We start from the raw sequence: 66,658 nt of genomic DNA, 5'->3' as shown, positions 1-66,658 counted from the left end.
CCGCGGGGCCGCGGCGCTGCCGGGGAAGGCGACTGATGTGCGGCGGCTCCGGGAGCGGCGGCGGGGCCGGTCAGCTGATGGCCCGGCCCGCCCCCGAGCGGGCGGTGCGACCGCCCGGCCCGGCCCGGCCCGCGGGGACCCCTGGCGGCGGCGGCGGGAGCGGCGCGGGGGCTCCGCACCGACCCTGCCCTGCCCGCGGTGTTCCCGGGGCAGATCCCGGGGCAGATCCCGGCCCCTCCGCGCCCCTTCGGGCACCGCCGGCGCCTGGCCCCAAAGGCACCGCACCTGCGGGGGCCGCGATGCCTTGGTGCCCTGAACACACGCACCGCACCCTCCCCCGAAGGGCTGTGTACAGCAACATCGTTGCAAGGTGCGCACAAAAACACCAAAATCCAAAGGTGCTGTGTGATTTAGTGCCTGTTTAACACGTTCTGCCTTTCCTGGCAAGGCTGCACACCCTGCTGGGATCTCCCGTTCTTGTCCGGGTGGAGGTGATGAGTCAGCACAGCCCCTTCACACCTGACACACACCATCGATAACAAAGATGTGCAAGAGCATCGGCAGAGCTGGGGCTTACGGCAGGTGAACAAGGAAGAAATCAAATTAAAATGCAGGACTTTGTCAAATACCATGTAATCAAGAGCCCAATGTAAACTTACTGTTTTGCCTTCTCAACAGCATTTGTTATAATTGATATATTAAACCTGTAACGAGAGCTTAAGAGTCAGTATTAGGAGTTTCACATTGAAACAGCTGCTATTATAGCTAAAATTCAGTGTGACACAGCCTGACCCATTCTGCCTCTGACCTGCAGACTCGGTGGCAGCATCTCTGCTCCCACCAAGGCTACCAAGACAGCAGCAAATAGACCCTCCCTGCAACACGGATCTGCAGCCTCGTAAAGGGCAGGTGGTGGACATCTGGAGCAGAAATCTTATGAGAAGAAACTGAGACTGAGGGAAATGGGAGGGCTCAGCCTGGAGGAAAGGAGGCTCAGGGGGGACTTTCTCACTTTCCATGACTACCTGAAAGGAAGGTGTATCGAGGTGGGTGTCAGCCTTTTCCCCTATGTAATTAGTAATGGGACAAGAGGAAATGGCCTCAAGTTGCACCAGGGGAGGTTTAGGTTGGATATTAGGAAAAATTTCTTCACAGAAAGAGTTGTCAAGGAGCAAGCTGCCCAGGGAACTAATTGCATTATGAACTCTGGAGGTATATGGTCCGCCACATGGTTTAGTGGCGGACTTGGTTGTGCTCGGTTAATGGTTGGATTTCATGATCTTACAGTTCTTTTCCAGCCTAAATGATTCTGTGATTCTAGGGTCTGATTCTATGACATCCCCCCAGAGTATGGCTCGGTACAGCCTTGTCCTCTCTGCCACTCTCACACTCATCTTTCATTGAAGTCAGAACTGCAATCCATCTTGGCCAAAGCTGTTTCCAGATGCAGATGGATGAGATGAGATGGTGAAAGCAACCTGGGCTGCTGTGTCAGGTGGCTGTAATGTGCAGGGAGAGACCATAGTGCCGCAGCGTTTCAGCCCCATAGCCAGGCCCTAGAGTTAGAAGACCATTCTCATGCAGATATGAATCTTCTCATACAAGCTCATGAACTGGCAATGTATGAAGGCTTTTGGGGAATTGCTTGAGCCACACTGGCTGAATTTGAGAGATCTCTGACGGGCACATAACAGACGAGCCTCCCCCCTGAATGTTCAGGTGCAAAGTATATACAAGAAGTACAGATAGTAGATGCTTTTAAGAAATACACACCAGTGACACAACACAACCTGTAAATTAAAATTAGTTAAACAGCAACAATGGCAGCCTTAGCTGCAATAATTCAACACTGTTATCTGCTTGTTAGGATAATGATCATATGGTTTTGAAGGGTTAGGGAAGGATTTGCTCTGCAATTTGTTTTAACCAGTTGGCTTCTAAACTCAGCCATTGGGAAGGCAGCACCATGGCTGCAAATAAGCAACATCCTGCTAAAAGCTGATGGAGATCATTCAAAAACAATTCTTCCCTGAAACAATGGAGGCAATCAGAAGGAAGCTCTTTGCAAGTTCTGGGGAAAAAAAAAAAAAAGCTTCTGGATGGGATGATGGAAAACCAAAATAGATTCATGTAGCCCTTTTATTTTAAGTTGGCTTGGTAGCTTTTTGTAATCACTTCTTCCTAGTGCTAAAATCAAAAAGCATTTCAACTGCTGCTTCTCTGGATCAGCCAAGCCTGCTTCCTTTTCAAGGTGGGCGTGTGGGAAGGCTGTAGTTCCCTTTTGCCTGTGGCTATGAGTGAGATTTCACACCTTTGGGGAGAGCAGGAAAGGCTCAAGTTAAAAGATGGGGAAAAGTCAAAGGTACTGGGAGATGTCTATGAAACAGGTATTTCCATTTACAGCCACTAAACACCAGTGACTATATTTGCTTAGGATTTCATGAAGTTACCCACTGGAAGGTCAGAAGTAAAAGCATTTTTGAAAGCTGTTTGTGATGTCTACAAAATTTAGACATGACCTGCTCATAGGGAAAAGAACAGAGATTGTGTCCTATTTTCCATTCTCTATCTTCTTTCAGGATCTGTACAGAAAGTCCAATACACTTTTTTCCTTGCTTTTTGTACTTTTCATCTCAGACTAGAAATCCAGCCTTATCAGACCTTGGAAGCTGTCATAGCTGGAGAACAATGAAGCCCACTACCACCTCACAAGAGGACAAACAATGGAAATCTTCTTCCCAAAGAAGGAACACAGAAAAGATAGGGCTTACATTCAAATCTAATACAGTGCTTCCAGCAAATAATCCCAAACTGTGTCCAGATGTGATTTTGCCTTTAATTGTTGAGCTTTGTTATTCAATCTTAATGTGATAACTTTCCAAGTGATGAGCAAGCATGTTTCATTTTTGGCCACTTCTGTGCTCTGCCTGTGGATCTTTTTGTGCAAATGATGTCTAATATTATTTTACAGCCTTTTCATTTTAATATATTATGTATGTGCAAACATTGTTCAGCCATTCAGTTTTTCATTGAATACTCATGAAGCAAGTGGACCTTATCCACAAATGCTGATATTACTCTATAATAGGCAATAAACCACTTCAACCTGCTTCATAACCAAATGAATTAGAGAACAGAACTTGTACATGGCTTCTGAAGGTGGACAGGCAGCCCATGACATGGACACAATGACAGCATTGCCAAATATCTCCAAATATGTGCAAGTGGTTTTACAGGAACCCTGCCACTTACCAATGTTCACTGGATTTCTGATGGCAGTGGCCTATTTCCTTTACACCAACAAAACTAGTGTAATTAGTGGAATTGTCAGCTGTATTTTATTTGTATTAGGGATACTTCCTCAGACAGATTCTTTCTGAACAATACTGCAGCCAGTGCTTTCACAGAGATGATTTCTCCATTTGTTCTCATCTCGGAGGAGAGGGTTCCAAGTTGGCAAACTTGATTTTTGGTCCAGACTTTGATGCTGACTCACTGTCTCCTTCTGGAGTCGCTTCACTTCAGAGCTCACTATTTTCTTTATAGGGGATAATAATGTTTCACTGCCTTTGTGATTCATGTGTGGAACAGAACAAAGTACTAGAGTTAGTATTTCTGAATGAACCTCTGCTAGTTAAAGGCTCGGGTCCTGCTGAGCTGGCACTTTCTGTATTAGTTCCACTTAAGGAGTTTTTCTGTACTCTGAAAAGTACTACAGCATAAATGACCAGATTTATTTCAGACAACTCCAGGAGGAATTTGTATTTTCAAATAGCACAACATTAATTTTAATGGAAAACCTTTAGGCTTTATGCTACACTTTGAACCACTGCAGGTATAACTAATCTGCTGACCGTCATGCAAGTGTCCTCTAGAGACATTTTTTTTTTCCTTTGGAGTCAGCCTGCAGCCCTGAGAAAGAGGCTGTCTAAATATTAATCCAAAATAGGAAGAAAGAGATTGTACCTAATCAACCCTACACAAGTACATGCTGTTATCCACAACAATGGGTGCGGATATGATTTCAAGGAGTGAACAGTTGATCCTTGTCTGAATTCTGCAAAGCACCTTCAGTTTTGGCTTTTACAGATGCAGTACACAGTTAGGTAGCCAGTAGCCATAGCGACCTTCTCAAATGCAAATGATTTGTTCTGCATAGCACAGGAGTATTAAGAGTTGATGATATCTGCTGGAGCAGGTACACAATACAAACGGCAGAGCCAAGTGAATAATGAAATCACAGTCCAAAATCCCCGGAGTGCTCAGCCGAGGAAATGAAATGGAGATGCGAACAACAGTAATTGCTCCAGTGCTTAGGATGTGAACATACATGGACACCACTCCATGCCAAACAAATATGGTGGTATTATGGCTTCTCCCTTTGTTGGCAGATGCTGTCATTCTTGCTGATGGTGTCAGTAAAGGGGAGATCTTTAGGATATCCGCTTCTTCATTTGATTCTGTTTACCCAATTACTACATAATGCAAATATTCCTAGCAGAATCAGAGTTTAACATCTATTCCTTTTTTTTTTCCCCACTTCATGCACTGAATCTTCCTAGATATTTTTGGCCTCGTGCCTTGTGTGTGATCAGTTTACTAGGCAAGTATTGCAAGTGCAGGCTTTCTGGTGGTGTTTTTCCTTACTGTCCTATATGCAAACCACTTAATACTAACATGCTTCTCCCAACAATTTCTTTTCAGACAAGTCATGTTTGGCATTCCTCAGAAAACAATCAGCATTTCTGAATGATTAAAGTAAACCCTTGAGAACATCTAATTCCACAGGAACTCCAGAGCAAATCACACGTGGCTGTTTGCACTCATTTAACTGAAAGTTATGATGTGATCTTTGCATGTCATGAAGGCCACCAGATGAGATGATTATGGTCCTCTTGGCATCCTTTCAGCAGCTTGTTCTGCTGTGATTTGTCTTCCTAGATAAATCAACATTGCAGTTTGTGGTGTGAATATCCCAAATCATTAATACTTAACAAAAATAGAGGCTACCAACAGGATGTCTTTGATTTCTCTCAATATCTGAGTGTACTAGTAAGCTTTTTTAGCACTATTCAGAAGTCATTAAGTAATTTATTTTTTTGCTTTCAAAAATTTACTTCATCCCCTCCTGTGTTTTTCTTCCTGTGTTTCCCCAATATTTTACCCATCTCTCCACAGACACAGCTCTCAAGCCTTCCCCACACCAGGGTCCCCTCCATGGGATGTAGCTCTTCTGTAGCTTTGCCCAGAGCTGTCCTGCTGTCTGTCATTTTTTCTGCCCAGCCCCAAAGACCAGGAATCCATGAACGCTCCTCCCAGCTTTTGGACTCTTGTTACCTCCTCTTTCATGGTATGAGATTGAACATATTAATACACACCTTATTTCTCTTGCAGACTTTGTACATGAGAGAAGAGTGCTGCTGATAAATCAGCCAACTCTACTTGAAGGTAGTGAAGTTATTAAACAAAAATCTTGGTACTTTTGAATCAGCTTCCACTTTTTCCAGCCCATGTAAGCCTTCCACGGATGCCTGAATGGACCTCAAGATAAAAAAAGAGGCCTCTGGCTGGGCAAAAGAAGCTGTCTGTACAAAGTCAGACATGATGCTTTGTTTCAACAGTGTTTTGGAACTGAAATAAAAAGACAGGAAGTTTAGCAGATGGTTATGTATGTGTGTATATATACACAAAAAATATATCTTAGATTCTGAGTTCAGTTAACTGAAGACATTTGTACAGAAGGAGAAAATACATTGTTATTTTGATTCTTTCAGCATAGTGTCTCAGATCCCAAAATACCTGCTTAATTGCTAACACAGCAGGTTGGGATGCTCAAAGACCCATCCTACCACCTGTTGCTAGAAATACAATGCTTGACTCAATTTTGAAAGACCCAGCAAGATTGCAATTGCAAAATTAAATCCAATAAATGCAAGAACATTATCAGACTCCGTTTAATACAGAGAAACTGTTTGTCAACAAACTTTAAGAAAAGCGTTCCCATTCTTCAACTTAGCTATAGCAGGCTGAACTCACCACATAATTTAGCCTTTCCTCAAATGTCTGTGCAGAAAAAATGTAGTAGTTTTCTGAAGGCTGTTAAAATCTGAAACAGCTAACAGAGACTGTTAAGACGAAATGAAGTCTGAGGCCTTTATGTTATAAATGACAAATTCAGCTGGAACACAGCTCCACTGATATTCAGCAGCTGACAAGGGAGTCTCTTGAGCCATAAGCCTGCACTTCCAATGTGGGCAAAAAGCACCCAACCCAAGAAACTGTTACACAGGTTCAATTATTTCAGCAGCAGTGGGGTTTGTAGGTGCCACAGTTGTCTGTCTCTTTGTTCCCTATACAGCCATTTGAAAGGCTAAAAGCATTACCTGAAAGACTGTGGCTGCAGTAGAGCTGTATGGGAGCTGTAAACAAGGGTGATGCTTCCATGGCCCCAGACGCTCTCTGTAAGTGACTGGGGCTTTCACTCTGACAATTGCCATCATCCTCCACAGTGAAGGTCCATTTGCATTCCCAGTGCTATGCTGGGAGGAGTGGGAGGCAGAGGCTAAAGTGTGCATTTGTAACTCCCTTAGCTCACCGTTTGTAAATTCATACTAGGAGGCTCTGAAAGAGTGTCATGGTGCAGTGCCTATATATGTGAGGCTGTTATTAAAGAGGAAACAAAGTGGAAAGTAAAATAATTCCCCCTCCATCCCTATTACCAAAAGCTGGTAGTTTTTTTCTCAAGATCCACAGTTCAAGCCAAGTGTTAGACCTGAAAATAAAGGAAACATACTTGTTTTAAATTAAAAGTATTGCTCCTGTTGGCTTTCTATATTTTAACACACTGTAGAGATCACTAATGCCTCCTATAGTTATCATACAGAAGTAAATTTATTTTGCAAAATAAAATGTAAGAAGGGAGGAGGAGGAAACTTCAGAATATTACATTGCTTGCTGAGTCCTGGTGTGGACCCTCCCTGCAGCTGTAATTCACATTTGCCAGGTGAGCTGACTCAGTGTCCTCAGAAATTCACACGTAATTGTGGAACATGAGGCATTTCCTCATCTATTAGCTGGTGCTCAAAATAATGTGCTCAGGCTAATATGCACACATGAGAAAGTACAGATCAGATTACTTGGTGAGACAGTTGATATTGTTCTGGGACAAGGACTCGTATCATCTCATGTGGCCTTGAAAACTGGCTGTAGGGTAGCTACCAGGATTTTGGTATCATGGAGTGTTATCACAAAGCATATTGCACAGTGCAGCAATGCAGATTAGGTGATCATCAAAATATAAATGAACTCTTCTAAGATATTAATTTCTGTAGAGTCTCATAGTAAGACTGAAATCACTGATGAGAGGCCAGGAGCATAACAAGCAGCTGCACACCAACACAGGAACAGGCACGCTCAGTTCGTCTAGAAATCGCAACCATCTTCTATAATATGCTCACAGTATTAGAAGCAGGAAAGTTTGATCACAAGCACATAAATCAGTGACTGCAGGAGCTTTGTAATGGATGGTTTAGTGTGGAAGAAAGGGGGGGGAGGGAGGTTGCAATGAAGAACTGCAGCCTATTCTGTATACAAGAACAATGCCATCCTTAGATCCTCTGTGTTTTGTAATCACCCTGCAATTTCTCTCAGCAAAAGGATTTTAAAATATTTTTTCAAGTTGATTTGGCATACATCTGCCTTATTCCTTTACGCACACACAAAAATGGACATATTGTTCTCTGACTTATAGCAGAGACACAAAAACATACTGAGAGTAGAATAGGTGAAATTTCCTTCCCCCTTGGCAGGATTTGTGAGACAAATGGTACAGATAAGACTCTAAAACTAGACTCTGCATACGGGTAAGCTAAAGCCAAGCTCCTGTCATGAGATCCAGTGTCATAACCTGCTCTCACGGGGTGCAGAGGGCTTGTACACACTGTACCTTCCACCTCAGTGGCTGGTGGGGCCAGAGGGCTGTGGGCTACCCCTGCCCTGCCCCTGAGCACCCAGCACCTCTGCAGATCAACGAGGTGGGTGCCTTCAGGCACCCGGAGGTGCGGATGTCTAAATATTCATTGTAACAGAGATGCTGACACTATTCTTTGCATTTTTTTAACGAGCTACTAGTGAAACGTTGAAAGTGATGCAGCTGCTTTTATATTAGCATGGAAATATGAGGAGTTAAAGAGGATCAGTGTCATATTAGACACCTGAAGAACCATCCACTTTTTTCATAATATCAACACAGAGCATAGAGGGAACAGATTCTGACACCTGCTTACAAAAAGCCTATCGTTGTACATAACAGAAAGACCTGCCTGAGAATTAGCTCTCAGTTTAGTTTACTATGAGCTACTGAACTACAGAATCACAGAGGGAGTCAGATCCAGCTGTAAAAGCCAATATCCAGTTAAAGCTCACAAAGTTCTATTTTGAAAAGCAATTTGTTTGAGGTTGACTTCATTTTACTTGAAGTCAACTGACTCTGAAATCACCGAGGTTATTTCAAATCAATCGCCTGACATATTTTACTTATGCATTCATTGCTCCAAATTGAGTCTCAATTGTTTTTCAAATTAAAAAAAACAACCCCACATTTTTAAAAAGGTGGCAAGAGGTTGTACAGCACAGCTGAGGTGACAAATATATCTGTCATTGGCTCAAAATTCTGAACATAAATTCAGTCTTCAGAGACAGAGAAATTTTTATGGCAGAGAAAATGAATGAAAAGTTAGCAGCATCTCCAAGTATAATGTACAACTATTTATATCATAATAGCTGTACGATATATCTACTAAACCATGGCTATAAACCTAAATATATTGAAAATAATAAACAGATATAAATACTGGTGTTCAGACTCTAAAGTCTCAAATGAAAAAAAATTTTGCAGGAAATTAAGTGGATAAATCCAACATGAGTGGGTGCAATATCAAAGTTGTTCTATTTGACTTCTCATGCTTTTTATACCAAATGCAGTACAGCTCTTACTGACACACTGTGAAAGTAACTATTCTGTCCCCCTCCTCCTGTCACTTAAACATTATATCTATACCCAGAAGTTATTTCTATACATAACTATATTAAATATATATATGATATACACTTATATAAATATATGTAACCAGATACACTCACTGTGGTGAATTTTATAGCTATATATCTGTCAAGATAGTTATTGATGTCTCTATCTGTCTAGATGAGAAAAACAGCCCCAACTTCCATTAATCATGTGAGCTGGTGGAAGTAACACATTAGCATTGCAGCAGCACTGGAGACATTTGAAACTGATTGAACCATCACTGATCACTTAATCTTATGAAAAATGTTTAAGAAAGCAGGACATTTATTGCTCTTATTGCATGCTAACAGGCTGATCCCGGTCTCATTGTGATCAACAAAAGCAGATACCAGACAGGATTTGAAGGGAACAATCCTACAATCTCCAGTTCACATCAAGAAGTACTCAAGATATTCTGGTGGAATTCCACAGCCACTTAAACCAAGCATTATCTATTTTGGTGAGCTTTGTTTGTGTAGTCATCTCAACCCATGTATGCTTAAATTATCCTGAAACCACAGCCTCATTCTTAGCACCTGAATCTGACGGGGAAATATGTTAAAAACCAGGGGGCCTAAATTATCAAAATAAATGTCCATGTACATATCTATGAATGTAAATAGATAGGAATTACTGTGATTAACGATCTGCATCATATACTGTCTTTAGTCAGAGGTTAATAGTACACTTCTCAACCTCATAAATTATCTAAATTCTCTCAGATTCCTGCATTCAAAAAAAAAAAAAAAAGGAAAGAAAAAAGGAAAGGAGTTATGTATCGCAGCAAGGATACAAAATGGCTGTTATGTTTCCAATGCATTTTAGGTAAACATGTCATAACAGCAGCTTGAATTAAGTAGAATCCATAAGAAATATTTGACTTATTTTCTGTTCTGTCTCTGCCTGTACAGGCAAGGCACCCACATTAAGGAGAAAATGCGGACTGGAAATATGGTGACATTTTTAATTAGATGTTTTGACTTCATTTCTTCAGGATTATACCTGGGCAGCATTTAGTCAAAATGATGCTTAAATTGTGCTTTTCAAAACTGTTCAGAGTTGACATAGTTCTACTCCCAAGTAAAAATCAGTAGGAGTTTTACTGCTGAGTTCTACAGAATATAAGCCAATGCTGAACACTTCTGAAAATAGCTTTCCATCTGTATATTTATGTAAATGAATAGGGACTGTTAGTAGAAATAGGAACTGAAAAGATCAGGTTTTTAATTTTAAAAGTTGAAGTTAAATATAGGTTACTACACTAGAAAACTAAAAAGAAATACCCAGACAAACTTTAACACTTTTTGCTTTCATTTATGGCAGGAATGGATGGAAAACAACTCCATTGCCTCAGGTGACACAGCTCCAGGCTTTCTGAGGTCACTAGACACCACTGACTCTTTAGTAATGGCATTTCACACTTCCAGTGGGTAGATGAGAACTCTAACAGAGCCATCTATGAGTTAGTCCCAGGCAGTCTAAAAGAAGTTATAGTACCAGCCAACACAGCTAAACCCACCCTTTTCTACACTCAGGTAGATTTCTACTTCCCATTTTCCCTAAGCAGACCTTTCCTTTTGCCACTAAAGGTGGTTCTTTTCTTTGAAGGAACAGCCTTTTGTGACAAGGAAATGTCTGTTAGCTCCAAGCCAGCACATTTACAGTTGTCAATATTTATCATACAAATAATCCTACTGACTGCAGGGAAGCTGCTGGTGCAGTTGAAGTTAAACAGCCATAAAAGCAATTTGTTGGCTCAAGGCCTGGCTACTGCAGGAAGTAGCAAAGTTCATGGCAAGATGCGGGAATACTGCTTTTTGGTATTTTAGACCCACTAAGTTTTGGTCCCTTTAGGTCTTTCTGATCTCACTGCACTTTCAGAGGGCTTCACTGATTGAAGGCTCATCTTGCATTCTTGCTCCATTGTGTACCACTATGGACAAGAGACCCGGTGGGCTGGAAGACAAGGTGATATATATAGGCAGGAGCCTTATCAGCTGCAAATTTAGCTCTTGAAATTTGAAGGCTCAGTTCTGAACAGTGGTTTGGTGCAGGAAGAGGTACCTGTGTGACACTGCTCTTGATAAGCAGGAAGAAGAAGCTTATTAAAAGTCATTAAACTCTGGCAAGTTCTAAGAATTTTTTTCTGGTCAGAGGTTTGAAATCTTTGGTGTACTTTGTTTTATTACCCAATTCAGATTTAAGTTCTTTAATGATTTACCAACTCAAGTGGCACCTCCAGTGTTACTTTTTTCTTCTTCTTTTCTCTAAATAGGTCTTTTAAAACAAGTCAAGAAGTCAAGAAAAGAGGAAATAGTATTAAAGATGAGATAAGCTTATTTTCCCATGGCACTCGAGTCTGATGATCCCACTTGTTGAGCATGTTGGGCTGTACTTATGATCTCAGAAAATCAGTGAAGCTTATTCAAAACTCATGATCTTCAAAATGGAGTTAGTTTCATCATGGGTGGGGTTTTATAATTTGGTTTTTTAATGCTTTCAGAGTAATGCTAATAATTCATATCTCAGACCAAAGTACAGAAAGCCTCATATCTAATCTTTCATGTGGAATATTTCTGCCCTTAAAGTCAAGTTGAAATATCCTAGTCAAAGCTCTAGAACAGACAACTTCCCTCCAATAAGAAGGAAGTACTAGGGTGAACTGTGAATATTGATGCAGTCTGACTTTCCACATAATATTATTTTCTCAAGCTCTAGAACTTGTCCCTCAGCTCAACATATCTTAGAAATTACCTCAGTGCTCCTCAGGGTCAAAGACTGTGGTCAACAATTCTGCTTCATCCTCAAGCAGCATCCTGCTGTGAGCACCCCTGTGCTTGAGCAGGAGATACAGATCTCAGAGGTTACTCTGAATTTGTTAATGGAGATTTGTCAGAAAGTGATAAGGCTTTATTCCAAGTGCAAAGAGAATTTCTTCTACCTGCTTTCATTACTGTATAGTATAACCAGTAACTCATTCACACACACAAACCATTCCTAAAACTCCCACAGTGCTTGCACAGTTTGCAGCCGGCAGAAAGAGTCACATTTTGTGTTTGTCACTTATCCTAAGGAAAACAGTATAAAAGCACAGCAGAGGAGAGGAAAACGGCATCTTTCACTGAAGAATTGTTTGTTTCCTCTCATAAGTGTCACGAATCACAAGTGGACGTGTTTACTCACCTCTGTTGTCTAGGCAGCAGTGCTGTGTAAACCTCTACTTCACAAATCAAATTGTTATCGACGCCTGTCATTTCTGGCCATATCGTGGAGTGTTCTTCAGTGTTTTACTGAGTGTACTTTCCTAATGTCTCCTATAATGGGCGGTAAGTTATGAGCAGGGCTGGGAACTACTGCATAGCCAGATCTACAACACAGTCTGTTATTGTTTCAGGATGGGATTTAGTAGAAGCTCTGCTCATCCAGTCTCACGCGCACATCTGCCAAAATGTTTAATTTAAGTAAATTGTGTTAGGAATGAAGTCATACTGTCATACAATATAATAATGGAAAGTGGCCGATTACATTTTGTACTATAAAGAGCTGGGTCTCATCATAGCAGGAGATTCAATGTCTTATAAGGGAAAAAAAAAAAAGACTGTCTGAAGTATTGACATTTAAATATAATTTTTCATGTAAGAAAATACTAGGGCATATCATTTTAGGCTCAAGTCCACAGTAATCTCAATATTCAAGAAGAAAACACACACTCTCTTAAGAAAAAGACATAAACATAACAAACTAAAAATATCCACTACCAGAAGATGTCCAAGCACACGCAGAGGGTTAAAATCAAGGGAAGTTAATGTTGGCATGAGCCAGCAAACATCAAAGGAAGATATGATAGATTCATGCCAGTAAATTGGTAGTGACGTAAGAGTTTTATGAGTTTTGGCAGTCCTGTTGGCCCAGACATTTTTGCAGGCAAAACAAACTGAAGATATTATCTCTTACTGTTACTGAGATATTATGATTTAGCATGATTCTATTTTTTTTCTTTAGGGCAGACTGAGTTCACACTGAAGCAAGTGCTGTGCTGAGCTAAATAACAGAAGTGAACAGAGCAACAGAAACAAGCCAAGAGCAATGAATATTCACAACTGAATCTTTTGAAATCAGTGCTTTGAACAGTGCTCCTGCTTTCTAGATATTCCCACCTACCATCAGTTGGTTTTAATTTTGTAAACAACATTTTGCTGTGATGCTAAAATCTATGCACATAAAAATAAATCAAAACAGACAAATGCAGTTGCTGAAAAGAATGAGGTTTTGTCAATAAAAGTGAAAATTATAATCTAAAGTGCTACGGAGTACCTTTGTTTTGCCACTTTTGGCATCCAAAGATTTGTGGAGACATTTCTGACTGCTTGCTGAGACACTGCAGAACAAACCCAATCATTCTGGTGAGGAAGAGTGCAGACAAATAGGAGATGGCCAAGTCAACCAAAAAAATATAATCTCAGAGTTTGACTCAGGAAAGCATTTAAGGACGTGCACAACTCCATGCACTTGAATAAACCTGCTGAAAAGAACAGCATCTGCTCACTAGTAGGTACCTATCCCTGAGCAATGAAACGGTGAGCTTTGCTGGGCTCAGCAAGACTGAGTGCTGAGGAGAGGCAGTTAAATACCCCTTCCTCTTTCCGAGCTTGTAAAAATACAACTGTTTTAATAAATTTCCCCCTAAGCTCCTGGAGCTAATAAAACAGACACAACATGTTTAAAGTTTTTAGAAGAAATTATCTCCTGATAAAAATGTTTTCAGTGGCATAGCTTATCAAGTTATTGGATGTATTCAGATCAACAGCATGAGTGGAATGATCCTGCAGAGTGTGCAGCATCAATTCAAAAGTCCAACTGAAAACTTTTAAGTTCCTATCCTGGCAAATGGAAGTTGTGGGTGGAAGGTCCTTTGTCCAGTCTGGTCATAGATCTTTGCCTATTTGGCAAATCCTTATCTGAGGCAGCACCACCTGTACCATAAAACTTTGCTGTGGTTGAGTGTTGAGGTGGAAACCAATCTTTCAGGACATTCCAAAAATGGGCATCTTTCATTGTTCCTGTCAGTGCATGATAAATGCTTCTAGAGAACGTATAGAAACAACTAGGTTGCCTCAGTACCAGAATGGGACACTTAATGAATTGCTGACTTCAAAGTACACCAGAAGTCCAATATTCAGAGTGAGGATCTCTGGATTTCAATCTTTCTTTTTTCTCTCTCTTTTTTTTTTTCTTTTTGAGGTTACAAGAGCCAGCAGTAGAGTTGTAGAACCTATTGGAGGTGTTTGCATGGTAGGAATACATTTTACTCTGTCAGGTTCTGACATGCTTTCTTTTTGAAGGTGATTATTGATTTTCTGCTTCCACAAGAAATGACTCAAATAACACAAATCCAACCTGAGAATATAAATCGTGGCTTAAGGGGAAAAAAAAAAAAAAAAAAGACCCCCAATCTTACTCCTTTTAAAAAGGTATATATGTTAAAATAGGAAAGGGGAAAGAAATACCAATGCAAGTAGTTTTTACAGAAAGAAGAGTTGCTCTGAAATAGCACTGTGTATTATTTAACTGGCTTGTAGAAGACTTGGACATTATTAAATGTGGCAAACCAAAGCTTTTTATGATATAATTTTCTTTAGATGGATGCCAAGTGTGCTTTATGTGCTGTCTCTGATATCACACAAGTGACAATCATCTTTGCTGTGGACTGTGACTTTGGAAATGAAACAAAATGGTGACTGAGTGTCAAGTATAAAACTGATGTTTTACTATCTGTCATAAGGATTTACAAATATGGCAGCCTTGCAGTGTTTCAAGATGAATTGTATCTGTTCTTTGCTGTGGTTTTTGCGACCCAGTCTCATCTCAGGCGCAGCTGTAATTGAAAATGAGAACAAAACATGGAAGAAGTCAAGGTTCTGACCCTCTGCATTTGTATGTTACTGGTAACATTTTTTAATACTGTAGATTATATTTGTTTGGTTTTTCTCACCTCCATTTAAAAATGTAGCCAAAAATATAGATAATGTCTAGGAGGAAAAATATTTCAACTGAAAAAGAAGAGCCTAAGTTCCTACTTCAGAAGATATTCTTTACTGTGAGGGGCGTTAGGCACAGGCATAGATTGCCCAGAGAAGTTGTGGATGCCCCGTTCCTGGAAGTGTTCAAGGCCTAGTTGGGCTGGGCTTGGAGCAACTTTGTCTAGTGGAAGGTGTCCCTGCCCCCCTGCAGGGAGATTAGAATGAGATGAGCTTTAAGGTCCCTTCCAACCCAACCCATTCTATGATTCTGTGATGATTCTCTGAAGTACTGGTGGGGTTTTTGCCAGGAGCCATCAAGGACAATGTAGTTCTACAATATGATGAGATGTTTGCTTTCTCTTTGCATATAATTTAGATCTTTGGTACCAAAGCAAGATAGAAAATAATTAGAAGTGAATAGAAGGTTGAAATCAGAAGGAAATTGAGAAATTGAGGTGGAGCCTGAAATGCAGCTTTAGGAAAAGTACGTGGGGGAGGCAGGAGGAAGAAATGAGTAAGAAACAAAGAAATAGTAACAGCAGGAATAAAAATTGGAAGGAAAAAGACAAGGGAAAGGTGGGGTGGAGAAACACAGATGGTATGTAAAGTGAAATGACCTCTTAATCCTTAAGGCTTTCCTTTCAGGTCAGGATAAAAGAATCCCAGCAGGAAATGAATGAAATTTATGCCTTTTTAGATTTTACTGAGGAGAGAAGCTCTTGCACTATTTTGGCAACACTAAATTTACTTCAAAACATTTCCCTGCCCTTTACTCCCAAAAAAAATGTCAGCTGAGAGGAAAAAAACACCAAGTCTCATCCCAAACTGCAGGTAGTCAGGAAGTGTACAAGTGACAGGGATGACTCATATCTTGTACATCAGGCACAGTGAAAACAGAAGACAGAACTGCAAAATAGGAAGACCAATGTCTTGTGGACTATTGAAGTGCTTTAAATCTGTAGTTTACAAAACAGCAGGTGGGAATAGGTGTCTAGAAATAACTAGCCAATGGGTAAAATGCCAAGGGATTTTTTATATTATTTTCCCAAAATCATATATTGCTTCAAGGGTAAAATACAGCTATTTTGGTACAGAGGTCCACAAAAAAACCAATAAAAAAGTTCCAAACCTCAAACCATTAAATCAAGCTGGCTGCCACCTCTCTCTTGGAAAGTTTTTCTTTTCTAGACATATACTAAACTGACTGTCTACCACGGGGCAATATTTTTTTTTCTCATATAAATGACCTCCACAGCAGTGTTTATACCACTTTTGTCCTGAGAAAGAATCATAGATCTAGGTTTTGGGGTGTATCCTAGAGAAACAGGAATCATCTGAAGTGACATAAAGGCTATCCACCTTCTCTGGTCTTACCTCTTCAGCATAAAAAGAAAATACCATTATATTTACTGATGTGTTTTACTTGTAAGAGGCAGTCCCAGGAGTAGTAACTCAGCTGACAGGAGCATTACCAACTTAGGACAGAATTTTCCAGCCCAGTCCTACACCACTTCCTTCCTGCTATGGAACAGATGAAGTCAGCATGTTTTGAATCCACATTTACACTCTGTCATGCACTATTCTGCAATAAGTGCTCCTTACAAACAAGGAGAGCTGCCCTATTCACAGTGTTGTACATCTGCTTGTTTTCAGCCCTACCTATTTTGTGATTCCCTGCATGAAAATCACCCTCCACAATCAGTGGGATTGTCCACATTGTAAATAAAGCCATTATCAGTCCTGGCCACAGTACTGATCCCTGGGACATGGCACCAGGAATCCTCTGCGAGTTGAATTTTGTACGGTTGATCACCACCCTTTGAGCCCAGTAGTCCAGCCAAATTTCCACACCCACCTTATTATCTCCTTATTCAATCCAGATCTCACCAATTTGGTAGCCAGAGTACTGCAGGAAGTGGTGTCAAAGGACTTGCTGAAGTCAAGGTATACAGCACCCTCTGCTTTCCCTTTCATCACACAGCCAGTCATCCTGCCAGAGAGAGCAGAGAGGCTGGTCAGGCATGATAATAAAATATTTCTTCTTCAAATAATCTTTCTTTCCTCTCTTCTTCTGGGGTGCAAATTAAACAGAGAAACATGTAAATCCCAGATTTGCCCAGCAAACATGTATGCACTGCAACATTACAGGCATACAATACTGTAACACCCCAAGTCTCAACACCAAATCCAGGGTGCTATTAGAGAGATGAAAGAATACTGTCATTGCTTAATTATAGTCAAGGACCAAACCTTAACATACACGACTCATGACTTCCTTTCACCAGCATAATGCTATTTGTCTTGGGAAGGATTATGCAAGGTATTGGGTGCTAATAAAAGGTAGTTTAAAAGTCAGTTTTTGGATTTGTTTATCCAAGAATTCAAAAGGCTAATAACCTTAGAAAGCATTATCAAAAGCTGCATTTCCACTTGGCATAACAATCAAGGTTATAGTGTCGTACATTTTTACATACCCATGCAGCAGACATTGTTAGGCAACACAAACTTGTATTTCAGGGACTTAAGACTTATGTTTCAGCTAAATATGCCCAACCTTTCCAAAACAGAATCTTCAGAAATCTCTGCAGTGTTTACACCTACAAGCAGTGTTTTAAAGAACAAACAGATTGTTTATCTGGATGATAGATGTGTTCTGCCCTCTGATGAACACAAATCAATACCATTACTAATCAATTATGATCTCCAGGAGGTAGTGATTTCTTTCTGCAGTAGTTTTTGTTGGGTCCATTGGCATCTAGGGAACACTGCAGCTACATGAGTGCTGCAAATCCATTGTAGTTGGAAAATTCATTGTAAGACAGTGACACAAACAAAAAGAAAGGTTATTTTCTTCTTCTCTTCAAGCTCAATCAAAGAATAGTCAAAATACAGCAAACACCATAGAGAAAATTAGATTAATTAGTTTCAGATGACTTGTCCTAATAAATCATCTTGGACCTCAACAGAACTGGACATGAAAATCTTTCCGAGCTTTCATGGACAGTAAAGTTCTGCAACTAAATTTTGTGCCAATCTTTCTTATCTGTTTTGTCCAGATCATTCCTTATTCTCATAGGTTTGGCTAAGAAAAAGGCTAATGACTTTCCACCATGTCTGATTCTGCCTTAAAAGTTTCATACAGTTTCTGTTGTCAGAGCTGGGGAGATGCATGAGAGTCATCTGCTAGGATAGACTGACAGTGATCTGAATCTGCTCCTAAGTGCTGATTCATTTATGCACAAGAAAAATGAGGCCAATTCCAGCCTGTTCCTAACACTGGGATGTCTTGGTGCACCCCAGCTCTCTGCCATGCAGCCTGGACAGGCACAGCTCTGGCCTCCACATAATAAAATCAACAACCCAAGAATGCTCTGGTTTTAAACCTTTCTTGGAGATGGGACCAGTCTCTGTTTCTGAGCTGCAGCCAGGGGAATGGCAGCCATGGCCTGGCAGATGTCCTCCAACGTGGAGGACAAACACAACTTCCCAGCCTCTTCCTTTCAAACACAGTGATGCCACTGGAATGCTTGCAGAGATGAATCCAGATTTTCTTAAAAAAGTCTCTTTGCCAAATGTAGACAACCTCATTAGTCAACCCCCTTGAGGGGGTTTTGCACTGATTTGAGTGGGAACTGGATTGAAGACTTATTAGTTTTCAAAACCAGGAAGGTTCAGGTGACTGCACTGTAATAAGGGATCAGTGACAGATCAGGCCATCAGTTTTCCATCTAAACTTCTAGGCATCCAGTTTGTAAAATCATAGTCTAAAAGTACACATCAAGCAAGTTCAGTCCCTCTCTAGACAAAACTGAAGCAGCAGAACATACTGAATCAGGCCTTTTCTGAGGTCATACCTGAAATCAAGCCTGTTATAGTAGGGAGAAATACAAAAGCCTATTCACTGTCAACAAACCACAGCAAACCACTGCAAAAACAGTGCAGATGGCTAAATAAGGGTTTCTAGTGTACTGCTGCCTTGTGTAAAAGTGTCCTCCTCTGTCCTCCAACATCAACAGGAAACCGCTGTGCGTCCTTCAGCCTGACTTGAATACATTTTCGTAGTACTGTCCTGTGTTGGTGCTTTTAAATTTAAATCACATGCAAAGCTAAGTGGTCTCTGATGATTCAGAGAATTTCCTTTCGAGTTTGTAGGTTCACTTTATTCCAGAAGAGGAAGCTGTTTTATTTACTTGCTCAGTACAGCATCAGCATGATGAACAGGACAGCTTTCTAGCTGCAAATGGAAAGGTACAGAGATTAGCACTTTCCCCCAGTGGGTGTTATGGCTCATATACCAAACAGCCCTGAAAGGAGACACTGAAGATGTTTCAGACCTTCAAACTGTAAAACTCTGTGTTAACTCAGATGAGTCTCATATTTTATTACTACAGATAAAACATACAATTTAATTAAACGTGCACCTATAAAATGTATGGTTCAGTTAACTCTCAGCTTTATTTTAATACAACCTACCTAAGTAACTAATAGTAATGTTATGTAAAGAATTGATAGCTTTTCAAACCATAATACACCTTAGAGCTATGTTGTTTTCTCAGTTTATAACAGCTCCAATTTTGAGCTCAGTTTCTGCTCACATCATCACTTAACCCTTTATCTTCTATGTTCTTCCTCACTTGTTTATACAGTTTATCTTTAGACTCTGTAACAGATCTATTACCATGGCTGTTTTCTGTATAATAAATGGAAGTGAATTTCAACATGTATGCATCCAAACCCAAGGCTGGATTTTAAATAGGGGAGGTGCAATATTTAGAAGAATGGATATAAAGTGTTACAGCCAGAACACTAAGAGCAATGGAGCCAATGGAAGTAAATTTGTGTCTGTTTTTTCAATAAGTACATAATTGAAACTCAAAGGAACATTGTTTTCCTTAACATTATAATCAGGACATCATTTTCCTGTGTGTAACCATATGCCTCAAGGATTCATCTTTTACTTTGGAACCCAGTGATTTTTTTTTTTTAATCAACAAGCCTGAGCTGGGTGCTTTTCACCCTGATGCTGATATGAGTTATAACTTCTGTTCTCAAAAGAAAATCTAAAGCATCCCTGTTGTGCACACAAATATTCGTATCCATTTAGCAAAGTCAAGAGACTTGATCTTCAGCTGGGATAAACAGAAAAAAATGAAAATGCTACAGTTGTTGTGAACTAAATGAATTGAGCTGGAATATTGAATGAATTGAGCTTGGAGTATTATTCCAAGTACGTGTACTATTAACCTTTACCATACATTGAAAGTACTTTTTCCTGAAAACAGGAACTCTGGATCCCTTTCCCCACCCACGACGTGGGGCGGCCCAGTTCTAGTTCCATTTCCATCTGAAGAACCATTGTGACGCTTTGAAGGATGGGGAAAGGGAACTCCAGGGGTTTCTCAGGGGTCTTTTCTGTCCCTGAGCCTGGAGGGGAGAGGTGCTCCCCCTCCCCCCCCACATGTGGCCCCATGGCCGGCAGGGATACAGGACACCGGACGTGGAGAGGAGGCAAGAGAGAGTTTATTGTGGGGGATGTTACATTTATAGGGTTTAGGAGGATTCACAGAGTAACCAATTAGAAGTCTCAAGGGGCTTACAGGAACACCACAGGAAGGGGTTAACAAAGGCCAACGGGAAACACCTCAGGACACCTTCCCAGGACATTCCTGCATGGATAACATGGGGGGTGCTGGGAAGAAGAAGCATGTGTTTGCAAAGAGACCACCAAAAGCCATTTTAAGACATGTTTAAACAACAGTTTTCCCATATAATGCAGGTTTAGTGCTACAAGGAACCACAGACCTCTTTTCTCCAAGATATTAATTTTCTTGGCTAAGGCAGTCTTAGAACATCCTCCTCCCCATTCTTCAGCCATTTCTCCTCAGAAGTAAGAGCAGTAGTTAAACTTCAATAAATAATATTGGAGGGTGGGGTTTTTGCCAATGGAATAATATTGATTGACTCAAAGGACAGCTCATCAAATAATATTTTTCTCATCATCAGCCCCTCAGACTTTCAGGTAATGAACATATTTAATTAAGTTTATCAGAATTAGAAAATATTGTTTACCTGATGCAAGAGAGATTACTTCATTAATGAAAACATTTTAATTGGCATTTGACAGATATTAAAGGCTATAATTATAGCCTATTCCAAGGCTATAATTTTTCTATCCTGTAGAAGGACCAGTCATGAAATTATCTGACAACAAAGTAACAGCAATAAAAATCTGTATCTTTACAAGAATTTATCATTTCTTGACTGTTACCCTGAAGGCACATAAAAATCTTTTCTCAGTCAAAACAATTGGATAATTTTTAAAGTCATGTCTAGCACTATAAATAAATTTAAAACCCCCAACTTTTGTTGTAAGCCAAAAAAAAAAAAAAGTCTCATGAAAATTTCCACTGAATTCTGGTTAGTGGAAAAAATTAAAGACAAAACCTGCTTTCTATAAGTGCTTGATAAGTGTTTAATTTCAAACTTGTGAGAACAGCTTTTATTGACTTATCTTCCCTCTGGTGTGCCTACAAACCAACCATCCACACCCATGCACAGGGTTAGTGAAACAATTGTAGTATTGGATAAAATCAATGTTTTCCTTGCCCTCTGCTCCCATTCCTCACCAGGCCCTCCCTATCCACCACTTTCCTAGGTGATGGGGGAATTAAAACTGACTGGAATGAAGGGCAGATAGATTTTTCCACCCAAACAGAACACTATGTGTTAGAATGATCCCAAAGGAGAAAAGAAATCCATATGAAGAGCAATCTTTTCTCCCTCGGTGTTTCACATGGAGAAACAGTACTTCCAGCCAGTTCAGTCTGAGCATGTCTGTGTGTGCATATTTAGAAATAAACTTATGTCCTAGAGGCCCCCTACCCTCTAGACCTTCAGGTTTAGGTTCAAGAGATATTAAGGCAAATACCTGGGGACAGGCAGCACCTACAACGATCATAACCATTTATTTAAGTGAAAACAAGCATTTTATACTGTGTTGAAAGGGAATGGCAGAATTTTCACTCCTACATTCAGCTTAGGCTTTTGTTTGAATGTCAATAACATTCTAAAGTTATTCAGTTTTAACACAATTTAGTAGTTTAGGTTTTTATAACTGCAGTTTGAAAATGGGACACACACTTTTCTTCATGGGAGAGAGAAGGACTAACACTGAAGTCTTCTCCAAATCTTCATGTTTCTAAACGAGCAGCAAGCATCTTCTCACCTCTGTGATGCTCGGTGTACACAGCCTGTGTCCATCCTTACAGGTGCAACACCTGGCTGACACTTTTATCTATTTTGCAAAGAACAGACTAGATCCTGTTTCCTTTTTGACAGAACTGAATTAGCAAGAGAGGGATGGTATTCTCTGAAAGCTCTACCATAAAGTTCCACAAAATACAGCATAAAAATTCCTTCTTGGTGCTTTCATCCTGATCTCAACAGCTTTGTGTTTGCACTAGAATTTTTTTTTTGGCTTTTTCCTGTTTTCATCTTCCTCCTTTCTCTTATATACAAAAGGGCAATCATTTCCAACAAGATTTACTACAAGTCCAATATTTATAGAAGCCCTAATAAAGTCATAGTCAAAGAACCTTACCTCTCTCTTCTATCCTTTTTAGACATAAAATAGGCATTTCATAAACATTAGCATGAAGAAGTAGACCATGAGTCAGGTATTGCAAAACATATACTAAAAATTGTTCAAGAATGTAGAGCCTTTCTAGCAACAACTCTTTCTTCTCTTTGATCCCTTAACAGAGTGGTGCAAAAACTAGGTTTATTTTCAGTTGGACAGTGAGAGAAGCAAAAAGGTGCATGCAGATACCTTCAAATATTTCCTTTATAGGAATGAAAATCTTCCACAGTACATTTAATTTCATTCAAAACATGCCAGTTGACTCTGTTGGAATCCCTAGACAGCCAGTGTTGGTACCACTGACTCTGTCTTACCCAGAAGCACAGGGTTAGAGCATTCAGAAGGAAACTTGAGGCACTGGAGGGAAAGGCAACACTAATATTCCCCTCAGGTCTGTGAATTTAGTTCCTCAGTTTTTCATTTCTACACCTCCCTCCTCTTACCCACCCTGAGCAAACTATTTTGATTTGGCCATAAGGAACTGCTCATTTGAAATAACAAAACCCAGGCATTTCACCAAATTTATTCTTCACTGGGAAACATTCAGCATCTCCTGGAGAGCAGTGTGCCAAGAGGGGCCTCCTTGTTGGAATCAGCACAGTGTACTCAGATGCAGAAGTAAAAATAGTAAATGCCCTGATTTTATGGGTACAGATCAGCTCAAGGATCAGGAGATAACTGAAGCAGCTTGTGCCTCAGTTTGTGTTCCCAATACTGGTTAAACAACTCCCCAAACCACAGAACAAAACAAACAAACAAAAAAACCAGGCTGACTCTTTCTGGGGGAAATAAATAGCAATCCTCTGCCCAGGGCAGGCACGAGGGCTTGTGTAGCACAACTCATCCTCTTTTACGTGAACTGTGCACCTTTAAGGAGGTTTAGAGACTCTGATTCAGACAAGAGTTTGGGCTGTTGGGCAGCTGCAGTGTCACCATTTGTGAACATCCCCTTCCAGGGCATTCTTGCCTGTCCTAACTGGCTCCTCCCTGCCATCCAGTCTCAGCAGATAAGAGATGTGGCAGCTTGGCTTCTCCCTGGCTCTCCCCTCCACCTCACAGTGTGGCACTGGCAGAGGGGGCTGTCCTGTTTGGATGAGATATGGGCCCTTGGACCCCAGAGCAGTGCCATGCCGGAGGGGGAACCATGCTCTCCACAGGGGTGGCCTCAGGCAAGGCTTTCCTGGTGTCCTTTCTGACACCTGTCCTGGTGGGATACGAGGCTTTAAATGGCCTGTGAGCCAGCACCTGGGCAAGAATCCAAGAGCAGCTGCCTGGAGGTAACTGGGGGGCTTTGGGACAGGGGTGGTGACCTGGGGGTGTTTCACTCGGGCACACTTGGAGTGCTTCCTGGAGGCTGCATGATAGATACCCAGAGCACTCAAGCCAAGGTAGCCCTTAATAATTCAATAGAACAGCAAAGACATTATCAAAAGTATCTTTTAAAATTCATCATTCCCTGCTTCCTGCACTCTGGGTGCATATGTAGGGATACATCACCAGGAATCACGAAGCGATTAGTATTTGCCCATCAATATTAGTAACACATCTCCATGTAACAGCACTTATCTCTCGTCTGTGAGACATCTCAAGTGATTACATGCTTAGACTGCTTTACCAAGTTAAGTCTATGAAATAAATGTCCTGGCTAAGGTTTTCTAGACAAGACACACTAATCTTCCATTACTTTTCATGGAAAATGTATGGCATACCCAGTCTGAAAACCCAAACCCCCGGGGCTATGCTACAAAGCAGCAGCTTTGAACTTCCATGGAGCACTGACAGTAAATAGAAAGTTATGTATAAGGCCCAAGCAGCAGCTACAAACTTGTAAAGGCAGGCTTCAATGCATTTAAACAAATTGTTAAGCAGAAAAGTAAATTTTGCAGGTGTTAGCCAGCATCGAATTTTTCAAAGGTTTTTCCTAGTGAGAATTAAAAAGTACATAAGAACAAAAGTCAACAGTCACATTTTTCTTAATTTCATATACCAGTGAGTTATATAAATGACTGAGTCATTCCTTTCTTTTGTAGGCACTGTGAAATTCATTCATTTACACTCTTCATATAATCATAGAATGGTTTTGATTGGAAGGGACCTTAAAGATCATTTAGTTCCAAACCCCTGCTGTGGGCAGAGACACTTTCCACTGTATCAGGTTTCTCAAAGCCCCATCCAAACTGTCCTTGAACACTTTCAATGATGGGGCATCCACAGCATCTCTGGACAACTGTTCCAGTTTCTTACTACCTTCATTGTAAAAAATCCATTCCTTCCATCTGATCTGAAGCAACTCTCTTTCAGTTTGAAACCCTTATGCTGGGGCCTGGTAAAAAGTATCTCTCTATAATTTTTATAAGCCCCCTTTAGGTACTGGAAGGTGCTATAAGATCTCCACAGAGCCTTCCCTTCTCCAGGCTGAACAACCCCAACCCTGTCAGCCTTTCTTACTAGGAGAGGTGCTCAAGCCCCCGATCCTCTTCATGGCCCTCCTCTGGAGTTGCTCCAAACAGGTCCATGTCTCTCTTGTGCTGGGGACCTCAGAATTGCAATACTGTAAACAGGGGCTTACAGGGTGTAGTAGAGAGGGAGAATTACCTCTCTTGGCCTGGTGGTCATGCTTCTTTATGCAGCTTTTTTCAGCTCCTCCTTATGTGACAACAGTCCAAGACCATACTTCCCTTTATCATCTCTCACAGTGCTGAAAAAGCATCACAGCAAAATAAAAACAAGAGAAGTTTCAGGGCTGTTTTTCTTTTGCTTTCAAGCTTCTTCCAGAAAACTCCATTGTCACTTTTTAAGTAGATTTCTAAGTGTTATAAAAACAAAACTGGGGATATTAAATCTTTAGCAATTACTTCTAGAAAAATAACAATGTTATTTTTATAGCAGTCATGACAAACACATGGTGCATCTCAGCACAAAATGTGTTCCTGCTGCAAGCACCTGTCAGCTTTCACAGAGAATCTCGACATGAGGACTATGTATGTTTTTACAAAAGATGTTAAAGCAGTTTTAGGCTCTAATGATTAAATAGATTTATCACAGAATCATAGAATGGTTTGGGTTGGAAGGGATCTTAAAGATTATCTCATTCCAATCCACTTCCATGGGCAGGGACAGAGACTCCTTCTGCTAGACCAGGTTGCCCAGAGCTCCTTCCAACTAGCCTTGAACACTTTCAGGGATGGGGCGGCCACAGTTTCTCTGGGCAACCTGTGCCAGGGCCTCATCACCCTCACAGTAAAGAATTTGTCTTCTCAAAAATTCTTTTAACCACTATATAAATCCTCTGAGGCAAACTATACTAGCCGCAGAGCAGAGACAATAACTGCTAACCAGACAAAACATGAAAGTAACATTTACTCTTTTCCTGAATAGCATTGTGAAATTTAAGGAAATTCTTACTTCAGAAGGTTGAAGATAATGTACTGAGTATTGGTTATAATCAGAGCCTCATGGTAATCAGGGTGTTTATAAGGATGTGCTAAACAAACCAAGCTCAAGCCCATGAAGACAAATACCCATGTATTTATAATACAAAATATGAATGTTACCATTAGATGACTTGTAAGGAAAAAAATTAAAGAAACAAGTGCATGTAGGATAAAATAAGTAAACAGTCTATTGCTTTAAAACTCACTGGATCACATGCATTAATGATATAGCTTTATTAAGATCAATTGAGTCATATGAATGGAGTGGTTAATTGAACAGAAATTATGAGGGAAAATTAGGTCTCTTTTTTTAAAAAAAAGGAAAAAGCAGGCTATCCTAAGGAAACAATGAACAGAATAAAGAGTTTAGGAGTACAGAAAGCTTATTAATTCATTTTTATTGAATGAATAGGGAAACATTATTTGTGGAAGTTGGTCATGATACAACCTGCTTGTTTATGCTCCATAAACCCACAGGATCCTTAATGAGCTCTCATTAGGCAGCTTCTCCACTCCAATGAACTCCATGAGCAGAGAAACAGAGGTAGTTGCTTGCAGCCTAACTGCACTGAAGCTACTCAGCTAGAACCCACCCTCCTATCGTAAAAAAATTACAACCCATAATGAATCACTGCAGTAATACGATAATGAGTTACTGATCATGAGTTGCATCATAACGATTCTATGCACAACGTTGGAAAACTTAAGTCATGAGAAAATTAAGTAGAAAAAGTGGAAGAGACAGGAGCTAAGCAGCTACTCGGACTCATTTCCCTTTCCTAAAGCAACCCTAAACAGCTTTGTGAATGCTGGAAAGAAGTAGCATAAAAAAGCTGTTGTATGACTCATCATTGTGTGATGCTCATCACAAGTGTGAACAATTTCTTAATAAGCAGTAAGAAAGCAAAGCAATACTAGCAAGAATCTGACATATGCACCAAGCATAAAATTTCTGTACCTTGCATGGCACGCAATTCAGCAGAACAAACAGATTCTGATGCATACAGTCCTTAAATCTGTTATGTCTCAACCCATCTGCTACCTTACATGGGGGCCTGAGATATTTGTCTTCTTCCTTCAGCACACTGGTTCCTCACATAGATGGTAGGACACATGGCAGGCAGGAGGCTCCTCTCAGCTGTTTCATCCCTGTCCTGCACACACAAGTCAGATTATTATGACCCCTGTGATCCCAATCTTGAGCAATGGGATGATAAGGGCAAGCTGGGAAAATCATGTTGCACAGGTGGTTGCATCATTCCAGACCTCCCCTCTTCAATTCCTAAACTATTAATATTAAACATTTATAAGTGTGTAACAAATGAAATTGTTATTTGCAAAGCCTTTTTTCAGCTACGCAATTTAATACATTGATGAATTAGCAAACAAAGGGAAACAGAAAATAAATTAGAACATCATACTTCTGTTTACATTAAATGGTCACTTGTATTAATGTTTATAGCCGGTTTATCAAAGGGCAACATCATATGATTCATTGTTTATCAATATTAATGAACTTATTGTCCTTTAATTTTGATAAAGATTTTTGCTCACAATGTAACTCCTGTGCAATTTTTGAAGGATGTTTTGAGAGCGTCAAGGAGCTGAAACTGGAGACTACCACTGACAGGGGAAGAGCACGTTACAGAGGTGTCCCTGTGTTCATAAATAAAAACACAGGTAAATACCAATAGAAGTTGTTTTATTTCCTTAAATCAACAATAAATGCACCTCCTGATACCCATACTTCAGTAAACACTCACAGAAGGCACTGGACAACCACTGGCAGACCTGGATGTGTAGTGGCTGCAGGCCTGGCAGGAAAGGCGGATGCTGATAATACCCTTTGTTCTATAAAATATCAAAGCTCTCATTCTGCCAGGGCCTGTTCAGTCTACTTACTTCAAGAGAATGGTCTGATTCCCAGGGTAATGGCTGCCATCCATGGGATAAGAAAGGAAAAGAAACCTTAATTCATGGGGATTTTCGAGACCTGCCAGCAGAAAGCCCTGAGAAACCTGGCCTGATCCCAGAGCTGCTCCTGCTTTGAGCACAGCGTTGGACCAGAGACCTCCTGGGGGCCCTTCTAACCCAAAGAATTCCATGAGAAAGGAGACACAGGAACAAGGAGCCATAACTCTTACCCCTTTACATGGCACTGACAAATCTGAGGAAGCAAACAATATGAGTACCTATATGTCCCATACAGTCATCTCGCAGAAAATGAGGAGGGACCCATGTTCCAGAGTACATCACCAAGGACTTTCCACACAGCAGTCAAAACTTGCAACAGAATGCAGAAAAACTTTTCTTGAGGGATGTTTTAAAAGAGAAAACAATCTTTGATCTATTCTTGCAAGGAAATAAAGATTCTAGTTGGAGGAAGATGTGGAGCGACAAGTAAATTCCAGAGCCCTAAAGAAGCAGAATTTGTGTCATATCCTTATCCTAATTTTAAGATTATATTCAGACAAAATACAGACTGAGGAGCTGTATAATTTTCGGGTCCCTTCCATGGTACCCAGCTCTTCCTACTGCAGCATGTGAGAAGCCAGTAAATACCACTGCTCCACTGAGGCCAAGAGCCTAGAAATTCACTGGGGCATCATCCAGTTTGTGAGGACACTGTGGTCTCAGTGCTTGACATCAAAACAAACATCAAATAAACAATTAATTAAATAAATAACCCCATGGTCTTTCTTCTCACTTGCAAAACTCAGTTTTTTATGTAAAACATCATTTATGTCTAGTCTGCATAGGTGAATAGGAACAGGAGCCTTACAAACCCAATTTTAGGTCGCATAAAATAGGTTTTAGGTAACTAAATTGCATTCTAGAGTGCTAAACATTGCTATGTTTTTCTTATACAGGGGCTGCTTAATTGGATTCCCTGGACCACAGCAGCCCAGCTCTGGAGTCAGAGGTGACTGCTGTGAGAACATCAGAAGGCAAAGCAAGTTTTTGATATAATATATAGTAACTCAGTGACCTTTTTGGTGGAATGAGATATAAAAAGACCTATTTAACTGACTCACATGATGTCTGATAGCTGAAGCTAGAGAAATTCAGGCAAAAACACACATTTCACTGGATGAAGGGTATTTATTCTCTATCCAAGCAAATCTGTGAATCAACATTACATGCTTAGAAGGTATCTTCAGGTAGAAGGTAAAGATTTGATGCAAAGAACCATTTGGTAAAGTTATGGACTGAGCTGTGCAAGGTGGCAAATTATTCCAGTAATGCCTTCCAGGGCATTAGTAATTTTGCTCTCAGCAGTGTTACCCCCACCAGTTCACTACCACTAAAACCTGTATGAAACAGAATTTCAACCAGAAAGCAATAATCAGGCCTTTTCTTCACAGACTGATCTCTTTTTCAGAACATAATCTGTGAAATAAATAGATCAAATCCCCTCTTGTTTGATCCTTTCTAAATCCTCTTTTCCTCATAAGGGGTCCATTCCCATTTTCTCTGTGAATATCCCCAAACAGCTCTCCTAGTCGAGAAGTACAAATATCCCTCCTCCGCTCCTTTTGTCTTTTTTTTTTTTTTTTAATGGGACTGTGTGCTGGCTGTTTAATTGAGATCCAGACTGCCTGCAGGCTGCCACCTTGTTCTATAAATGTTTGTCTGGGCAGCCTCTCATTATTCACTGCTTTGGGTAATTCCATCTCCATTAGTGCTTATTAAGCCACATACAGGAACCTTAAACACCATTGTATGGATTCTGTCTCTAAAATAGTCCTTAACCATATTTTGGCACTTTTTGTTTGCTTTGTGTGCTAAGATTAAATGCTGACTTTGGGACAGAATTCTGTCCTTATCTGTCCTGTTGTAGACAATTTTGATTGTCTTGATAGTTTTGTAAAATAATCCCTGTGTAAGTACCAAAGATATCAAAACTATCAATCCTGTTTTGACTCAGGGCAAGGCCATTGCTTCCTGAAAACTCTTCTATGCTTGGATGAGACATTATGACAGTCGAGAAAAATCCTTTAAAATTATCATAACACTGTGCCTCCTAGAAATCATTCATTTGTACTTAATTCCAAAGAACTTTGCCTGTTTGCCTCCATTTCCTATAGTAAAAATTGGAGATACTTGGTACAGACTTGCATATTCTGCTACAAAAGGCAGTCTGCAATGCTTCATTTCGTTCTTTTATGTTCCCTTTTCTTCGAGGGTACTTCTTGAATTTCAGTTTTGTTTGAATATAGAAGAGTTGTAATTCCAACTCAGTGGCTATGATTCAAGTTTCCTATTTCATAAGGTAAATGCTAGAGACTTCATGGATAAGCTTTGGTTAAAAATGTTAACGTTACAGGCCCTGGGCAATGTGTAATTTTAGGATTGAAGACCACAGTAGAGTTTTCTCAGGATATACATTTTCTTCAGTAGTGTTAGTGGTCTGAGGTGGCCCTAAGCCTTTCCATCTCCACTATCAGTTTATCACCATGTAAAATATACCTCTGCAACACGGGATCATGTTGCACAGTATTCCACTTCTAATGGAAAAAAAGGCTTTCTCTGGCACTGATCTCCAACCAGTTGCAATGGCACGCCTGAAAGGGCAGCCAACTTCAAGAGAGAACACAGGGCAAGCAAGGGCTCAAGTCTCTTAAAACTGCTTTGCCTCTAGAGAAAATGGTTTTAAAAGATGTGATTCAATCCAAATACTTCACGTATGGTGTCTCCAGTAATATGATTCAGCTGAAAACATTAAAAGTAGCAAGATAAAATTAGAGTTTAGAAATGTCCAGTTCAATAATGATGTTTACAGTAGATGCAATCCACCTCCTTTATCCCCATTTCTGTACACCAGCATAGATGCTGATTTAGCAAAGTAATGCCTAATTTTAAGCATGTATGGAGTCCCATTGGGTTCAAAGAGATTATTCATATGCTTAAGTACATTGCTGAATCAGTGCTGAAATGAAAATAGTTACATAATTACAGGATTATATGAACATAGAGTTGCAAATGTGATGTTTAAAAGAGAAAGGCTAATTTACAGGATGATAGGAACATTTAATTGCAGTTTAGAGATGGAAGGAAATCCACAACCATAAATGATGATATAAAACACAGCATGTCTTTTACCATCACCATGGTATCTTTAACTTGGAAAGCTTAAGCTGAGAACTCAGGCAGGTGCAAATTTTCACATACAGCCTTTGTACATTCCCTTCTGTACTTGTACACTTCTAAATAAAAATATCTGCTTTTCAGCATTCTTGAGTTTTTACTCTAACCCTAGTTCCACTGCACTGTAATATGAGGTCATAACTGAATTATTCCACTATCCCAGCTATAGGATCAGACAACTCTGACAGACTACTGGGTTATACTGCCTTTTTTCATTTTTAATTCATCTATCACTGATTAAACCCAACACCTATGTCCATACTCACAGATTTTAGGGACTTAAGATCCAGAGCTCAGTTCCAAATCTATCAACAGTACAAGGCAGCCCTGACTTTCAAGTAGGGACTATCTCATGTTACCATAGTGGGTGACGTGGGTGTCTCCCACTTCCCACAGCACCCTTCTCTCACGGGTTTCCATTTTCTCTTCCTACAGGGAAGGACGAGTCACCCATGAACCACTGAGCTTTCTCTACTGCAGATGGCAACATGATGTGTTCGGACAAAACCTTCACAGAGACTGCTTTAGGTCTGCACAGCCTCCAGGAAGTGAGGGTAGATGCATCATCTGCTGACCCAATAAGTGGCCCTGTTTGCAATTCAGAGCCTTCAAGGGTGGTCTAAAGATCAGAAAAGAAAACCTTTGTGTGCCTGCATCCCATTCCCCTCCAGTTTTCACATCCCTCAGCTGTGCCTACAGAGAGGTTTCTCCCTCTCTTCTGTTTATAACCCACAAGCAGCTTCTGAAGGGAGAGATCTACAATTATATATGGAAAGCATGGCCCCAACCTATCTCCTGAGTCACCTCATGCTGCTCTCAGTCATAGTCAGTTAAGTCAGAGAGGCTGCATCAATGCCAGCCTACAATTTGAGTTCAGTTCTGCTGTTGTGCACACCCAGCATCCTCAGCTGGTGACTAGAGAGGAGGCCAGCAATGTCTAACAACATTAATGAGATTGGAGGTTGTGACTATATATAACACGTTTGTAAGGCCATGGCTGTTTCCTCCCTCTTTAATTCCACACCACTACATAACACTGACACCATTCTACCACATACAGCACTTTTTCAAGGCGTTCAAATGTGGACAGGCCACTTCTCTACTTTGCTGACCCATATCAGTTGGAATAAACTTTGCTAATCTATGTCTGTGCAAGGGTAGAATAAGACAGTAAGCCCACAGAAAAATCTAGTGCATGAAGAGGAAGCAATTGGAACACTCTTTTGTTTGGTTAGCAGGCAGAACAAGTTTGGGGTGGGTTTATGAGAATACCTGATGCGTGATACTTACTTTTATTTGTTCTTCAATTCTATTGAGTGCGTGCTCTGAAAGAACACAGGGCTATCAAAGCAGCCCACAACAGTAAACACAAAATAACTTCACAGTAAATGCTTAAACCTCATGTCAATAAGAAATATACTTGCAGAAAACCTTGGTAGTGTTAAACTATATCATGCCTCACAGAATGGTTTCCCAAACATATAAAAGTGCGGAAACACTAGCACAGATCATAATCAACTGAAGGCAAGATGATTTTTTCCAAGGTAAAACAGAAATATTCAAAGCTTTCTGACAGATACAAGGTGTTTTACCCTGTTAAAGAGCATAGTGTCAATTTTCCACCATTTAAACCAGAGTTTTTGAAGGACAAAAGCCATTTTAGAAGACAGAAACAAATTACTAAGTTTCAGAGCACAAACCTGGCACAGAAAGTTGCTCTTTCATAATCCTTGTTACACTACTGTGACTTCAGTCCTTAGTATCCTTCTGTTCCTGAGACAGAGGATCACATTCACCTCTGGAGTTTCTGGAGTTACAGACTCATGACCATGCTCTGAGAGTAGATCCCTGTGCTTGTCTTCTCATGGTGTTATGTAAGAATAGATGATTGGACAGATGATGGGCACTTACCTTTGCTAAAGAGTATTTTTGCTCAGGTATGTGAGAACAGGTTTGCCAACATTTCCCAGTGGACTAGAACTCCTGAGGAAATTAGGGAAGTCTGAGAATTTGTGTATAGTTGACTTTCTGCTGTTTCTAAACAGTGAAAAGGGGTCGGTTTTGCTGGGAATAAATTGCCTATTACGTTTGGGGGGGAAAAAAAATAAAAATCAAAACCAGACTGGAGCAGCAGGCATTTCTCAGCAGGAGAAGACCACGGCAGTGGGGGACCACTCAGCCCAGGCCTTTTGCCAGAACTGCACAGCAGCTCCATGAAACAGCCAGGGATTTCTCAGGCAGCCATGCACACATACACAGACCTTTACTGGAATGTGATGTGACTCCTGTTTACATTTTAAACTTGCATCTGAACCAAGAAGTCTTAAAGCAGCCTAATCTGCACAGACACAAGACCCAGGGAGTTCAAAGGAAGTGATTTTCAGTTTTTAAAGAATCCCTAATCATCTGATACTGTCCCCAACAGAAACACAGCGGCAGCACCCTCATCTCGATTACAGGAATTGCTGCTCCAGCAGCTGGCAACAGAAACAAAATGGCATTGTGTGGTCAGTCAGGAAACAAGGAAAAAGTTTTGAGATCAATTCCAGCTAAACTCCACAGCTCAAGTTTAAAGCACCAAATAACAATTCCCTGCAGCCTGGGGCCCGCAAGCACTGAATAAAATTTAAAAAATGAAAAACCGTTCCCTTGAATTCGTTCGAGCAAGCAGTTTCTTAAAAAAATGAGTAATGCTATGTTTCATGAAAAAAGAGGAAAACCACAATATAATAAGCCTCACTTGTGAAATATGGGTGATTTTCACATTGTGAAACCAAGTGTACTGTCTCCATAGGTGTACTCTGATGTCAAATACTGTCTTAGGCGAGTGTCCTTGTTCTGCTGCCCCAGAAACATTAATCCCAACAAGAACCTGAGCAGCTCAGTATTTTTAAGGCAAGTTGCCTTGATTACTTTTTATTCCTAATTATTTTCTAAAAATAATGCTAATAAATGCTAGGTATACATGCAGTAAGAAAACACACCCTTTTAATCTTCCATTATTTTTCCTAGTGCTACCATTTTTTAAAATTTGAAAGTGACTACAACAGTGGTTTCAAGAAAAATTGGCAAATTACAAACAAATCTCTAAAAGCTACATATGTTAAGACAAAGATATGTACAAACACAATAACCTTGCAATTCTTTGGTTTATTTCAGTAAACTATGATTAAGAGCTTCTTACATGGTTTAAGCAATTGGCTAAAATAATTGTGGAACAGTCCTAGTTCCTATGTGAAGTCAGATATGCTGGAAGTAATTTCTATGACAAAAGTGTTAGCTGAAGGAAGAAAGGGAAATTTGTCACTTGACATGTTCTTGCTCTAACTTGGAAATACCCTTGGTACATAATACCATCATCAAATCTCAGTGATTTGATTACTGAACATCAAAGGTCCAACATAAATTACCTTCCTTCTGCATAACAGTTAGGTTTTTTGCTCTGGAATTAGAACAAGTCGTTTTTAGGAAAAAAAAATCCCAAATCCAAATAAGCCTTGCAGGAAGTCTGGTATTTTCATTTTTAGTGAGCTTTCTTCAGCCCCGTGAGAATGAGCCTACAGAACCCCAACTGACTGAGAAAGAAGATCAGTGAAACCCTTCTAACCTGGCAATTACTTTTGATTAGCAGAGGGCACTTAAGGAAACACAACCATCAGCTTTGCCTTGAAATTTTGCTCTGGATTTCAGCAGGAGAGAGGTGAGCAGTGCACCAGCAGCTGAAAGGTAGCAAGGGAATCACAGAATGGTTTAGGTTGGAAGGGACCTTAAGGATCACCCAGTTCCACCCCCCTCAGCCATGGGCAGGGACATCTTCCATTGTATCAGGCTGCTCAAAACCCCATCCAGAGCTTTTCTAGGCAACCTGTACAGTTGTCTCATCACCTGCACAGTAAAGAATTTCTTCCTGATATCTAATGTAAACCTACCCTATTTCAGTTCAAAGCCATTCCCCCCTTGTCCTGTCACTATATGGTCTTGTAAAAAGTCCCTTTATGCTTTTCTTTTGGAACCCCTTTAGGTACTGGAAGACTGCTCTAAGGTCTCTCTTTTCTGTCCTTCCTAAAGAGCTTGTATCCTTCCGTTCCAGCACTTCAGTCACAGGAGTCATCCCACCACATCCCTGTGATGCCAGTAATATTGTAGCCCTGTTAGTCCTTATAGCCATGCTAATATAATGTTAATAATTATAGTACTTGTGAACAGGTGCTTTTAAGGTCGCTCATTCATGACAAGGAAGGATGGTTTTCTCCCTTTTTATACATCTATTTTAAGAGAAGATTAGAATCTTCTTGAAATAAGACCTGATAAAAAGTAAATAAAGCCCTTTATCAGCTCTGGCTACATTCTGTCTCCTTAATCATACTTCTATTTCCAGTATACATCTGTCAAAGATCAAGTGCTATCCCAGCAGATTAAAAACAGGCTCCCAAAGCTGACACAGAGAGGCTGATCATGCAGGTTGTCTGTATTTGTGGTCTCCAGTAACTTTTCATCCTCAGCTTTGAGTGATGGATGAACCATGGTTGCTGCAGGGTGGTGACAGACAGCCAGCAACATCCCAGAGTGATATCCCACAGAAAGTGCAACCTGAGCATTTCTCAGGAAAAATGGATGAAGCTTGCGACAAAGTTCCCCTCAGCAAGACATATCTCAGCAGCCAGGAGCTCTCCCTCTGGCAATTCACAGAGTCCACCTTCCCTTGTTTTTGACAAGCCATCAACATTCTTCTGGCAATGAATTATATTTGGTTGTGTGGCAGCATCCTAGAGAGTGAAGCAGTGAAGCTCTGAGCATATCTAGTGAGGAAATAAATGGTGTACAGAATGCCATAAAATCTCTTATGAACACACTGCTGGGCCAGGCAGCAGGTGAGAGCTGTGAAGGATCTTGGTATTCCAGGCGGAGACTAACCAACAAAGTTATTCCCTTCAATCTGCAAACCTCTGGGTGTCAGAGCAGGTCCAGGCTATGCAAGGACAAGGGAAAGGTCTGAGCTTCTTCTAGCTATCCCTGACTGCACTTCAGGGACACTGTTCACATCTCTGTCTTTCAGGACAAGTGATATAAATTATAACTAAAAGAATGCAGTGTATTAGCAGAGCAGAGATTGCACAGCCCTATAACACACTTCTGTTCCAGGTCAGCTACATGGTGTGTTTTGAGGTCTCCTCCACAGCCCTCCCCACCCCCTGACCCCCCCCCCACCAAAGCCCAAATTGAGATCCTTCACTGAAGCTTTCATGAATCCCTCCTTATTTCTTTCTTCTATCAGCCCACATGTTGATGCAGCTTTGTTTACCAGCAGAAAGTAGCATTTCTCAACAATCCATTTTACTTTGGATTTCGTTTTGGTAGAGCTTCCAACAGCTCCAAAGAGCTCACTCATCCAAGAGACTGTTCTGTCTCCTAAAGTTTGACTGAGGTCTGCTTTATCATCAAGCAAAATTATAGCATGATTTGTAGTTAAGATCTTTAATGACAACTTAGGCATGGGAGAAATTACGGAATTAGAGAGATATATGAGCAATATTTCCTTGTCTGTCCTGGTGACAGAAAAACTGCATAGCCTGAGCATTTATATATCACAGAATATTGTGAATTTAGTACAATAAATCAAGGTCATCTAATCTTCATTGCTACTTAGAACACCTATGGATTTTGGAAGCTTTATGTTCCCCTAAAGACAGATTATCAGTATATTGTGAAAAGAACTGAAGTATTGTGCATAAAACTCCAGCAAAGTTAGTGAAAGTTTTGGAATAGAGCATTTTTTTGGACAGCCAAGGTTTCACCCTACTTTGTACTTCCATTAGTATAGACTAGGACATCAACAGAGCCAGTCTAACTCCATGCTCATTCATTAATACAGGGTTGTCCTATGAAGGCATCACACAAACAGGAACATCCTGGAGATCTGGCCAGAAAGAAAAAATGTCATACTGAAGTGCCACAAAGTCCCTGAAGTAGTACTCATAAAATTTCAGTTGGGTTTCTCTTCAGGTGCAGGATTATGAGCCTGAAGAGCCTCTTTTGATGGCTTCCAGAAATGTGAAGTCATGTATCCTCTCAGTTTTTCAGCTTTCCTCACTACAAGCTGTCAAGAACTCCCATCCCCCAAGCACACTGACAAACTGAACAGGTTTTTCAGGTACGTGCTGGTCACAGAATGGAAAGGACATGTGCCGGGTGAATTAGTCCATGCGAGCTGAAGATGGGCAGCATGACTTTTTCCTCCCTCAAAAGTACCCAGCAGCTGTACTCAGCTTGTGTCAGCCCCAATTCCACACAGGTCAGGTTTTTCTTTATTGCAGCTTGCAGAAAGTTAGTGGTTAAGCCAAGAAAGAATAATGCTATTATGAGTACATTACCTACTTTAACACACTCTTTTAGGAGGCTGAGTATACATATTTGAAAGAATATTTTTCAGATCATTAAGTACAATGCCTTCCCAAAGAAAACATTCTTGTTCACTTCTAGAAATAGCTGATATCTGAGGCAATGAGAGCAAGTTGCCTTGGATCAAGTTAAAGCTAGAATCAGTCCAGCTAGACTAGTGAAAAGGCTATATATTCACCCCCACTCTGAATAAAAGTGGATTTTTTTTTTTAGCAATGTAATAGGTTGAAAAGTCCTTGCTCCTTAACAAGGAGCAAAATCAGAAATGCTAAACGCAAAACATTTCCTTGAATTTATAAAGGTTTCCTGTGCAACACATTAGTTGTAAAGTGGTATATAAAATCATGTGAGTTTGTGCAAGACTGTTTGGGATTCTGAGTCTTTTTTTTTCATATTATAGTATTAAGGAAAAAAATCCAATGTAAGGAGGGTTAACGTAGTAATTAAATATTCTTTTAGGTGTTGTTTTACAGGCTTCCTTCTCTCTGCAGTTTTATGAGCACTGCTGAAAAAGCTGGATTATGATTTTGTTATTTTCCAGCCTCTGAGTGTTTTCCCTTTCCCCCAGGATCATTTTATTTGCAATGAGAATCCATGAGAGAAAGCCCTCAGTAAAGTTAACGCTGAAAACATGCAGCTTTGGCTCCTGCAAAGCCTTCCTCAGGCATCTCTCCTTCCTGCTGAGCTCAGGAGGAAAGCTGCAGACATGGTCAGTGTGAAGATTAACATTCCTATAGACTTTTTAAAAAAAGGAACAAGGCGAGGTATTGGCACACATTTTGTTTCTGTTTGGTTTATCGATTAGGATAAACCAAATAAAGGCTTATTTCACTATACGCTTAAAACAAAGAATTCAGAGTTAAGAAAACTTGATACAGTTTCAACTGAGAAGGCATCTCCATTGCTACGGCTGCGTTTTGTGCATGCATATGCAGAGACAGATCTAATCAGTGGCTGAAGCCATACTGTGTCAAAGACTAAAATATTACATTTATTAGATTTCAGGGATGTAGCAAAGGTTTGTTTTTCTGGGGAGCTATTTATAACATCTTATAATGAAGGTAAGAGGTTCCTTTCTCTGTGCTCCTAAAAATATTGCTTTAGAAGGATTAAATCCTCTGAATTATAACTCAGACACTGAGCTCTGCTGCGAGTTTGACAGCAAGCCTGGCTCTGAATGCGGTGGTTTTGTATCTCAACGGGATACAGTCCACATTTGTAACTCTGGTTGAATTTAGGATTTCACAGCGCTGGCTCTGTGCTGCCATTAAACAGACGCTGTGGGTTTCTATGTGTCTGACGGCCACTTGAAAGTCAATTTGTAGTTGTTTATTTCACTAGAGCTGCTCCTCACAGGATTAGCCAAAGGGACAGCAGCAAACGTGTAGCACAGCATTTCCAGTGGCCCATGAAAGGGAGGTGATGGGGCACTTCACAGGCTGTTACCAGCAATCCTGCGTTTCCACTTGGCAGGACTTGGACACCCAGAGAGGAATTCATTTGAATGTGGGGCAAAAATTACTGGGAGCTGGACTGGTTTAGGATTCCCAGGAAGACAAGGAAAATAATTTATCCCTAAGATTCAGTCTGTATTCCCCAAATACTTACTGTATTTCAACACTTACAAATTATTCTCCTTACTGTTGTTTAGCCACTCCCATTTTACATTTACTACACTTTAAGGGATGAATTAAAACCAGCAGCTCTGTCCCTTCCCCTGCTTATAAAACAAAACCATAAACAAAGATACAACTGAGTTTTACCTGTCATATCCTTTTCATTCTCCAACAAGACACTGTTGCCAGTCTGGGGTGACACTATACTCAGTTTGTTTTGTCATAAGAATTCAAATGCTTATAAAATTTACCACAAAATCCATTTTGCTTCTTACCAAAGGAATACGCTCTATGATATAAGCAGAGTTTTAAGTTATATTTCTTGTGTACATGGACAAAGTAAACTTAAAATGGTATAGTACAAACAGATGCAATGATTCCACTGAGCTTGTAGAAAAGCCAAAAAATACCCATGGTAAGAAGCAAAGACTGGTCAAGCCACTTTATAAAGTCAAACTGATGATTATGAAGAAGTATTCTCACTTGAAATTATCATTCAGTCTCTTTCCAGGCCACATTTGGCTATTTGGTGTTTGATTTTTACACAACACCGAGCATGTTTTCTGTATTTTGTGGTTTTTAATGTCACTCACACAAACCATGTAGGACACCACATAACACCAACCCAACAGAGAGGAGGAGATAATTCTGCATCTAAAGAGAAGCATGTCTCAAAACAGTGTTAAATACACTTACCTGCATACCCTGAACCCATCAATCTACAGCTGCTACCAACTGGAACTCCAGGCAATTGGAGGGATCTGTAGCACCTGCTGAGCTCTAGGGTTGGATGCACACCCCACTTGCATCCCATGCTCCTTGTGTGAATTAGACTTCAGTGTGGATCCCTGAGAACAGTCTAGTGTGTTCATGAAAGCAAAAAGAACAACTCCTCTGTGTTCCCTGCCCCCTATTTTGCTTGAGTAAAATTGCAGAGCACAGAATTACTGTACCATGTATCAACATAGTTCTAACTTGCCTCTAGTTAAAAATATATTAATGCATCAGAGTCACAGAATCTCCTCCTACTGTCACCTCCCACAAAAATGTTGATCAAAATAAAATAAGAAAAGGTCATAATTCTGGAGAGGCAGAAGCAGATTTTTGCAGACAATAAGGATATGCCAACTGGTTTAAGATGAACTGTAAGTACATTTAATGTAGCACTGTGCTACACATAATGAAAGATAAGGCAAATCAGCCATTAACTAGCTATATTCAATCATTCCTGCAGACAGCATCTACAATCAGTCAAAGCCTGGGGTAACAGCTCAATAGTTTATCAAACTAAACATCACATACACCACACTCAGCTTCAGCCCTGTTTGCTGAACACTTCACCTCAGAATGAAGATGTTACCATAGCAAACCTCACCATCTCCTTTCCAGCAACTGAAAGCTTGGCAGCAAACAAAACAGTAGCATTCATTCCTGAGTTGAAGAGTCATACCAAGGTTAAGGGATACGATCACAACGTTGCCAAAGCCTGATTTTGGGATTATTCAAAGGCAAACTTTTATCTCTAGAAATACATCTGTCCTGCAAGATCGACTGACTGAATCTAAATTAAACTCCTGCTTTTAATCTGCTTCTAGAAGATTCAGCCTCTAAGATTATTTTGAGTAATTTCTTATCTTGAATATAATACGTCATTTTCTTTAACAGCTATTCCACTACAGGGTTGGTCTTTCTTCTAGGCACTGGCAATTCCAAGTTTCCTTCAATATAGAACAATGATTTCAGCTTAATCTAATATTTCCCCTTTTTTCCCCAAAGATGCACTTGCACTGGGCAGGTGATCTTGAAGTTCAGATTCACTGTCTTGATGGTTGGAAAAGAAAAAAATTAGGGAAATCATCCACAGTGCCAGGTCAACATCCCAGCATATACTTCGAGTAAATGCTTAAGTCTCACTAAGGTCTGTTTCACTCCATAAAGAGAAAGGTTCAGACCATTTCCTAGTGATATACCTCAATCCCTCAGCATTACTGGCTGCTTTTCTTCCACTGCTAGACAGCACATCAGGAAGTACATTCCATCACAGTACCAGCTTTGCATTAGAAAGTCTTCTTGAAACCACCCTTTGCATCACCACGAGAACTAAAGTCATGCAACAATTCTTTCACCAGTGGCTGGAAAAAAAGCCGCTCACAAAACTGAACCACAAACTTGTGATGCTATACACTTACTCAGCACAAAGATGTAGAGTTGGAAATTTATTTTTAGAGAACAGATTTTTTCCTCCAGCTATACAGAAGAATCCTTAGTTTTTTTTCCTGGGATAGAACTGAGACTCACAATACACATAATTTCAAAACTAGCCACGATTATCAGTATCATGTATAGGCACTATTTAAAGAGTTTATTCCCATTTATTAGAGCACTTTAATGGTTATTTGCATTACAGTAATTTCTTTATCTCTTCCATGAAGTTACATAATATTTTGACGCATAATTATTAAAAGTGAAATTTCTGTACTTATGCATTTTAACCTGATGCACTGTGCTGGTTTTGGCTGGGGTACAGGTAATTTTCTTCATAGTAGCTAGTTGGGGCTGTGTTTTGGACTTGTGCTGAAAACAATGTCAATAACACAGGGATGTTTTCATTATTGCTGAACAGTGCTTGCACAGAGTCAAGGCCTTTTCTGCCCCTCACCCCAAAAGTGAGTAGGCTGAGGGTGGGCAAAACGTTGTGGGGGGGTACCACCATGAAAGCTGACCCTAAAGACCAAGGGGATATCCCACACACCATGGCATCATGCTCAGCATGTAGAGCTGGGGAAAGGAGGAAGGATAGGGACATTAAAATGATGGTGTCTGTATTACATGTAATGAAGCCCTGCTCTCATAGGGATTGCTTCCCATGGGCAGGCAGGAGTTCAGCCATGAATGAATTCCTTGTTTTGCATTCCCTATTAAACTGTCTTTACCTCAACCCATGACTTTTACTCTTCTCATTCTCTCCTCCATCCCTCTGGGGAAGAGGGAGCAAGCAACTCCATTGCTCTTAGCTGCCCGCTGGGGTTAAACCACGACATGTAGAAGGGACATCCCACAGCCAGTAAGGGACTGGACTGGGTCTCATGTGACAAAGCTGGTCAACAGTCTGTACTCCAGATCCCATTTGTCCTGGTTTTGGCTGGGATAGAGTTAATTTTCTTCCTAGTAGCTGCTACAGGGCCGTGTTTTGGATTTAATGTGAGAATAATGCTGATAACATGCTAGTGGTTTGCCCCAAGTCAAGGACTTTTCAGATTACCATGCTCGGCCAGTGAGCAGGTGCACAAACAGCTGGGACACCTGACCTGAGCTGGTCAAAGGGATATTCCACACTGTACACCATCATGCCCAGTATATAAACTGGGGTAGTTGGCTGGGAGGGGCCAAGTATTGCTGGAGGGACAGGCAAGGCGTTGGTCAGTGGGTGGTGAGAAACTGTGGGGTGCATCACTTGGGTTCTGTTACTCTCCCTCTTTTTCATTACAATTATTATTATTAATAGCATATTATTGTTGTATTTTGTTTCAATTATTAAACTGTTCATATCTCAACCCACGAGGTTCACCCTCTCAAGGCCTCTCCATCCCACCCTGGGTGGGGAAATGAGCAAGCAGCCATGTGGTACTTAGTTGCCAGCAGGGATTAAACCACACCACCACTTCAAGATGATTTCTGATTAGGAAAAAATACAATTGGGCTAATCCAGTGAAACAGTGAAATGGTAAATATAGGGGGATTTCACAACTCTGAAAGATTTGCCTTCTATTAATACAAGCTGCATCCCAAACTTACATATTCCTGTAGTCATTTAGAGCTTCTCTTTGAACAAAGAGCTGTTTGTCAAGAATGAGAGGAGAGATACAGTCTTAGAGTACTCTGCAAAAACAAGCACTGTCTGGTACTTCTGAGGTATTATAGCAGCAAGAGCTTTTGCTACTTATAAGATAATTCATACTGAGAACATCTGGCATCTGTAATGCAATATTTCGTATTTATTCTAATTAGATCTCATTCTTACATGAAATAAAATTCAAAACACTAACCATAAAGCATAAAAGAAGTAAATTCTGCTGAATGCCAGTTGACATGACGGTATGTCCTATTTGCCTTCCAGGTGATGTCCCCAAATACACTTATGGTTCTTGTGCTGCCCCTTTCTTTCACATTCATGGGTAAATCTCACTGTGGAACAGCAGTTTTTCCCTCCACAAAGCAGGTGAATAAAATGATTATGCACTCATTTTCTACTTTAATTAATATGCTATTGCCTCCAGAATGATAAGGTTGATGGATTAAAGCCAAGAAATGGTTGTTTCTTTTGATCTGGTACACACTAGAAACACAAGAAGGGAACTCCTCACACAACAATTGGCTTCCTGAAAAACATGAAATTCAAAATCTTTACACCACAGCTCCTGGCTCATCACAAGAATAATAAATGGAAGAGACAAGAGGTCCCTCCCTGCTACTGTTAATAAACATAATATTTAAACATATATATCTTTGGAGACCTGTTATGTTTCATCCTTGAAACCCCAAACAGCAACAACGCTATTTTCTATGCAGAGATTAGGCATTCAGGAAATGTGAAGTGCCAGGAAATGAATGCAGGGTTTATTTTAATAGATTCATTGTTACCTGCAGACGCAGTCTAAGCAAACATTTCCTTCAGCAATAAAGTCAATAGCAGCCTTTCCAGCTGCTGCTATGACTGCATTTGTGACATCTCCATGGATAGTTCTCTGATCCATGTTAGTTTGTTGAACTGACAACAGCAGAAGAAACCGACAGTTAATTTTAATCTCCTCACCGTAAAGATATGAGCAGTTTCCTCACAAATTCATGGCATAATTAAGAGGTTATATCCAACTAACTGGGATTACAAGACAGGGAGCTGAACTACCCAGCTCTTCAGAGACCCAGAAGGCAAAAGCTGCAGGGGTTGAGGACTCACTCACCTCTACCGAGGTGTACAGCTCCCTGCCACAGCCCTGGCAGCTTCTGCAAGGAGGGATAGCCCTGAGGCCCTGCAGAGCTGGGCAGAGTTCTGCCACCTGGTAGATACTTACTTACAAAAAGTGAGGTGTGAGTGTTTTAAGGATATTCAAGGGCAATGCTAAGCACTTGAAGAATTAAGAAATTTCCTGCCAAGCATTTTATGAGACACCACCGGCTTTGTTCCACAGTTATCCCTCCCTTCCCTCTGATTTTGTTCTTTTCTCATTTTTGTCACTAGCACTGTTTACATCAGAAATGCAGTAGCATAAAAAAGAAGTAAAAAAAAAATTGAACCGACAACAAAAAAACTTTTATTTTTCTAATTACTGAACTTCTTCTTCCCCATGCATGCTGGGGAAGAAACAGAATTTATACTGCCTTCTGGGTCTTACAGACTGTAGTGTCCTGGCAAGCAAATCACCTCCCAGCCAGAAGGATTTTCCTGTTCATTCGAATTATTGTGTTGTTGTGATAGGGAATGATTTACTTCTGTGTCTTCCCCTCCCTCCTCCAGGATTTTTACATAATCTTACCCAAAGGCATATATATATATATATGTGTAAAAGCATGTTTATACACAAAACTGGCCTTGTCCCCGTGGCCCTAAAGCAAAAAGTTTACCTTCTGTATCAGAACACAAAACCCAGCAAACAGTTATGAGACTAAAGTTCAATGAACGACTCACCATGCCAATGCGTAAATAAGAGCCTTAGTAGGTACCACAGCCAAAGTGTGTGTGGCTGAGGAGCCCCAGAAACAGAAGTGCTGGGTACTACTAAATGTCACTGCCCCAGCAAAAGGTCACAGGTAAAAAACACTTCTTGCTGCCTCAAAAAAGGAACTGGAAACTCAACAGATTCACTGGTCTGGAGTTCTTGTAGTTACAGAGGTGTCAGAGACCCACCACAATTTATAGAAACACACATGAACACCCACACACCTACAACTGATTTCATCGCTGTCACAACAGCAGATCACAGTGGGTGTTACCCAGAGCTACAGGGAATGCTAGGAACAATTCCTGCGGTTGCAGTAATTCCTTGTGGCCTAAAGCTTATTTTTTATCACATACTTAATGAAAGCTTTTTCTTCACACTGAAACAGCCAAGAGATTTTACGTTGCTTTTCTTGTCTTTCACTTCAAATTTCAAGAGCTGCAGATCTCTTAACAAGGCACATTCCGCAGTGACACAGAGGGAGAGACCACAGGAACACTCCCCTCTGCTAACTGCAGTGTTACAGGCACAAATCCAGAACAAACCCACAAACATCCACTGTTATTTGGGCACCCTCTGCCTAACCTACCTGCTACTTCAGAAGATAGGTGGCTCCACCAGTCCCAGGTCATCTCCACCAGCCCCACACTACCCTTTCAAGGAGCTGAAAGCTAGAGTAGTATGAGGGCTGATATTTAAGCAACTGAAACCCGCCCCAGGTGTTCAGAATACACATTTTATCTAAGATCCATCTGCAGGCAATGAAGAGAACAAGATGCCTTCAGCAGGTGATTCATCTGACTTATCAGCTATCTAACAGCTAGGCCTTAATGGGTGGGGTTTTTTTCTTTCTTTAGGAGCTGAGTCTCAGATAGCCTAAAAAAAGCACATTTTAAAAGAGATGTGCCAATACCTTCTATTGCTATGAAGGTCAGTAAATTTCATATTCACCCACCTTAAAGATAACAGCGAGGGAAAAAAAAAAACAATTAAAAAGAGCAGAATAAAAAAGCCTAAGTAAAAAAAAATCCCAAACTCTTGAAAATCAGGGCATACTTCCTCTTCAGATAATCTTTTTTTTATAGGCACTATTGTTCTCTTTCTAGAAAAGTATTTAAGTCATAGAACACTGACAGCATAGGCTGTCAGACATCTGATACACATAATCACTTCCATGGCCTGGTTTCCCTTCTCGTCAATATAGTTTAAGCAACATGACAGATGTAGCTTTTATTTGTTTTCTTGTTTTCTTTTCATGGCATCAGGGTGACTTTCCGCCTGTATGAAGGCCATTTCAGTGGCCTTAAAAAAAAACAAACCGAAACCAAGTTGGCAAATTGACAGTGGCCTGAACAAAAGGCAGGAAACAATTATTCTGCTACCAAGTATCAGATTATATTTTTGTTATCGTGCATCCCTGGGTACATAAACCTCAAATTCTGCGGAGAATTTCAAACAAAGAAATGAAACAAAAAATCTCTGTTTGCTCAGTGCACATATATATATATTTATACATACACATAGCAGAGAAAGGACTTGCCACAGACCCAAAATCTGTGGCAATTTTCAAAAGCAAAGCCAATATGCATATGCTGGATGTGTACTAGTAAATCAAACCTGCCTACGACTGTCCCCTGGGCTTGGGACCAGTAGCCACCGAGCAGCCTGAGCCCAAGGAGCACCCTGAGCCCTGGCTCCCCTGTGTATCCTGGTAGTCCACAGGCTCCTTGGTCCACACTGACTCACACAGTCACACCCAGGAACTGTTCACTGGGCTGGTGTGAGGCTCAGAGCCCCTCTGGCCACCACACTGACGGACAGGCTGTGGAGGTGAAGAGGACCCAAACCTCGGCGCTGAGCCCTGGTGCTGGCAGGGCTGTGCCCCACGAGAGCACAGCATGCGCAGCAGGAGCAAGGGAGCTGCTGTAGGAGCTTCTGGAAATAGAACAGTGAGATTTTTTTCTTGAGGAAGATGAGGATCCAGTTGTGCAAATGGTAGAGAGCTGTATGCTGAGGAAACAGAAGGTTCCTCACACCCTGAGACTCAGATTGGTGCTACCCAAGATCTGCATCAGTAATCAGACATTTGGCGTTGGACACAACTAAAGGGGAGCCAGCAAAAAAACATCACAGATACTGCCTGTGCTCAAAGATGATGAAAAGAAAATGAATTTTTGAATGACATCTGTGATTGGGTTGAAAAAAGACCCACATGTTTCTCTTCAATATTTTCTAGAAGTGCTCATATCTCAAGAGCACTTTGGGTTGTTTTTATGACTTTTCATGATTCTTTCTATAGCTGCTTCTCCTATTTAAGGTTAATAATCCCAAGGATGTTCAACTCTATTTACATGTAAACACAGGAATACAAACCAAAGCCCACAAAATATTTTCATGAGTGGCAGCTGTACTGACTGATCTTTTTCCCACTGAGACAGGGATGTGGGGGCAAATGCTGACTATTGGACTAAAGAAGTGCTGCAAGTGTTTAGTGGAGATGATGTTTTATTTAATCACGAAACAGCTAAGAAACAGCCAGTGTTATTTTAGAATACTTTATCCCAGAATTCACAAAAACTTTGTCTTTACTTCCAAGAGATCAATCAATTCTGCAGTGTCCCATGAAGAGGATGCCTTCTTCTGCTATAAACGTGAAATCTTATTCAGAAAAGAGGCCCAGTTATTTATTTTAATGGACAATACAAAGGAAAGGCTGGCCATAAGAGCTCTCCATTCCTTATTTAAAACAAGGCTTACAGTATAAAGCAAAAATATGAAAATACAACTTCAGGGAGGACAGAGAACAGCAGGATTTCTAATAATGTTCCCTCTTTACATGTGCCTTCAGAAATGTAGTAAAGAAAATCTCTAGTAAAGATATCCTGTATCCTCTCTCTTTCTTGAGCAGCCAAAGGAACCATTGTGGGTCATAGCTTTCCAGATTTTCAACATCCCTTATTAAGTAAGTTGAGATACAGAGAGATATTTACAATGATCCCACTCTTTTATGTTCCAAATGATTTGTTTATCACATAATCACTTCTGGATAAAAAGAAAAATTAAAAAATTAGATGTTGAAATTAAATAATTTTGTATATAGCACTGTGAATATAAATGGAAGCTTTGATCATTAGCTGACAGAATGGATTGTCTCCCTAAGAATAATTTGGGTATTAGATTTACGTGTGCTTGCCCGCCATCAGGCCTATAATTAGTTAAGCTACTTAATATGATTAGCTTCTGAAATGGAATTTACTGAATCAGAGAAGACGGGAGAAAATGAGGAAATAGAGTTTTCTTTAGTGCTGCATACTACAAATCCTGTGTGTCATTTTGGCTACAAGAATCTGAGTTTTGTCTTGTTTTAATTTATGGCACAGAACAGAAGTCACACAAACAACTGTCTTCTCTTCAGATGACAGTTTAAGTGACAGGGTGTAATAAGCTCAAATTTAGATTTGGTTTATGGGAAAATAATTCACACAGTGCACCAGCTCTACCTGGTTGGCATTGTACAGAGAGAGATTGAAGGCTGTCAGAGTCGAGTTGCTGAGTTGTTCTAACCAGGTCCCATCCTCTGCATCCACAGAGATAAACCTGAGATCTGGCTTTTGTCTCCAGCTTGGTATGAACCAGGATCTTGTTGTCTGCCTGCCCTTCTGTATAGATGTCAAGAGTCTGGGTGCCCCTGTTTCCCCAAAGAAGTAACCTTCTCTTCACAAAAAGACTGACAAATTATAGTGCAGGGTTCAGCTTGATTAAATTTCAGGGAGTCCAGACATGAAGTTTCTGTCATATAAAGAAAAATAAAAGACCTTTAGGACTCATAATCAGAAAAAAACCAGGAGGAACATGGTAAGCTCTAGCCAATTCCACTGGCAGCAGTGGTATTAATTAATATTGCCAAAACAAGAAATTGAACTTATAGTCATTAAAAAGTTGCAAAAGCAGCTTTAGTGCAAGCAATTTCCTATTCAGCTGAGTTTTTAGTGGTTTAACTTTCACACCGCATAAATACACAACTAAGCCATTAAGTGATGTTCAGGTTAGTGAGGATCTAAAAGAGGAGGAAGACATTGGCTTCTTCCCTAGTTTTATGGGGAAGAGAGCTTTTAGCATGGAAAGGACAGGGCAGGTCTGTGCTAGGAAGGGATTTAGCTGTACGGATGTCAGCTGAGCTGCGCAGGTCAGGCTCTGGATCCTGCTGTCAGGGACAAGAAAGTCTATTTTTCTTCTTTTGAAGAAAAGGTATAAAACTACCAGGAACACAAGCTTGTGGAATCCTACAGAAGAAAGTATTATGCAAATATAACACATGTTTTACTTAGAATTAAGCTTCTGGAGTTATTCACTCCGTGCTTAAACTGTGTGAAGAATTATGCCAATTAAATGGAATAGACTGTAAGACAGAACATTCCTATTGCAGTCTTTTTTCTGGGGGCTGCTTGTAGCAGGAGCATTTCAGGTAGCTGCAAACTTCTAAAAAAAATTGTATTTGTTTATTCTTTCAGTCTCAGCAATCTTTAGTTGAGGGCAACGGGAGGTCAGGGATACATGGGTGCGTCATGTTCACATGCTTCCAGGAAAGCATCAAGTTTATCCCTTCTTCTGGGAAAGGCAGACAACAACCCTTTATTTTCACCAAGCCAGAAATAATTATTGCAGTTCTGTTTGTACAGTTTTATTGGAGATTCTTTTGAAAATCTCAATAGGAAGGAGAAGAAAAGATGGCCTTTCACCAAAAGCTAGGAGAACTTGAAAAAAACCTCTTACTCACCACTGCATAAAAAAGAATACACTGTTCAAGAGATGTCTGCAAGCTGGCCTCCCACCTCTTTGAGCCTAATTTGCTTGGAGGGAAGCAGAAAAATAGTGGTCCTTGAAAACTCAAGATTCCAGTGCAAAAATCTGGTTTAACGTTAACATGGACCTTCAGCTGCCATTGTCACAGTCAGATGTTTTAGAAACATTGATTTTCTTGTACTGATGATAAAATGTTATGAGAGTATTTGTCCAGTGAGTGCTTAGTGGCTTTTTTTTCAGATTTAAGTACATTGTCTCATCTGTTTCAGAACATTTTTCTTTCAGAGAAACCGTATGACATTAGACTGCTGTATGACTGCCTGCCAAGTCTCTTTTGTCTCTTCAATATTTAATTACAAGTCCAAAGAATGACACAAATATAGGAAACTGTGGTCTGAAAAGCTGTGCTTCCTGCAACCCATTTTACTCAACAAGGAGAACAACAGAGTCAGAGTGAGGTTTTTGGCTGAGCCGAACAATGAAAACATTTTTGCATGAATATTCATTCATATTTTCTAAGACTTCAGATGGTTACACCAGTTCTGCCCACCTTTCACGGATTTCAGATTTCTTGTCGAGAACACTCTTCTTGGAAATGAGCTCCCACAGGAGTTAGGCCAAGCTGCATAGCCAAGTGACCCACGTGCCGTGCCTGTGGGTGTAACACCACCTCCCCAGCATCACCTCACTCTGACCCCTCCTTTCCACCAAGATGCTGAGATCTGCTCCTGGAGCATCCTCACACTTGTGGCCACTTTGGCCATGCTCTTGACATGAGCGTGGGGTGTATCCACTGTGCTGATCCAACAGATCTGCATGAGTTCAGGTCCTCCCTAAAATAATCCCTACAATAATCCCACTGTGATATATAACTCAATGAATTGTTTTGAAAAGCAGGATCAACCCATTTTGACATATGGAGAAAGTACCTGAGAACAAATCAACTGCATGAATCAGTCTCTTACATTTAGAAGCTCATCACCAGGTGAGGCACCAATCTGGTCCAGACCTTAGCTGACCACCTTCCTCGAGGGAAGATGAATTTTTAGCATCTGTCAGAGTACTCATAGTCTTCCAGCTTCTGTTCTCTGGACCACGAAGAAATGAGGTCCTGCATGTTCTTGAGGCTGAACAAGAATCTAAAGGCCTTTTTGCCCCCTTTCTGCCTGTGTCCTCAGACTCTTTGGTGATTTAAGCCAACAGAGCCATGTGGCAAACCATTTTACAGTGTTAATACACAATTACAGAGCAATCCCCAGCTCACAAGGGCATATGTGCCACAAAATATAGTTTTATTGTTATTTGCTCTGCCCACCAGTTTTGCAGAATGCTGTGGTTCTGAAAGAAAACTAGAGAAAAAAAAATAAAATAATGCTGCAGAACTAAAGAAAGAAGGAAAAAATTAGCACAAGCAGGACTCTTAAGGTCAGGCAAAACAAGGATATCTCTGGTTCCCCTCCAAGTGATTCTCCCAAAAGGTCCACAGAGCTGTACCATCTTTTGTTTAAACCACCCATCTTTGCCCTTTTTATAGTCCTGAACAGTAATTTATTCCTGGATTGTCTGAAACATTAAGTCTCTGTTGTTGCCACTGTGATGCTTACGCAGAACATACTGCAAATGCAGAGGAACAACTGCTTGTGTGTGCAGTTACAAGTGTCAGAATTGCTGAGAAGGGGAGAAGGGTTTTATGAGGAGGCACACGAGTGTATTGATCTTGAGTGAAGCAGGGGACAACTCACTGTGACAGGGACTCACCTGGCCCAGGGAGCTGATCCATGAATCAGCCTTGCTGGTGATGTGTTTCCTTAGGCTATGAGTTCAACTCAGCTTTTCACTGGGGAATCTCAGTTATTTCTTCCAACACTGATATTCAAATTTTTCATTTTACTGTGCATGGCAGTGTAGGCAAGCCTTTATGGATCCAGGCCCTCTTGGCCTCCTAACACACCTTTGGGTGAGAAACGCCCATCCTAGAAGTGTCTTGATGTGAGACATGGCTTCGAGGGAGCATTAAGGGGTCTTGCAAAGTGTTGTTCAGTTGTTGCTAGGGAACACTATTTCCTCTGCAAAAACCTCTCCATCATCCATAAGCCAAGTTTGGGGAACTCACAGTTATTTTTTTTGTCAAAAGCAATTTTTTATATACACACACATGCACGCACACACACACACCTTCCCATTTTTCCCTGGTATTACAGGTAATGTAAGTACAGATGATGTGAGTGGAAGTCTCCTCAGAGCTCTTTCACTGGCAGACAGGGGCACACCACTCCAATTAATCTATTCAGGCTATTTAAGGGCCTCCCCAGAACCATACCTGAGCCACCTGATGACTTTAAGTGGTTCTGTTTTACAGTGCTCCTGTGTTCTGGAGAAATGCCTTCTCTTGTCTCACAGACAGGGAACTGAAGCATGGCAAAGATTAGTTGTTGAAAATCATAGCTGCAGCAGAGTTACGAGCAAAAGCAAAGCACGTCCCAGGTGAGTGTCCTATTCGTTCAACTGTCCATTAACAGTCACATATTTGGAGAGAATATTGAGTGCAAAATAATGAGGGAAGGAGACATTAATAGAAAGAAAGGGACCACGGGAAAGAAAGATTTATCATCAACTGATTTTACTGTGTAATCAGGCAATTGCTTTCCATTTTGCCTGCTTGAGAGTGTCCCCTGTCGCATAACTAAACTGGCATTTGGGGCACGTTTTCATATTTCATTTACTGCTGCTGTGGATGTGGGATGTTTGGGAATGAGAAGCACTGCTGGAGGAGGGAGAATTATCTGATTTGATCCAGGAGCCTGGGGGAAAGCAGAAAAGAGAAAAGCAGGACAGTGAGAAGAAAACCTCTGGTTACTGGTTTGAGAGAGTGTCCTGCAAATAGGTTGATAAACACTGATCGCTGGGCAGCTGCTTCTGAACCCTGTGAGCATAGGGAGCTCTGGGCACTGCTTAATTCAAACTGAGGCACTGGGACTCAGATTTGTTCTGAGGAAATGGCTCACAGCTTCAGGTACTCGGGTTTCAGAAACTCAGGCCAAACTCAAATGGAACATGAAAAAACAAAATAGAAAAATAAGAAAAGGAAAATTAGCCATTCTGCAAAGTGAGCTAGAACCACTGTCCCTTGGGTATTTCATAAATAGGATTATCAACACACACCTTTGGGAAGCTGTTTGAAACTCAAACAAAGGCTGTGTTTAAATACAGGCTGTGTTTAAATATAAACTATACTCTTCTAGACTATTCCTGCCTCCATTTTAACTAAGTTTTCTTTTGCAATAAAAGCAAAAATCTAGACATTTAACAACCAGCTCCCAAGACAATGCTGTTTTATATAAAAAAAGCAGATTTAGAGAGTTAATAATATAGATTGTTTTCTTGAGCACAGAGAATCAGTTCATAATATATTGCTCGCAATAAAGAGTGAGCCTCCGATTTCGTGCAGCAATATTAATTACTGAGGGGAGAGAACGAAAGCAATCACATCAGATTAAGATTCTTCTGAATCACAGCAGAGAAGATAGAGCACATCTCCTGAATAAACAGATTATGTTACAGGGAGTAAAATTAGCAGGCAATCTTTGGCAATGCCTGCCTCTAACAGTTCTCCATATGATTTCTTGTGGGCAGGCCCTGGGGAGAACAACTGATGGCAGAGTGATTATTTCAGCTTCCCCGTGTTATTATTCCACAGCCTTTCTTGGAGCGAGGGGATATTAACTATTCCACCTCTTCTCTGCGCTGTGGGGAAATCAGGCTTCACATCAGCATGTAACATACGTGTAACAAATAACTGCTTGTTGCAAAAGCTTTTTTCATCTGAAACTATGAGAAAAGGCACGCAGAAGAGAAAGGACTTCATTTATTACTGCTGGAGGAATGATGCATTTTAAATAATTGATGTAAAATAAGGTTGACATCAAGAAAGCAATGGAATAACCATGGATTCTCATACCTGAAAGAACAAGGGATGCACTTTGCATGTTGCAGTGAGAGTATTTCCACTGATTTTGGTGGATTCTGCCATTCTACATGCAGACCAGGACAGAGCCCTCAACAGCACAGCCCCACCCCAGGCAGCACAAGCCAGTGTTACCAGGGCTGGGCATCCTGCTCTTCAGCTACAGTTGCCTAGTAGGAGCTGGTGCTTTAATTAACATAGGTGGATTTCATCCCTAATGGAAACATGCTTAGTGAAGGCCCTGGGCTCTAGAGGAATTTGGTGCAGTCTGCATCTGTGAGATGCCAAGAAAACTCCTAATGTCCGTAGTGCTGACACCTGCCATTCTGCATGTGCATTCCCAAGCACCTCCTGAAGCCACTTGCAACCCAGCAGTGACTCCATGCCTTTGAATGCCTCAGCTTTGACTTAATACTCTTCTCTAGACTGCTGAGGAGAGGGAGAAACAGATCAGAAATCCTCAGAGGGGACTGTGTTGATGAGACAGGACCTATGTAGGACTGCTGGGCTTGGGCCAATGGCCCAGCACCAGGGTGGTGGGAGGTGGGAGAGGTGCAGGACTCTCTGCAGCCTGTAATTCCAGGGGGAAACATTGGCCCCAGAGCTATCATGTATGAGTTGGGGATATGAGCACCACATCACCATGAATACCAAACCCCCTTGTACTTGTGTGCCTAGTCAAGGAAAGCTTCATTGGCAGTTTACTGGTAAGAATTTCTCCTATCCTAAAAACCCTGTGGGGAATCCATGGTAAAAAAAAAAAAAAGTGAAATCCTAAAAATGCAGGGATGCAGGGAGGTAACATGACCTCATGTCTATGTGGCATTCACAGAAATGTCTCTCCTTTTCATCTGCTGAAAAACTTTGTTTTGCCAGGCTGTGTAGAGGTCCTGAAATGCACCATCGTTATTTTGTGACAAGAACAGGGTCAAGCATGAGAGAAGCTCTTCATCCTCTAAACTTTATTAAAGTCAGGGAGCTAACTGTCCCTCCTAGAAAGATGACATGTACTGTGTTTTTATCCAGAGCTGGGAGGTAGATTGTGCTGTACACTGTCTGCTCTCTGTCCTCCAAAAGGCACTCCTTCTGTGCCACTGTGGTGGGCAAGGCTTGCCCGTGCCCCCTTAAGACACAGTGTTTCTCTTAAGAACTCCTATTTAGTGTGCTTCTCTAAAGCTTCATACAAGAGAGAAACAGCAGCTGCTTAGAGATAACACCACGGCATCTTGCCCTGTGGGAAATACCACCTAATAGTTTGGAAAACACTAAGACAAAACTCTTCTTTCAAAAAAAATAAATAATCTATACTATATATCCTTATATAGTAGTTATGTTTCAATCTAAGAAAAAGATTGGTTTATACTGTGCTTGCAGTGGTGCTCTACCTTGTATTTGGAGGCAAGATCCCATCTGGCCTGTATGAAGCCAAAGCCTAGAAAGCTCAGCTGGCTCTGGAAGAAGAGATCATAGAATAATAGAATGGGTTGGAACAGACCTTAAATCTCATCTCATTCCGATCCCACTGCCATGGGGGGACATCTTTCCCTAGGTCAGGTTGCTCCAAGCCACGTCCAACGTGGCCTTGAACGCTTCCTGGGATAGGGCAGCCACAACTTCTCTGAGCAACCTGTGCCAGAGCCTCACCACCCTCACAGGGAAGAATTTCTTCCTAATATCCAATCTAAACCTACCTTCTTTTAGTTTGAAGCCAGCTCCCCTTGCCCTGTCACTCCAGGCCCTTGTAAATAGTCTCTCTCCATCTTTCTTGTGGGCTCCCTTCAGGTACTGGAAGGCCACAATTAGGTAACCCAAAGCCTTCTCTTTTCCTGGTTGAACAATCCCAATTCTCTCAGCCTTCCCTCATAGCAAGATGCTCCATCCCTCTGATCATCCTCATGGCTTCCTCTGGACTTGCTCCAACAGGTCCATGTCCTTCCTGTGCTGAGGACCCCAGAGCTGGAGGCAGCACTGCAGGTGGGGTCTCACCAGAGCAGAGCAGAGGGGCAGAATTCCCTCCCTCCCCTACTGCTTTGGATGCAGCCCAGGACATGGGGGGTTTCTGGGCTCCCAGTGCCCATGGCTGGGTCCATGTCCAGCCTCTCACCCACCAGCACCCCCAAGTCCTTCTCGACAGGGCTGCTCTCGATCTGTTCATCCACCAGCCTGGATTGGTATCGGGGGTTACCCTGACCCGGGTGCAGCACCAGCACTTGGTCTTGTTAAACCTCATGAGATTCCCATGGTTCCATTTCTCAAGCTTGTCCAGGTCCCTCTGGAGGCATCCTGTCCTTCAGGTGTGTCACTGCACCACTCAGCTTGGTGTCATCAGCAAATCTGCTGAGGGTGCACTTGATCCCTTCATCTATGTCATTGATGAAGATATTGACACTGGCCCCAGCACAGACTCCTAAAGGACACCACTTGTCACTAATGTCCACTGGGACTCTGAGCTGTTGACCAACACCTTCTGGATGTGACCGTCCAACCACTGTCATCCATCTAACAGTCCACCCATCAAATCCATCTCTCTCTAATTTAAAGAGAAGGATATTGTGGGGGACCACGTCAAAGGCCTTATGGAAGTCCACATAAATGACATCTGGTTTTTGTCTTAGTTTGGGTTTTTTTTCAGATCTGTGTCCCAAAGGTCCCCAAAAGGAGGACAGGGCTCTGCCTTGGAGAGTAACATAAGAGGGATGTGCAGTTTCCTTGACTTTCTGAGAAGCATTTACAACTAAATAATAAACAGTCCATGTGAAGCAGTACAAGTTTCTTTCAGTGTAACTATGGTATAAGGTACTTAATCCCCATACAGTAACTCCCACCCAGGAAGAACAGTGCAAAGTAGCCAAATGAGGCATCCACATGCCAACAGGAACCCTAATTATATGTTGGGGAGTGAAGAAAAGGGGAAAACAATCTCAGTTACTAAAGCAGCTGTTAGCATAAAATAGGGATGTTTCAGCTCAAAATGAAGCATGAAGTCAGAAAGAAGATATTTCATGGCATGGAGAACTGAATGCTGCATGATGGGTAGTCCTCAAACTACAGACCACTGGCCCCTGATCCCCAGGAGAGGAAGGCTCTTTTCCAGAGCAAACATGTTGGCTATGGTTTCTTATGGAGTTTGCCAAAATTTGTGCTTGGGCACCCACGAACAGACTGCCCAGTGATAGCAAATGAGCACAGTTCAGGTTTCACTGTATAATATTTCCACCTGCAAGGGTTTTTTATGTTATTTTCTTGTGCTTGCTTTGATGTGGCACAATGAAGAACTGTATCTGTGGATGATCCAGTCACCCTGTGCTGGGATTTCAACCTGTGAGAGTATTCATGTTCCTCTTCCGAAAAAGAAAGTCTCAAAGCTGGGCACCCTGTGGAGAGGAAAAATTACAAGAGTTGGTGCCAAGGGACTTTTACTCACCTACTCATATTTTGGCTCAATAGGCAGCTTTCAGAGGAATGGGAGAGGGAACCGATGTGTGAAAATCAACTACGGACATAAAAAGATAATTTGCCAAACTACCTGCTGACTTCAGTCTCATTAACCTCCCATTTCTGTCAACGTTTCATGAAGAAGCTGGTATATCCCAGCTGGATACGAGGTGCCAGCCGCCAGGCATGGAGGCAGTCCAAGGAGAGGGGCTGGCGGGGCCATCCCACGGCTGTGCTGGCAGTGCCGACTGGCTCCACTATGTCCCCCTGCCCCAGAGTCCCCACGGTACAGGGACCCCAAATGCTGGCACCGGTGACACCGTCACAGAGCGCGAGGCACTGCGGTGCTGTGCTGTGCTGCAACAGGGCAGCCACCAGCATCCATCCTCTTCGCTGCATAAAACCTAAAATTACAGCTTTGGTTCAGGTTCAGATGGCAAGGGAGCTCTTCCTTTCTTCAGCTCAGCTGATTTTAAAAGCCTGTGTCTTCCCTCTGTGAAAGACAGGAATTTGCCAGTGTTTTCTAATCTGTGAGATGGCTAATTATTCCACTGAAAAACTGCGTGTGTAGGAGTGACTCCTGTTGTTTGCAGAGTGTGGCTGAGGAAAGGAAAGTTGCTGTCGGTATTAAAACAAAGAACTCTGACTTTTATTTCCACTTGATTTTGCACTTGGACTGGTTATTAGCTTAGCCTGTGGTAAAACATATTTTTTTTTTCCTTCCTTTTTTTCCATCAACCTTTATTTAAGCCTGGAGCTTTCCTAGACAGATATATTAACACACACACAATAAATCTGAATTTTCTGGAAAGCTCTGCAAAGATGCAGTAAATCTCTTTCAAAGATAAAATTAATTTACCACCAGGAGCAGGCAATCAGCAGCCTCTGAGCTGAAGACCCTTCTGCTCCTCCCAGACCCACCAGTTCTGGGGGGGTGTGCAGGCAGACAATGTGACAGACGGCCGCTTTCCTGCCTCTGACTCTTGCCCTCAAATGGGTCTGCTGCAAATTCCCAGGAAATTTTGGAAGGTCCTCCAAATCTGCCATGGTAAAACCCTCTGAATGGATAAGGAAGACAGAGGAAAAACTGATAAAAACTTGGAGATGAGTTCGTCTCAGCTCAAGTGGGCCACAAACCCAGAGTAGGTGGAAAGCTTTCCTGTGTTTAGTGATTATGAAATCACTTTTGCCTCAAGGTCTTGAAAGCTTATTCAGCTTTCAACAACCATGGAAAATAAAGGGGCAAAAAAACCCCCCTTCTTTTCCCAAAATCACAGGCCAAGTGTTCATTTCAAGGGTCAACAAACCAAATGAAACTGTCCTTTCCAACTGGTATTCACCCACCATTTACCAAAAGACAACCTTCTTGTGGGCTGTCTGTTGGGTAACCTACAGCATCAGGTACAAAGCTTAGAAAATGGATACCTCCCAGCCCACTGAGATGGTTTTAAATTCCTTCTGGTCTTGACATGCAGGGTAACAATCCTTCCTCCCACTAAGGGGTTTAGGGCAAGTTTGGTGGCCTGCAGCCATCATGAGAGTTGATGTCAGTGACATGGTCTCAGCAAAAGGTTTAGATAGTTTCTGAATCATACTACAGCCCCAGCAAAAATTAAATTTCAAGATGAAAGCCAACAGAGAGCCTTAGCCAAGCTCAGAAATACCACAGGTCATATGAAGTATGTTAGTTTCTGGCAAAGCCAGATACACCTCAGGAGCTCCATCTTTCACGTGAGTGGATGCTCAGACCAAAAGGGTTTCTTTAAAAGGCTCTGTCCTCACACTGCCTTTTTTTCTGGGATATCAGATATCACTCAACTCAATGCAGACTCAAAGTTACAGGTGACAACACAAGTAGTGGCAGCAGCAAAGACACAGGGACGAGGGGCAGTGGTCCTGATGTGTGGTGCAGTCTCCCCAATGCCTCTGAGGAACTCCCCACTGTGGGTCTGACTGCCCTGTCCTCTGACTGCCCTCCCAGGTGTACAAGTGTGAAAATCACACTTCCTCGTTGCCAGGCAGACCCCTGACCTGAATTCTTGCCAGCACACTTCAGTGAATGATGATGGCATGACACTTTTACCTGTCAACCTTGTATTCAATATTACTGTGAGCAAAACAGAATATTTTGTCATGCCTGATCACATTTCTAAGTTCAAGTCTTCACTCAGACCCTGACTAGATGCCGAGTAATTTTCTTCTTGAATTACACAGACTACCAAATCACACATAAAGGAAACCATTGGGAAAAAAAAAAAAAAGGCAGCTATTTTTGATTGCATTGTCTCTAATAAATAGAGACTGTGAAAAGGTATTATGTTCAGTATCAATTATTCATATTTCCAACAAGTAACTGACACATCCTCAAGTTATGACTTCCATCCGTACTGGCAATAAAATATGGTTTTCACTATGATTGGAATGGCTGTTACCGGCTGTCAATTAAAATATATATCCTGTACCAGGCAATAGAAGCTGACAACACCAGGAAGAAATAACACTTGACAGCCACTTGGGAAATATATAGGCAAGAGAAGACTGAAAATTGTTGAAGATCTTTATCTATGGCTTCTTACTTTCAAACACTGACCTCCAAGATATGAAGAACAGAAAGATTTATTTGCACTTGAAAATTTCCCTTACCTCCTGTTGTTCCGTTTCCTTTTCATAACCAGGATAAATGAAATATTTCTAAATTACAGACAGCATTACCATATTTTAAAGAAGCAGCACCAAAGACACGCTCGCTGCCCAGCATGAGAAATCCCCCTCAGCAGAAATCCTTGGCTGTCATTTTCCAGCCCTGGTACCCAGGGTAGACTGGAGCTAATTACCTGAAGTGAGGAAGTCTTCAGGTGAAGCCCAGGGGAGATTTATAATTTTGTTTAGCCCTTAGAGCCACTGGAACTGGCCTTTTATAGCATTAGATCACTCATACAGGAATGAGGATTTTTGTGGGTTTTTTTTTTCCAGAAGCTGGGAAGGTAAAGAAAATATTATCAACTCCTGAGTAGGCACACAGATACGGACAGCTTAGGCAATGCAACTATACTGTCTCAAAAATTAACAGAAGAGAGGCTGCAAAGCTGGCCATGTAATTTCCTAACAGCTCCCAATGCTGGATGCAGATGCTCAGAGCTCTGTCCATTCCCTTCAAGCTCCATCTGTGTTGTCACCAGGTTCTGCAGGAAAGCAAGAATAGGCAGAGCTAGTGCCAGAGGTCAGCCTGCACTCCCCTTTCTTACTCGTAGGGCATGGAATAAAAAAAATGGCAGAGACTTATTGCCTTTTTCAATTGCAAAGGTTGAAAATACCAGCTCATCAAACTGATATAGAATGAGTAAGTGTATTTCTGGATGTAGATTTCCACTTTGCTTAATTCAACTTCAACATTCTCACAAGTCTTATGTGAAGGTCATGGTGAACAGGGAAACCAGACACTTTACTCTCCCTAGACCAGAATTATTATTCAGTTGCAGACAGAACTGATCACTGTTGTCTTATTTCATTAATGAAAACTCTTGTCAGGTATCTTGACTATCAAGATCAAAGGCAAGTCTATTACCCATGGATGGAGAAGGGCTTTAAAACTTCAGTGAATCTTGAGCTCCAACTAGTGGGATGCTTTGTTTTCCCTCACTTCACATACAGCCAAGATCTAAGCTCTTAATCAGTCCCTTTTATTATCCTTATTTATGTCAGAAGGATCACTATCCAAGTTTACCACCGAGTAGACCAGGCTTCAAAAGGAACTTCTTTGCCTTCAGCAGCTACAGAAAGAAGACAGGTTGGGCTCCTGATCTTTTTTTAAATGAGTATGGCAGGTGTGGAAGGGATGGGAACATCAGGCTGCTATTCTTCTGGCTTTAAAGATAAGCATCAATAAATCTACATGTTTATGCTGTGACTTTTCCTAGACTTCTTGTACTGGTACAGTGGGAAGGGAGGATTCATGGCTGCGCAGAAGGAGACCACCCCAGCAGGAAAGGCTTCCTCAGCTGCCCTGGTTTGATCATATAACATAATGAGACCTAGGGAAAATTTGGTTTTACTTTAGCAGTCTCCCAGATACGTCAGGGACCATTTCTACCTTGCTTATAGTCTCTTGTAGATGATGAACATGAATATACAAAACACCATAGCTGTGACAGATGTCTTAAACAAAGGGTCACAGTTAGTTGGCAAGAAGTTATTATGGTTTATCTCCAAATTCATTATGTGCACACACACACCTATTGGCTGATTTCCCAGTCCCCCACCCTCCACCTCAGAGGAAGAGCACCACCAAACAAAGAACAGCAATGCAGCACATATATATTTATTTTCATTCCTAAATCTCAAGAATTTACCTGATAAGATGTCAGCTAAGGCTCAGCCTTGGAGACTGCACTATCACAGCACTTTTTGGATGAATGCCTCCAAGAACTCAGTCTTGTTTTTTAAACACAGAAATAATGATGATGATAATTGACAAGGACAGCCTGAGGTGATTCCATAAATTCTTGTTATGTGAGGTAGCAGGTACAGAAGCAACCTTGTCTCTTAGCTGTCAATAAGTGGCAGATACCATGGCATCCCTTTATGTCTAGGAAAGTTCCCAACCTCCACAAGGCCATTACCAAAACAAAACAACTCACTGCTATGATGCTCAGCCTCAAACATGGGCCAGTCACAAGTATGCAGACTTACTGCACATGTATGTTTTGCATATCCTGCTGTACAATCTATATAATCCGTAGCCATCAATTTATTGTTCAAATTTCAGGGTATAATGAAGGAGTTTGAGTCCCACTACATGGGTTTGCTGGATTCCCAGCACAGATTACCATTTTGTTTAAGCATAGCCCAGTAAGCAGCAACTCACTGCCTGCATAAGACCAAAGAGACATTAAATATCTAAAAATTAAGCCAGGAAGTGTATTATACCTCAACAAAAAGCACAAAACCAATTTCTTACTTGAGTGATTGTTTATAAAGGTCCAGATGCAAAGGAGGGAATTATAGCTACCAAAATCACAAGGCATCCCCAGGAAATGTTTGGGCTTTGCAGTTGCACAGATGCCTGTAACATACCCTCCCCTTCTGTTAAAGATGCTCTACAGCAAAGGAAAACAGCAACATTCAAAAAATTGGAGACAGCAATGCTGTCAACTTGATAGGTGGCAAAGTAGAGGGAAAAGGACATCCCTCAGACCTGAGCTAAACCAGAGAGCAGACATGGGCTTGACTTCTTTTTCTTCTTTCTAAACTTACTGACCACATTTGGATTTCTGGAGAGAAAGTAGAGTTTCATCACAAGCAAAGCCTGGGCTAAGGGTGAACTCAGGGTAGCTGCTGAACAGCTGGCCTTCCTCCCCTGCAGAGAAGGTGATACTTAACACCAGGGCATGGATGATTTGCAGAGCCAAGCCTCCCTGTGGTGGTGATGCAGGGGAGAAAGGGTCTGCTCGGAAGGTGTTTTCCCTGTGAGCAGTGCTCTTTGGAAAAGCTCTTTGGCAAGCAGCAACAAAATAAGGACACAGCCCTGAGGGATCTGAAGGGAGCAAGTAAAATAAGGGCGATGAGATGAGCCACTGGTAAATATGTTGTAATATAACAAAGACGGGAGAAAACACCTTGGGGGAAGGTGATACCAGTCCCCAGACTAGTTCCTGTAACGGACGACTTCCCACCAATACAATGTGGGATCTACTGAGAGAAATGTGGGGTTGCTTACTGGCCATGAACAAATGGCTTTGCCCATGTTCCTGAAAATGAACACATCAGTGATGTGTTGCGAAGGTCATGAGCTAAGATGGCCAGCTTGGCACTCATGCCAGAAAGAAGGACTGCCCTGAAGTCTCCCACCAGGCCTGCTTCCTGCAGGTGAGCACAGGGGTCAGGTGAAGTCACAGGTCGAGGGAAAACCAGCACTACACAGTTCCCACTCCAGCCTCCCTCCTGCAGGCTTCAGCTGTCTAAAATCAGCTGCCTTTGCTGGCAGCAGGCCAGCTTGCCTCCATGGAGGAACCAGCTCCATATGCTCGGCTGACAAAAAAAACCCCTAAAAAACACTTTCTTCAGAAACACCTAAGTCTTTGGCTTTCCTTTTGTTTCTGTTGGCTTTAGTCCACTCTTAGTCATCACTGTGGTAGCAATGGCATCCAAAGCCTGCCCTTTCCTATTCCCCACTATGGATGCAAATATTAATGGTGCACAGCATAACAAAAATAATTAACAGTTTCATTTTCAGAGCTGTGTAAATATTGACCATCTAATCTTCACAGCAAACTGGAAAACTAGTTACTGTCTCCAGAACCCTAAATTACACGATCCTGGAGCTGGAGCTCCCTAGATCCTTCCCTTGGCTGTTCTCCTGACTCTGTGGTAGCTCTTCAACATACTCCCTGCTCATTGTTCTCTTCATAAAGTGACACTGAGCTGTCTTCTGAAGACCACTTTGCTTTTCTCCATCTCTCTTTCCCTTTTTGAAGTGAGGGACCATCACCTCTCCTTTCTTCAGTCCTCTGCTAGTTTGTCCATTTTGGCTGTACACTAAAATCACAACAGAGTGGGAGGGGGGTTACAATGGGTGCACCACAAGTCAGGCTTGGACTGGGGCTCCTCAGACATTGCTACAATGAAAAATTGGGTGTACCCATTGGAAAGTAATCACAGGAGTCACCTGATACAGGGTTTTGGTCATTATTTTCTTGAGGTGTTTTCTCCAAATATTGATGTTTCAGGGAAACACAAGAAATATATTTAACTGCCCTTAATTCTTTTGTGCAATTTCTGCCCCAGGGTGTTAGACACTATTACTGTGTGCCGTTAAATATCTATTGGGTTTATTCCACAGTGACTAAAATAATTATTTTTCTAGTTACTAAAGCATTTGGAGAGCTTCCAGGATGAAAGTGAATATAGAAATGCTAAATATTTACTATTCTAATAGACAGCCATCAGTGCTTTATGAACTATCCCATTACATCCAAAAAAATATCATTGTGATTTCACAAATGGAATCTTGAGAACATTTGCTTTAAATTGAAAGACTCTATTCCTGCTATATCAAGAACACTGTTAATATCGATCCCAGTGCTCTACAGAGCAAACTAATCTTTTCATTGTGGTACTATTGAAAATCTGGTCTAGTATGCTAGTAAAACTGCATCTTTCAAAGTTACCAACACTGAGAAAGCAAATCGCTACATTTTTCATTAATTAAAAATGGCTTATAATAACATTAATGATCTTTTCATCAGAGTACGTAATTTAGGTAATGGCAGCCTACCCCATTAACTTCCCCGGCTTTACCTTGGCCTTCTAACTCCTCCAACTGGTTATTACCTAATTTGTAAAGTCTCCCAAATGGGTCATTAGCTCTTAAAGAGATGTCTCCTGCTGTTTGGTATATACTCTAGAAACAGTAGGCTGTCAGAGAGTGAGCTGGTTTCAAAGTAGCTCTTTCTGGGGGGAAAAAAAAAAGTTAAAGAAATGCCAGATTAAATCAAGTTTGTGAAATGAATCATGGCTTGAAATATCCCCAATACATGACTAAGACATCACACAGATTTTTTTTTTTTCCCACAAAAGAGGACTGGCAGCAGAGCATATGCCAGCATATGTGCCCTTGTAAGCACCTGCAATTCCTACTGCTTCCAATCCCTAACAGCAATTGTGCAACCAGGCAGCCATCTAATGTGCTAAACTAGGAAACCAAGGAGAAAGGCTCACAGGGCCAGGCCCTGTACTCCTCATACAGAGACCTTCCCTCTCAGCTTCCCTAGTGCAAACTAGAAATTGTGAACCAAAGGTAGATTAGCCTGACACCGTAAGACCAGCAGCATTTGGTTCAAGTCCATGAACATCCAGGACAACACTACACTGACCAACCAATTAGTGATAATATCTGCTGCCAAGAGAGAAAAGCAAAAGATCCTTTGGCCTTTCTTGGCCATAGATTACATGTTCAGGTTTGTGGGGTTTTTTCTTTACAATATGATGTAGGGCAATGAGATGAAAAAAGTCCATGTGACTAAGTAAAAACTCTTTGTACTAATGCACTGATCCACAAGCTATTCCTGTCAGACAGAATAAGGGACCACTGGCTGGCAATATCTGCACTGCAGGAACTTTGAATGCAGAGGTGTTGAAGAAATTACGTGTTTCCACACAAAGAATCATAGCACCATAGAGTGGTTTGCGTTGGAAGGGACCTTAAAGCTCACCTCATTCCATTCCCCTGCCATGGGAAGGGACACCTCCCACTGGTTGTAAATCTCTCAGACTCTCTCCTCCTCTCCGTTTCTCTCAGTTTTACTTATTTTCACTGCAATCATCACCTCTTTCTGAAATTAAGCTACTCTGTACTAATTCTACCTGGTTTGCTGAAATGGCAACACCTATGTTTTATGCCCTTAGCAAGGACAAGACATGTGGTGTCCTCTGAAATTAAAATCAATGTCTCGTATGTCCCAGTATTATGTGGATCTGCAGAACATTAATTAACATACAAAAATCAACATTCCCACTGCTGTTTTCAAAGCAAACAAATAGCTCTCACTCAGTATGAAATTCTCAACTTCCCATTTCCATAATTTTCCCTGGAATAAGTCATGTAAACGTTGTAGGTACTTTGGTCACTATGACCTTTATGCAACATCAGAGGCAACAGATAATCCCTAGGCTGAGAAATAGGGGACTCTGTGATCAAAGACTTTCAGTAATTTTCCAGAAATTCCTTTTTATGTAAGAAATCTGTTTCATAACTTGTTCTGACAAATGTCACGGCTGGAGAAATTCTTTCTCTCAAGGAAGATTTATGTTCCATAGGAAAGTCTTTCTCTGTATTCTTCAGAAGAATGGATTCAACAAATACAAACTGCTCATTGATTTGTGTGTCTCCATGTTCCGCACAAAGAAATAAAATACAGGAATGAGAAAATGACAATACTCATTATCTACAGGTAACTTTTTGGCACCAAAATATCATCCAGTGTGATCAACTAGAAAGTGCTGAGGTACAAGCATAAAATGATGCAGTAGGAACTGGGTTTTCTGCAGGGAAACCTCTGTTTATGTTCTTCATGCTGGTCACAATGTTGGCAGGCACATCAATAGCAGCAGACGGTTTTGAGTAGGGACTGCCAAAACACTGCACGCAAAAGGTTGCCCCCTTCATGGGAGGATTTCAACTAGGATCTCTTGAGAGGTCAGGGCAACAGCTGAAATGTCACAGAAGACAGCACAGAGTAGATGTAATTGTAAGGATAAGCCACTTCAGGACTTGTCACCTCTGAACAGCAAAACAGAAATGAGAATTTAAGTCTCGTTAACCAGCAGCAACCATAAACCTGGGATGCAGCTCAGTTTTCCTCTGACTGGGTCACAAATGCCTTGGCAGCTAATGGGTTGATGACCCAAGGCTCAGCTTGGCC

At 41.2% G+C, this 66,658-nt stretch overlaps 1 long non-coding RNA gene across 1 annotated transcript; it reads right to left on the bottom strand.

Moving 5' to 3' along the window:
* Window positions 1-6,637: 6,637 nt before the first annotated feature.
* LOC113949779 lies at window positions 6,638-45,775 on the bottom strand. The gene is made up of 3 exons (XR_003528563.1): window positions 45,627-45,775; window positions 16,940-17,074; window positions 6,638-6,772 (listed from the first exon to the last, which is right to left on the bottom strand). It is a non-coding gene; the product is annotated as an uncharacterized LOC113949779 (long non-coding RNA).
* Between the last annotated feature and the right edge of the window lie 20,883 nt (window positions 45,776-66,658).

Source organism: Corapipo altera, unplaced genomic scaffold (assembly GCF_003945725.1).
Source record: "Corapipo altera isolate COAL_440 unplaced genomic scaffold, ASM394572v1 58, whole genome shotgun sequence".
Taxonomy (NCBI): Eukaryota; Metazoa; Chordata; class Aves; order Passeriformes; family Pipridae; genus Corapipo; species Corapipo altera.
This window is presented reverse-complemented; position numbering and strand designations above follow the sequence as displayed.